Source organism: Alnus glutinosa, chromosome 7 (assembly GCF_958979055.1).
Source record: "Alnus glutinosa chromosome 7, dhAlnGlut1.1, whole genome shotgun sequence".
NCBI classification, from domain to species: domain Eukaryota; kingdom Viridiplantae; phylum Streptophyta; class Magnoliopsida; order Fagales; family Betulaceae; genus Alnus; species Alnus glutinosa.
Genome location: NC_084892.1, coordinates 26,904,500 through 26,975,140, shown reverse-complemented (window position 1 = coordinate 26,975,140; position 70,641 = coordinate 26,904,500). Strand labels below are relative to the sequence as shown.

Sequence of the window (70,641 nt, the reverse complement as noted above, 5' to 3'; positions counted from 1 at the left end):
GGCTAATCCGGAATTGAGAGCTTCGTTGACCACGGCTTCAGTGTCGGATTTCCACCATTCAGCTGCAATTTATAATGCCATTGATCATAAATCGAGTTCCAACCAGAACACAATATTGTTGGTAGAGATCGAGAATTAATGAGTTACATTAATAGAAATTTTTTGAGCTCACCTAATATGACAACAACTTCCTTGTAGGGTGTTGGGAACGGATATGGCACGCCACGCTTAGGCAAGATGACTATGGCACCGTGGACCGTTGCCCTTAGCCAGTTAATATGTGCATGCCAAAGAAGCGTGCCCCGTTGGCCGGTGATAGTGAAATTGTACACATAGCTTTGCCCTGTCTGGATTGGGCATTGAGTAACATATGCCGGTCCGTCGGCCCAACCTGTTCGTAGTTGCCTAATGCCGTGCCTGCAAAGAAAAAAAACATTGTCTCCGTTATTCACTTCTGTTAATTATCAAATCTATTTGATATAAGAGATTACCCTAATTAATTGAATTGGATCTCCCTAAGGATTTGAGAATCTTACCAGTGGATGGTAACATTATGTGTGACATGGTTGACGACCTTCACAAGCACTGTATCATCTTCTCTAGCATAGAGAGTGGGTCCTGGGAACTTCCCATTCACGGTGACAATGGGTTTGGTGGAACATAGTCTGGTGGTATTCCTCGTCACAACCTTAATTATTCACACGTACGGTAACCCAACAAAAGGTATCAATTTCCATAAAGTTGTAAGAAAAATAATTACTAATGACCAGCACTGTTATTTGGTAACAACTTGCTTCCTAGAGGGTGTACCTTCTATGTACTCAGATTCTTTTGATTTTTAATTCCTTAATTTAGGTTATTACGATTAATTGTTTAAATGATAATATATAGATTTTAGCTTTCTGTTTGAGTGGAATGACTAGCTAGATCATAGTTTTGCTTACATCTAATATTTATTGGCGGCAATTATAACATTTATATTCAAGTAGGTATTGTTATAAAGTCATTTATACGCGACAAATCATAATTGATAAAATTATTAAACAAAAAATATTACTTCTCAATCATTAGTTTCATCAATTAATATATATATATACTCTCATGTCAGTTTAATTATAAAAATATTATAATAAAAATTGTAATACTCCAAACATTTTAATTTATATTCTTATAAATCATTTAAACACACGAAATACGTACTTGGCCAAAAAAAAGAAGCTTTAAATACGTGAAATCGAGTCACATTATAATTATATATGTTGAGAGAAATTCCTTAGCGGCCTACGACGTCGTAAAGAGAAATTCTTTAGGAGCATACGACGTCGACTTCAGGGAGTTGAAAAATAAGTAGTCGTGACACGTACTTATAATTCTGTGTAATTCCCACTGCATGCCAGGCTAATTATCATAAAAAATTCAATGAAAATGAAAGTGAAAAAAAAAATGAAAATGAAAAAAAAGAAAAGAAAAGAAAGAACAATCACTCAAGAAAAGTTCTCAACACTTTCATGGGCAGCCTGCGTGTGGCTATTGCATGGCATGATCGAGCTGCAATACATGAGTCCACAGCTAGCTCCAACCAAACAAAGACAATTTGATTAAGAATGAGGATGAAAACAATCAACGTATATACTTACATTAAACTTGTAGTGTCGAACCCTGGACTCGATCAAAGCTGGAAAAAGGCACACCACAATCAGAAGCAGAAGGCGAACCCAAGAAGAATCCATTTCTCACGTACAACTGCTTGTTCTTCTCTCTCAGACCTGATCAGCAAATCAATCACAGCTTCTAGTTTTTGTTCTTTTGCTTTTGATTTCTAGCTTAGCTTGTTGTAGTCATGAGAGACTGGCCAACGCACCCTTATAAAGGGCGATGGAGGCATTGCTCCCATGTCGTTTTTCCCTTGTTAGGTGAAGTACTATAAGGATTCTTGATTAACAAGCAGATACACAACCGATCATGCTGCTGCCCTTGATATCTTTCATGTTACATAAAGTTCCATTTCGGTTGACCAATGTAGACTGTAGTAGTTCTAGATAAATAATATAGTGCCTGCCATTTTCTTTTCTTGTTTTTATGTTACTTTTATTCTCGATCGCCTGAGGCCCTGATCGGTTGCATGCAATCCCCACTTGAAGAACAGGCCAGTCGATAATGATTGCTTGATAGACTATAATCTAAGTAACCCCTTCAAATAACCAGAAAATATTTCGTAATGGCATTGATCATGTATTAGCTTAATTAAACCCAGTCAAACTTAATTAGCAAGTGGAATCAGTTAGTAGGTCCGTAGAAATCCACTTTTCAAGTTTTACAATTATTTTACAGTTACATTACCTACTTTTTAGCACATGTGACTACTCTGGAAACACACGTCCATGAGAAAATGTTTAGAGTATTACAACTTTTACTATAAATTTATCGAATACTTATATCACATAAATGAAATAATTAATAAAATTAAACTGGCATGATAAGTGTGACATAGGTTGTCATGTCAGTTAATTTGTAAAAAACTTTTAGTAAAAACGTAGGTTAGTGGAGGTTGGATAAAAAAGCTGATGATTAATATTGAAGACGGCACTTGTAGTTTTCATCTTGGCCCTACAACGTACGAGTGAGTGGCATTCAGTATTATATGTATTGGTCAAAGGTTTATATATATATGTATATAGGCATCATGGAAACTTGTATAGATCTGGAAGAGTTGAGTAGAATTGTTAATTAATTGGGATGCTTAGCAAACAAAATAATTAATGGTTGAGAAATGCCTTTCAGGTCATGTATCAGACAGCCCAATATGAAGAATATTATGGGTTGTTTGAAATCCAAGCTAGATTAAACTAACGGTGGGTAAGTACCAACCCATGACACCCTCCTCCTCTTTGCTTGTTTTTCTGATCCCCACAGTTTATCCTTATTCATCTCTCCTATAGGTAATTAAGTATTTGTGGTAAAAAAAAAAAAAAAAAAAAAGTCATTTGTCTATAAAATATTAATTTACACTAAAAAGATATAGATAGGGCCATAGAGGTTGATTAAGTACGACGCAGCACCTACTCTCTATCTGCTTATTGTTTTGTTCCATGCGACTTCCCCATCATTCTGACTTTCTCGATCTATTCTAAAGATACTAGCATGGTGGATGGTCATTTTCTATGAAAGATATTAGCTCTTTAAAGATTTTTTTCTTAAAAGAAAATATTATTATCTAGAAAATGACATGCTTTTAACCGTACTAGTTGCTTCATCGAAATTGAGAATAAAAGAGAGCTAAAAAAAAATATGATAAATAAAGACTTCAATATAATCAACGTTAAAACATGTAACCAAAATATAAAGCGTAAAAGTAAAGAACACAAATATTTTGGTTACGAAGTGAAAATTTTTTGCACCAAAGAGAAAAATCACTCCAGAATAGCCAAACTCAAGCAATCCACCATTCAAAAAAAAAAAAAAAAAGAAGAAGAAAGAAAGAAAAAGAAAGAGCTAGTTACAAGACAGCCGTCCTTACATAACCCAATACAGTAGTCGTACCTTTAACACTGACATGTACCTTTATGTGAACACCTCTCAACTAAACCTCATGTCTGAAGAGTTATTTAATAGATTTCTTTAACTTAGAGTTTCTTTCTAAGTTAGACTTCAAACGGTTGAACAATACAATAAAACAAAAACTGTAAGAAAGTTAGCACATCTAACAATTTCTTCCTAAATACCCTATCTTAGCACAATGAGAATTCAGCCAAGGAATTCTTGAAATTACAAAGCCTATGAGCCTCTTTAAATAGGCTTCAGAAATCCTAATTCTAATTAATTTGGATTTGCATAGGTTGCATCCGGACCTACAACTAAAACTTCAGACAAAAATTGAAGCACATCTGGACTTGCAACCCTAACGTCCGAACGGTTGCATAAAGTACTTTCACTGTCCGCAGTCATCACATTTGCATTCAGACCTTCATGCAAGCAAGTGCTCTTTGTAGCTTGCGTCTACTTTTGCTCTCGGACGTCAGCGTCTGCTGTACCGTTCGGACCTTCATTGGACTTTGACTTTTCAAGTTAGGCGTTCAAACTCTGGCATCTAGGCGTCCGGACTTACTTTAGGGAAAACCGACTTTTCTGAACTGTAAAGTCTCCAGAATATTTCCTTCAACAAGAAATTGTCTTCTTAGGGATATTCTGTGCATATACTTCTTTGTTAAGCTCTTTTCATATTGGAAATAATATTCTGCAACAATTCTTTTGAAATCTTCTAGAATTACAGTGTCCTTGTAATAAAAGTCCCTGATATGGAAGTCCCAAATATATAAGCGTTTTTGTCAACCAGAATATAGCCAATTAAAATAAACCAACAACATATATTGGTTGAGAGGTACAATATTTTTACTATGCTTCATTATCACATTAGTCATTCATTAAGTAAATTTTATGTTTAATTTTTTAACATGTGACACTTACGTGTAAATTTTTAAAGAGTTGGAATAAAATTAGTTGTGGATTTGGATTTTCTCTCCATATGGTAGTTATCGTTTCACTTTTTCGTAAATTGAGTAAACCATCAAAGCCTCAAAGTTTCAACGCATAATATACATGCGTCTCTTTTTAACTTTCGTAACTTACTTTTTGTTCTCCCTTTGTTGGTTTTTTGTGTTATTACTATAAAAGAATCTTACATATAGCCCTTTCATACAGGATTAATGATCACAAGAACCTTATGAAATGTTGAAATTTGTAACAAAATAAATAAATAAAAATATTGTGGAAGCAGAAAGAGAGATTCAAGAGATTTTGGCCCTGTTTGGAAATCCATTCACCCACTTCTCCCCCTCCCTGCGCACTATGCACTAGGACAGTGCACAGTGCGCAGGTCAGAAAAGTATAGCTCTTGAAAAAATATATTTTTCACTTTTTCATTTTACCCTTATCAAGAAAAAATGAAAAGCTATAAAATGAAGAAATACACATCTTGACAGGGAAAAAAAAAAAAGAAAAAGAGTTCATTCTGGAGCACGTCATATATTCACACATTTTTTACAATGAATTTTTTACTTTCCCATTTTACCCTTGGCAAGAAAAAAATTAAAAGTATTGAAGTGAAGAAATATGCGTCTTTCCAGAGGTAAAAATAAATAAAAAATTGTACAGCTCTCAGAAAAAATAGATTTTCAACTTTCCTATTTTATCCCTGGCAAGAAAAAAAAAAAAAAAAAAAACGTTGAAGTGAGGAAATACGCATCTTGACAGGGGTAAAAAAAAGGGAAAAAAACAAATCATTCTGAGGCAAGTCATGTATACGCACATTCTTGACAACGGATTTTTCACTTTCTTGTTTTACCCCTAGCAAGAAAAAAAATTAAAAGCGATGAAGTGAGGAAATATGGGTCTTGCTATGGGTAAAAAATGGAAAAAACAAAACAAAACAAAAGAATTTCGTACATTTCTGACCTGTACAGTGTGCAGGGGGAGAAGTGGGTAGGGGGATTTCAAATAGGGCCTTGTAAACATGCACTTGAAAAAAAAAAAAAAAAGAAAAAAAAAAAAAAAAAAAAAAAAAAAAAAAAAAAAAAGCCTATACCCTCACCCTATAAGTGAAATTGGCCCGTTAGACTTCATTATGTCAATCATTAAAATTTTAGAGTTGAAGGACTAATCTCCTATACACATATAGAACAATATTGTTGTTTTCTACACTTAGAGCATCCACTTGAACTAGAGAGACATCATGTCGGAAATGGAATGCTTGTCCTTAAACAATGAAACTATGTTATATATTCTCCTATACTAATTGATATACACATTTTGTGAAGAAGAGCATAATATATATTATTTATTAAGTCTAAAAATTAGTATGAGAAACTACTGGCTGGCCGGCTTAGATAAGTTTTGTGTTTTTTGAACTGGGTTTTTCTCCTTATCAAACTTTTTTTTTTTAAACTCCTCAACGCATGTGAGACATGTGACTGTGCTGGAAGAATCTTTGGGCGGCGCATGTGAGCGCGTGAGACCTTCGTTTGGGCTAATTGTGGTGGTGTCTCGTAAATTGACTTATGTACTTTTGATTAATTGTGTTCGTAGGCTTGATAGAATGCTTGGAAGAAAGTTATCCAAATGAGACAGTGGTTAAGTGGGCTATAAGAAACACCGAGAAGAACGCCGGGAGGGAGGCACCGCCGGAAAGAACTAGGTTTTTTGGAAACTCCTAAACACGTGTGGCTGGGTTGAAAGAATCTTCTGGCAATGCATATGGGCGCATTGTTAAAGTTTCCAACATTGCTAAGAGACCCTTATCTTGTAGACTTTATACGTCATGGACACCCCTTTTCTCTCAATACGTTTTTTGAAAGTGAGTAAGGCCCATAAACTTTTACATGGTATCAAAGGCAAAGGTATCTTACAATGATGGGCATTTTCCTCCCATTGTTGTCCACATGTTTGGTCATTAGTTGCCACACGTGAGGGAGCAAGTTAAAGTGTGTCACATCGCTAAGATTTTCTTCACTTTGGCACTTTGTAAGTCATAGTGTCCTCTACTCTCTCAATGCGTCTTTTGAGACCCATGAACTTTTACATAGTATCAGAGCAAGTTCCTTTAACAATGATGGTCATTTCCCTCCCATTGTTGAACGCGTGTTTGGTCAAAGATGCTACACGTGAGGGAGCGTATTAAAGTGTCCTACATTGCTAAGAGATCCTTGTCTTATAGACTTTATAAGTCATAGACACCTCTCCTCTCTCAAGGCGTCTTTTGAAAATGAGTAAGGTCCATGAACTTTTATACACGTGAAACCTTGGTTTGGGCTAATTTTTGTGGCATTTCATAAATTGACTCACGTACTTTTGATAAATTTCGTCACAAACTTAATAGGATGCTAGGAAGGCAGTGATCCGAAAGAGAAAGTGGTTCAGCGGTTGTGAGGAATGCCAGGAATTAAGAACGCCGAAAAAATGAAGGAGAATATAAATTGGAGTCCACTTAAAAGTAACTTTGATACTATATAGAAATTTGTAATAAATTGTAAAAATGATGAAAATATAGCAAAAACAAAGAAAAAGAGACATAAGATTTTGGAGGTGGTTTGGCTTGAAAGGCCTTTGTCTATGTAAAAATTAATTTGTAATGAAATACAGAAAGGAGGAAAATATAGCAAAAGCAAAGAGAAAGAAACACAAAAAAATTTAAGGTGATTCAGCCTTGGAGGTCAACGTCCACAACTGAGAAGTGCTCTTTAAGACTACATTTTTTGTTCTTATTGAGTTATGTAGGTTTACTTAGAACGTTGTATTTATTTCTTTTTGAATAAGTTGGCAAGTCCTTTTTTTGAGGGGGGGGGGGGGGGGGGGAGGGGGGGGCATAATGGGTTGTGGGCACTTTCCCACACTTAAAAAAGCATGTGCTCTCACACTTTATATAAGTGGAGCTTACCCATTAGATTTTATTATTTCATTGAGTAAATGTTAGTGTTAGCTTGAGGTACTAGTGTCTACTACACATATAACAATGTTTTTTTTTTTTTTTTCACTTTCAACATCAACCGAAGAGACAGGGGCAAAGCTACCTTGTGCCTTGGGGAAGCCCACACATAACAATGTTGTTTTTTTCACTTCGAGTATCAGCCGAAGAGACATGGGCGGAGCCACCTTATGCCTTGGGGGGGCCCACACATAACAACGTTGGCTTGAAAGGCCTTTGTCTATGTAAAAATCAATTTGTAATGAAATACAGAAAGGAGGAAAATATAGCAAAAGCATAGAGAAAGAAACACAAAAGATATTGAGGTGATTCAACCTTGGAGGTCAACGTCCACAACTGAGAAGTGCTCTTTAAGACTACATTTTTGTTCTTATTGAGTTGTGTAGGTTTACTTAGAACGTTGTATTTATTTCTTTTTAAATAAGTTGGCAAGTCCTTTTTTTTTTAGGGGGGGTCCATAATGGGTTGTGGGCACTTCAAAAAGCATGTGCTCTCACACTTTATGTAAGTGGAGCTTACCCATTAGATTTTATTATTTCCTTGAGTAAATGTTAGGGTTAGCTTGAGGTACTAGTGTCTACTACACATATAACAATGTTTTTTTTTTTTTTTTTTCACTTTGAAAATCAACTGAAGAGATAAGGGCGGAGCTACCTTGTGCCTTGGGGGAGCCCACACACAACAATGTTGTTTTTTTCACTTCGAGTATCGACCGAAAAGACATGGGCGGAGCCACCTTATGCCTTGGGGGGGCCCACACATAACAACATTGTTTTTTTCACTTCGAGCATCGATCGAAGAGACAGGGGCGAAGCCACCTTGTGCCTTGGAGGAGCCCACACATAACAATGTTGTGTTTTTCACTTCAAGCATCAACCGAAAAGACAAGGGCGGAACCACCTTGTGCCTTGAGGGAGCCTGGCCCCCCAAGGCCTAAGGTGGTCCCTCAAAAAAAATTTAAAATTAAATTAAATTAAATTTTACCCCCAAATTTTTTTACTTTTTTAGTTTTGGCCTCCCAAGTTTTTGGTTTTTCAATTTGGCCTCCCAAAATCTCAAATTCTAGCTCCGCCCTACAAAGAGACATCACACTGGAAATGGAAAACTTATCATCAAAAAATAGAGGTATGCTAGTCTCTCATATTTGATCTACACATGCTATGAAAGAAGCAGCATAACTAATTTATTTATTAGTTCTAACTTATAATACAAATAATCTTATTTATTGGGGAAATGAGGTACGGAGAGTGAATAAAAAAAAATGTAGGATTTGGTTACAAGCACGCATCTATGGTGAATATTTTAATAAAGAAAATCATTCCAACCTAATCTAGTAATATGATAAGAGTATAACTTCTGTCCGGTCGTGGCAGAAAGGAAGGGTTTTTTGCCCATCAATAAGAAATCTACACGTCAGCTAAAACTCAAAAAATGAAATGATGCTGATCTATTGGATCCCTTTTGCAACTCTTCATTTTACCCTTCTAAAAAAAAAAAAACCTTCCACAGCCCAAGAAAATCACAATCCACTGCCCAAATCCGCAGCACCACCATGGTACTGCTCAGGGCGGAAAGCCGCCGCCGCCACCGCCACCAGGCCGAGCAGCCACCCCCGGGGTCTAGGGGTGGCTTTTGGGCCACCCCTAGATGGATCTAGGGTATGCCCGAAGGCCACCCCAGGCCACTGGGGAGTGGCCGCGCGGCCACCCCCGGGGTCTGGGGTTGGCCTTTGGGCCAACCCTAGATCCATCTAGGGCAGGCCCGATGGCCACCCCAGGCCCCGGGGGTGGCCGCGCGGCCACTGGGGGGTGGCCACGCAACTACCCCTGGTCCATGAGGCTGTCGCGCGGCCACCCTCGAGGCTTGGGGTGGCCTTCGAGCCAACCCTAGATCCATCTAGGGCTGGCCCGATGGCCACCCCAGGCCCCGGGGGTGGCCGCGCGGCTACCCCCGATCCATGGGACGGCTGCGCGGCCACCCCCGGCCACTGGAAGGTGGCCGCACGGCTACCCCCTGTCCATAGGGCAGCCGCGCCGCCACCCCTGGGTCTGGGGGTGGCCTTCAGGCGAACCCTTCTGTCCGAGCTGTCACTCATCATCGGCCTAGGTCGACTCCGACTCCGCCGGCCGGCTCATTGGTGGCGACTGCGGTTGTGATGGCAGCGGCGGCGGGTTGGGCTAGGGGTGGAGTTTCAGCCGGTTGCGGTCCTGGTTGGTTGAGTTTTTTGTTCCTTTTTTTTTTCATGAATTTGGTGTTTTCACCCTATATTGCTTTGGTGTGCTAAACTGACATGTCAAGTGCTTATTGGTGGGCAAAAAACTCTTGTTTTCTGCCAAGACCGTATAGAAGGGGCTCTCATATGATAATCGTGTGTATATATATATATTCTAACATGAAATATAAACAATAAGAGATGGGCCATTTTGAAGAGATTCTCTTCAAGAGATAGGTCATTTTGAAGAGATGTGTTAGATCAAGCTTGTAAGACTGTCTGTGTCTACCTCTTCCTCTTAAAATTCCTCCGATATGTTGTGGTTTCATCCCATTTTTCCTTTCCCCTGTTATAAAATAATAATAATAATAATAATAATAGAAGGTCCAAAAATGGTATGGAAAAGATTTGTATACGTTTCCACGACTTGTAGTTTTATTTTCTTTCATAAACGACTGATAATATTTATCCCTTCCCCTTCCTAAGAAGGTGTGCCAGAGCTACATAAGCTTAAGGGCTGACAGTGACACCACCATCGTCCATCGCCAACCGGAATGGACGAACAGTACTTCTTTCAAGGGCTCGATCTAGTTAATCAATGATCATGCATTAAAGGGTATTTGCTTGATCTGCGTGCCATGATGCTAAGATAAAATAGGAGTAAAGGAAGGCTTCTTGGAAGCTTGGAGTTGAATAAACATGGAGATAGAGGAGGAGGGGATCCGATTTTCTTGAGCTGATCAAGGCCACGTTCATTTGTGGAAATTACTGGAGATCAGACATATATACCAATCTGCTCATCCCCCTTCGTGCTTTGTCGCCGTCAATGGAAGAAGAACAAGAACACATCTACACCAAAGATGGAACGACAGATTTCCGTAACAAGCCTGCCATCAAGAAAGAAACAGGAACCTGGAAAGCGTGCCCTTACATTCTTGGTACTCCCCTCTCCAAAAATACACCCAATATATTCCGGCGGTCGGTAAAACGCCATAAATAATCCGTCGTTTTATCCTCATGTTTCGGCGTTTCCATGAAGCGCTCAATTCTTTTTGCACTCAATTATGTTATCTTAGTTTCTCGTGTGATTGTTTTTCAAACAGGAAACGAATGTTGTGAAAGATTAGCATACTATGGAATCAACACAAATCTTGTCAATTATCTCAAATTTCAACTAGACCAAAGCAGTGTTGTTGCCATCAACAATGTTACGAATTGGTCTGGGACGTGCTATGTCACACCCTTGCTTGGAGCCTTTCTAGCCGATGCCTATTTGGGAAGATATTGGACAATCGCTTGCTTCTCTGTTATTTATGTCTTTGTAAGTTAATTTGCTTGTTAAGATAGAGTACATTTTCACTCGCGTTTTTATACATGCAAAATTATGAAAATAAAAAAATTGACGGTTTGAAAATGTGAAAAACTCTCGCGTGCAACACACAAAGTCGTGCATTTTTTAAAAAATATGACTGCGATTTTAAAGAAAAAAACAACACGACCACAGAGGGTGTGATCTAGTGCCATTTTGGGTTTGTTTCAGCGGGGGCTAGGTCCCAAAGTCAAATCTCGCAACGGGAAGCACTTGAGACTGTTGGCTTGTCCATTGGCTTGGGTGCTGCTAGGTTCCTTGATGGGGTCGGTGTTAAGCTATAACTCGATCAGTCTTGAGAGAGCGCATGCGGTTTTCACCATCTAGACCACTCACCCCTCATAAGTGATCACCCCCTCTTGCCCTTTGATTAAACCAAAAAAAAACTCTTTTATAAATTTTACTAAAGCTTGATTGTGTTTTTAAAAATCGTATTAAAACCTTTTAACCAAATAAACAGTAAAGTATTCATGTCACTTGAATTTATCAATTAATATTCTGACTTTCTTTTCTTATAATCAATATATATATCATTCATTTCTTGCAAGGGGATGACATTGTTGACGGTATCAGCTTCTGTTTACGGGCTAAAGCCACCCTGTGATGAAAACGTTTGCCATCCCACAGGACTGCAAACCGCAGTGTTCTTCATAGGACTCTACCTGATAGCTCTCGGGACTGGTGGGATTAAGCCATGTGTCTCATCCTTTGGCGCCGACCAGTTTGATGATTCCGATGAAGCCGAGAAGAAAAAGAAGAGCTCTTTCTTCAACTGGTTTTATTTCTCCATTAACATCGGGGCTCTCATTGCCGCCTCTGTGCTTGTCTGGATACAAACAAATGTTGGCTGGGGCTGGGGCTTCGGCATCCCAGCCGTGGCAATGGCGATGGCTGTTGTAACTTTCTTCTCCGGCACGCGGTTGTATAGGAGCCAGAGGCCTGGTGGGAGTCCACTCACACGCATATGTCAAGTCCTCGTTGCTTCCTTCAGGAAATTTCGAGCACAAGTGCCACGCGACAAGTCTCTTCTCTATGAGACTGTGGAACAGGAATCTGCCGTCAAAGGAAGCCGCAAGCTTGATCATACAGAACAATTATGGTAAATTTTCACTATAATTTGTCTTATATTTTTTCCTTGGCCTAGCTAGTTATACTCTATATATTCTTGATTTCTAAAAAATTACTCGTCAATTTGACAGTACTCTATCTATACACCGATTTCTTCTTTGCATGATGATTATTGTCATTCTTCCTCTGCTCAGTTTCTTTGACAAGGCCGCTGTGGAGACTCAATCGGATCGAATCAAAGGCTCGGTGAATGCTTGGAGACTGTGCCCAGTGACGCAGGTCGAAGAGCTCAAATCCATTATCCGGTTGCTCCCCGTATGGGCCACGGGCATAATCTTTTCCGCCGTGTACAGCCAAATGGGCACCTTGTTTGTTCTCCAAGGCAACACAATGGACCTTCATATGACCCCCTCATTTGAAATCCCCTCTGCTTCGCTCTCCCTCTTCGACACCATCAGCGTCATCTTCTGGGTGCCGGTTTACGACCGCGTAATTGTTCCGTTCGCCAGAAAGTTCACCGGCCACAAGAACGGATTCACCCAGCTCCAACGCATAGCAATCGGCCTCGCTATTTCAATCTTTGCTATGCTAGCCGCCGGAACTTTAGAGCTTGTAAGACTCCGGGAGGTGAGGAAGCACCACTACTACGACCTCAAGCACATGCCCATGTCGATATTTTGGCAAGTCCCTCAGTATTTCATCATCGGATGCGCGGAAGTTTTCACGTTCATAGGGCAGCTGGAGTTCTTTTACGAGCAGGCGCCTGATGCCATGAGGAGCTTGTGCTCGGCTCTGTCGCTCACGACAGCCGCACTGGGCAACTATTTGAGCACGCTGCTCGTTAATATTGTCACGGAGTTCAGCACAAGGCATGGCAGGCCTGGATGGATACCGGACAACTTGAATTATGGTAATCTTGACTCTTTTTTCTGGCTTCTGGCTGCGTTGAGTGTGCTGAACTTGGGGCTCTATCTTTTTGTGGCCAACTGGTACACTTATAAGAGGCCAGTGGTATCGGCCCACTGATTAATTATTTAATTTGCTAATTAGTGAATGGTTCTAATTTATATTTTGTTTTGGTGGGTTCGTTTCCAAACCCAAATGCATTCATAACATATATATATATATATGGAAGTACTATTTTGTCACTAATTAATGAAGTTTTTTTTTCGATCTGAATTAGGTTAATTCAGTTCATTAAACTGATACATATTTTATAAATCCATATAATAATTAGATTGGCGGCGGCGTGCATGCATGAGTTAGATTGCAACATCAAATTAATTTACTTTCTCTCAACTCAGTTTCAATTACGCACGTCAAAACGTATATAACACGTACGGTTAACACGCGCGCATGAATTAGACTTTGCAATGACGATAAATTTCAACCAAATTCATATAAAAATAAAAAGAGGAAAGCTATTTAATAGACGGTTATACGAGTGATATATATATTTGATTATGTGGGAATGAGTGAATCAATACTTATTAAAAATAAAAAATAAATAAAAAAATTGTTATACGACTATAGTACAATTTGATTATATAGCAGTAAAAATTCTATTATATTTAATTTAATTTGTTTATTGGAATTAGAATTAAGGCAGGTTTGTTTCAGTGTAAAATATTTTTTTTAAAAATTTCTTTTTTGTTTTTTGTTTCTACAAATTTTTGAAGTTTTGCATGAACTCGTACCCAAAAAGTACGTTAGACCTCACAAGGACTCTCTCATAATATGGATAATCAATTGCACTAGGTCTCAGTCCCACTCTCAAAGACTTTTATTCTCAAATACTCTCTTCTTCTACCATTCTTCTTTGCTGTCTCTCTCTCTCTTTCTTGCGGCTCTTCAAATTAAATGAAAATACAAAAAGATATTTGGTGATTTCCCATGCAAGCCAAACACCCAAAAAATAAAAATAATAAATAAAAATAAAAAAATTAAAAGAAAGAAAGAAGAAGAAAATGTTTTCGAGCCACTTTTTAGGGTTGCAAACAAAGAGCCGAAAACAGACACTTTTGTAGGAAAATATTTTAGTTGAAAAAAAAAAAAAAAAAAAAAAAAAAAAAGAGGCCTAAAGCAGTGTTTTGTTTCCCGTTTTCCTTGGCCATGAACAATATTGGTTGTACACTCATCTTCCCATAGAATCCACTGGTTTATTCCCTGTTTCCTCTGTTTTCAAGGATGCTCTATCTAATTTCAAATCCATTCTTCTTCTACTTTTAGGAAAATACTCAAATTACAACAAGTGCACGACACCAAGACATATTGAAAGGGACCCACACTTGTAGTGCATTTGTAGTGCATGTATCATCTCTCCTACTTTTAACCCCTTCTCGTTTATGTTGTACCTTGTTGATGTCACCGGCACCCTCCCATCCATGTCACCGCTGCATCATCAATCACATCACCATCATCGATAATAATAATAATAACAATAATATCATTACCATTTTTATTTTTTTTTAAGCAATACAAGGAAATTGAAAGGGTTATACAAGGGGGATCCTTCTCCCTATTGATCCTAACAGTAATTGAAGACAAAATAAGGGAGGTGTTAGGAATGCTTCCAAGTAAAAGGTTAGAAGTAGTCTACTTGGTGCCTTTGGTGCATACGAAAATTGGCACTTCCTGAAACATTTGTAGCATATAATTTTTTAAAGAGAAATAATTGTTATACAACTCTTAACATAATTTTTGTACAACTCTAAAAAATAAAATTTCAAACTAACCATTAGATTTATTTTTCTACATGTAGGTTCTACATGTCTAATAGTTTTTTTTTTTTTTTTAAAAAAAAAAAGTTAGAGTTATACAATAATTGTACAGAAGTAAACGTATCATATCTCTTCTTGAAAATGCTGAAACTGAATGTCGGCAATGATTGGAGAGATAACCTAATCGGTGAATAGGAGCTTGATCAATTGCCGGAATGGTAGTTAAAGAATAGTTAAAGAGTCACCTTCTATTATTGTGGAAGTCAAGGAAGCAATTACACAAAAAACATTCAAAAAATAATTTCCTATATGGCATGCTGACATATATTTGGATACACGTGTCATATTTTTATTGATCTAATGTGGACAATATGACAAATGGCAAGTTTTTCGTTAAAGATTGGACATAAAAAATCTGATAAAATGATTAATTTATCAATCGATCAAAATTCAAGATTTTAATTGTTAAAATTAGAAACTCGGGTCCTTCTCTATCAAAAAGGCAAAACTCAAGGACTTTTATGACAACTTACTAAAAAAAGAAAACCACAACCACTGCTACTCCATCTCATCTTGCCCATAGATCGATCATTTTAGGATATATTTACCTTTCGACTGATACTACCATGACCAAGAGTGGTTTTGTGAGTTTGTCATATTTGACTTGCCAAATTCAAACGAAGACAAATTCACTATCAAAGGATAAAGGACAAACAGCAGGAAGAAAATCATTCAAAATTTAAAGTCTCGTACATAAGCGAAAGGAAGCAAACGCCTCATTAGCCCTCCTAAAAATTTTATTTGGCCCGGACCTTGCTGTTTCTATATATTGCCCGGCCACCCTAGAAAATGAAAACCGCCCCTAGCTAAGAGCACTAGCCACAACAGCTTTTCTAAATCCTATTTCATTTTCCAAATGAAAAAAAAAAAAAAAAAAAAAAAAAAAAAAAAAAAAAAAAAAAAAACTCTTTAAAAATCTTTGCAACAGAAAATGAAGTAAAAGTGGTAACATTACTTTAATATAAAAAAGTTTTTTTTTTTTTTTTCACTAGCATTTATCTGAAATAATATTTAAATAGTTTTTTCATTTCCCTAGCATTTATTATAAATAATATTTAAATGATATAGAAAAGTGATAAAGAATCCTATTATGAAGTAATTTGAATAGAGAAATTTTTGTTTCTTAATTTTTTTAAAAAAAAAAATTAAAAGAAATTGATACTCTCTAAGCCCTGATATAAAAGGCAGGCACTGTCATATAAAGCAACAAAAGGCTTTAAACAAAATTTAATTAAAAAAAAAAAAAAAAAAAGTCAAAGCAACCGATATTTATCAAAACGCCGCTATAAAAAAATCTTTTTTTTTCCTTCCTATCAAGTAGGCCGCCCACCATCGCTTAGTTGAAACCAGCGGTGGTGCTAAACATTGGGGGTTGGGCCCTCCCCAAGCGGTGATGTTTTCTTTAAAAAATAAAAAACAAAAAATTTAAATTTTACCCTTAAATTTTTTAGTTTTTTAGTTTTGCCTCCTAATTTATTTTTTTTTCAATTTTGCCCCCCAAATCCCAAATGATAGCTCGGCTTCCCTGGTTGATACTATTTTATACACTTAATTTCGCCGATTTGTACAATTTTCAATGACAGACGCTGCAAATATAGGTCTTGATTCCTACACAACACCACAACAACGACACAACACCCCTCACATGAGGGTGGCCCCACATACTAGGCCCTACCCCCATATGAAGGGGTGTTATGCAGTTATTGTGGTATTGTTGTAAATTTATCATTTTCCCTACATAAATAATACAAGTTAACCATAATTTTTTACACATGTAATTTGAAAAAATATGTTGTCACCCTGGGTTCAAAGAACATGCATGTTGACTGGTTGGAACTTGAAATACAACATTTTCCAAAGAAGATGCCTATTGCATTAATTTTTTGCATATGACTCTATGCGTTCATTTTTTATGTTTTAAATGATAATTAACTTTTGTTGAATTGTTTATTTATTTTATTATTATATTTTTTAATATTTTTAGTTAATTTTTGTTCAGCCCTATCTTTTAATTAAGAGTAATACTACTCTTTATGTCCATTTCATAAAAACTAACGTAACGTGTTTTAAGTGACTTTCCATGTTTTAAATGACTTTCCATGTTAGTTACTTTTAAAACAAAAAAAAAAAAAAAAGTAATTCTAAATACTCAACTCACATCTGATTCCCATGCAATTTGGCTGATGTGGCAGTGCCTATAAATCTTTATGGTACGTTTGAGTGTTTGATTTTTAAAATTAAAAATCAATTATTATTTAGTGTGCAAATTTCGAGGTAAAAAAACATATTTGAATGTTTAGTAGAGTTTGTTTAAATTGTATTTGAAATCATATTTGAGTGAAAGTTGTATGAGATTATTTTTTTACGAAAAATCATGGTAACAAATGATTGGTGGTATAAAAAGTTGTGTAGAATGATTAGAGTTATGAAAATTAATGTGAAATAATGATTGAAATAATTATTATTTAATATAAATAAATATGAATAATTGTTGTTTAATTTAAATAATTATTATTTTCGGTTAGATCATTGATAAGGTGTATTTTTTTTTTTTTTTTTTGCATATGCAATTCACTTGGCCTGCGTCAGATCATTAACGCGTCAGATGGGTCCCACGCCTTGGAGTTCTTCTTCTTCTTTTTTTTAATCAAAGGGGGAAATCGGGTGTAAAAACAAGAATAATTTGGGTTGCATTAAACCAGAAACTGTAGCAAGTTGAAAAAAAAATTCAACTTGCATCCAAACGTCCCATTAGATTGTTTTTTTTTTTTTTTTTTTTTCTAATAATAGTGATGAAAACCCGGTTAAAATCAGTAACCATAACCTAAGTAGCCGGTTGGCCAAAATCACCAACCGACTCCGGTTACTGAGTAGCCGGTTAACCGGGTATGTAATAATCGACGGTTAGTGGTTGGTACCCAGTTATTCGGATCAGGTACTGAAATTTTTAAAAAATGAGTTTTTAAACCTATTTTAAGTATTGAACCTATTTTTTGGGCTTCATTTATACATATTTAGCCTCTTAAAAAAAAAAAAAAAAAAAAGAGACAAAAATCCTAATTTTTGAGCTTGATTTTTCACGATTTGGACAAAATTCACCGACAAGGGCTGGACTAATCTTGTACCACTACTAATTTCCAGGGATACAACGTACGATATCAGTATCGATGTACAAAATCATAAGAGATACGGTTCTTACATATGGACACAAATTTCTTGTAATTATGAGAAAAGCACTAATTTGTAAGAAATGGTAATCCTTATCTTAATTATATGGATCGGAGCGATTGAGTCAAAGATCCAAACTAGCAACTGCGCGCATGCACTTTGCTTCTAAAACTCTACCAATCAGATGCCTTTACACATCATATTTTTGTCACGTTTACGTACAGTTGCACCCACCATATATAATACATGTTTTTTTGGTACATCAATTTGTGTAGAAAAACATGGGCATGACCAGTACTGTGAGATATTGGAAAACCAGCCTCCAGAATTAGACGGAACCTCTACTCATATTACTTATTAATCCAAGTTCAAAAACCATGCATCCTTATTTATCAAATGAGTTTTTTTTATTTTAGTAATTTTGTTATTTTAATATTTTTATTTTTATTATTTTATTATTTATATATATATATATATATATACACACCTGGTTACCGGTTATCGATTAGCCAGTTTGTCAGTTATTGGTTGGTATCCGGTTATCGGTTATATAACCGGCTAGATCTACACCCATATCTAATAAAAGTTGATTTAATCAGCTCAGTTATATAAGAGTAAGATATAAATTAATTGTGTATATATATATATATATATCATTACTCAAAAGATATACAAATTTAAATAAAAAAAAAAAAAAAAAAGATACAATATTAGTAGGTCCATTATTCCCTCATATATATATATATATATATACAAACCCGACACTCATTGTCTGCTTTTTTAAGACTGGTCCATCCAGAGTACTCCATCAGACACTTATTCTTCCATTGCCTCTATGCAAGCTGGGTTATCTAGCATCATTCATCAATTCGCCCTAGCCGATTGACTCTACCACTCTGGATTCACCAAACTTGAGAGACTTGATAAAAATAATTATATCCCCTGGTGCCACTTTGCATATTCCCAGGTCTGAGCATCATAGATTTCAAATATTCACTGCTGTCACCTATGATCTACTTTGGTTTCATCGCAATAAAGCATTTCACAATGGTCTCTCTTTTAATGCTATTATCCTTTCAAAAACCATCACAAAGACCTATCATCAACGTTGTGATGCTTGGAAACATAAGATGCATTCTACTCCATACAAGTGGATCCGGCCTCCCACAAATTGGTACAAGATCAATTTCGATACAGTTATTCGGGACTCTTTCTGAAGCCAGACAACTGTTTGCATAAATCACCTTGGTCATATTGTCAAGATGGCTTCTCAAATTCAGTCCAATTGTTCCCCTAATACAAGAGAGGCCTTAGCAGCACGTCTGGCTACTTCTCTTGCTACCTCGCTCCACCTCAAAAAATTTATCTTTGAAGGTGATTCTCAAACAATTATTCTAGCACTTCAACAGCCTACCATTGTTCAGGATTGGCGCATTACTGACATTATTCAAGATATTTTAGATTCTATTTCGCCTGAATCTTCTTGGTCAGCAAGAAAAATCAATAGAAGTACAAATTTCAGTGCCCATTATGTGATACATTAGGCCAAACTAGATTTATCTCTAGCAGTATTTCCACCTATTTTAACCCTATTTCTCCTATTCCTTTTGTCGGTGGCTGCAATCCACCTAGACTTGTTGATCGAGACTTTAATTAGTTTAGGCTTGGGCTTCCGCTAGTGGTTGTTTATTTTCTTTATTGCCTTTTGCCATTGTTGTTGTTGTTTGTTTTCACCTTTGCCTTTTTTGGCTTCGGTTTATGTACTTCTTTCTTTTCTTTTCTTTTTGACATGTACACACAAGAGGGAGATTCAAACTAGTGACCTACGCTTCATAAAGCATGGTCCCCAGTCAATTGAGCTATCCATTGGAGACCGATTTATGTACTTCTTTGGAACGTATTTATACAAAAAAAAAATATATATATATATATATATATATATATATATATATATATATATATATATATATATATATATATATATATATTAGTAGGTCCATCTTTTAAAATACTATTTAATCACATTCAGACATCAATATATCATATTGCAATACCACTGTATTAATTTATAATTAATCTGTTCATGTGGCAAAGCCGATGACTTTTCAAATAATTAATGATATGATTAGTCAACAGGAAAGCGAAAAGAAGAAGATACATCCTGGTTCACAACTTTTGAACCGCATGCCTAATATTCCCTAATAAAACTCATTAAATAACGACCCACAGATTTGGAGGGATATGAAAATTCTTGCCGACATGGGGTATCAGTTTGACTTGGGGGAGTCGTGGTGGGAGTACGATATAGATTTGGTAATTTGTTGTTTGGATTGTTAGTGAGAGAATTTCTATAGAACCTGTATGTCTCGACAAGTAAGTAAATTGTCTGAGATTTGCTCGAATAACTAACCACATAAAAACTCTCTTATATTTGATCCTGACAGTAAAACTGTTGAGAATTTCTGTTTTTAGGACATAATGTGTACATAGTCAAATACGGACATGAGATGAACCGCCTCTATTCAGATTAATTTTGTATAATGATACGTAATACGGCAAGATTTGGAACTTGGGAATTATTCCAAACTTCTCCTCAAATAGAATATGTATGAGCTCAATGATACTTAGAATCTATATCATTTTAAAAAAAAAAAAAAAAAAAAAAAAAAAAAAAAAAAAACTTTGTCTAAAGTCTTTAGAAAGTTACTATGTTAGTAACTTTATTTTATGTCTTTGTTTTTAAGTCAAATATATTAATAAACAATTCAAAATATAAAATACTTATAAAAATGTCACATCGAAACATTTGATAAACTAAAAAATACCTCAAAACATGTTAACAAGCTTTGTCTATTATTCTACCTAATAATATTCTTTCAATTTCAAGTAAGATGAAAAAAAATTAAAATTTTGTTTTGTTGCATTTAATTATATTTATTAGTTTATTGTATTTAACAAGATATATATAAATTGCATCATTTAAAATTTTAAATGATATATATATAATGACAATTAAATCTGTAAATTTAATTTTCATAATGAAATATGATTTAGAAAATTTTATTTTATTTTTATTTTTATGTTTTTTGGCATGAAAGCCTCGGACAGAAGATTCCGTATCCCAACAGAATACCGTTGGATCCAACCCGAGAGATTCCTTGCTAGGTTGTTTTCAGTTGAATAGTAGAAACACCTGCATTGATAGCGCGTAGGTGTAGACGTGTGGTGGCCCTTTGGTTGCTTACTTTTTTCTTCCTTTTTTTTTGGAAAAAGTACACATAACCTCCTCAAACTACCATTCAATTGTCAATGTACCCCCTAAACTATCAATTGTGTCAATCTCCCCCCTTAAACTACCAGAAAATGTCAATGTCCCTCCTAAGACCAACAAAAAGATAAAAATGACCATAATTTTTTTTGAATAAGGCAAAAATGTCCTCATAAATTCAAAAAAATTAAAACTAAAACTAAAAAAATTAAATAAAAAAAATTAAATAAAAAACGAAAAAAAAATATTTAAAAAAAAGAACAAAATTATTAATTTTTTTTTAAAAAGTAAACAAAAAATAACTGATTTTTTTTTTATAAAAACAAATGAAAAAAATAAAAAAGAAAAACCAGTTTTTATTAAATTAAAAAACGAAAAATAACAAATTTTTTTAAAGAAAAAAAACGAAGAAACAAAAAATAACTGAAATTTATTTATTTTATTTTAAAAAAAAACAAATGAAAAAAGAAATCAGTTTTTATTAAATTAAAAAACGAAAAAGAACATTTTTTTAAAGAAAAAAAAAAAACAAAAAAACAAAAAATAACTGAAATTTATTTATTTATTTTTTAAAAAATAAAACAAATGAAAATAAAACCAGTTTTTATTTAATTAAAAAAACAAAAAAAGAACAATTTTTTTTTTAAAAAAAAAAAAAAGGAAAAAAAAACTGAAAATTATTATTTAAAAAAAATAATAAAAAACAGTTTTAATTTTTAAATTTTTTTTTGGAATATTTTTTTGTTATTTTAAATTTTTTTAATAATTTTTTTTAGTTTTTATTTTATTTTAATAATTTTATGAAGGGCATTTTTGTCATTAGGGGGACATTGACATTTTCTGGTAGTTTAAGGGGGGAGATTGACACAATTGGTAGTTTGGGGGGTACATTGACAATAATGTGGTAGTTTGAGGGGGTTATGTGTACTTTTCCCTTTTTTTTTTTTTTTAAGGATGGTTGCTTACTTGGTTACTTTGCTTAGTTGCTTACGCTTACCACTAATGCGTACTTATAACGCGCCTAAACGAGAGTTATACTCCACCTCCTTAATTGCACGTGGTCTACAGCTAGCCTGGTCCTGTTCTTTCTCGGAAATCAACTTTCAACGGCTTTTACTGGCAACCGTAATTAATTGCTTGTCACCATGTATTTCCCCGGTAAAGAGTCCAGGAACAAAAGTTGACCTCCGTGAATGGAGTTACTTACCTCTTCAATTTTACCGTGCAGTTTACCTACAAATCTAAAATTACCCCTTTTGTTAAAATTACGGATAAAGATTTTACCAACAACAAAAAAATATGACAAATTCACTTCAACTCCCTAACTTTTATTATTTTTACAATTTTTTTTTTTCAAAAGACTTCTAAATTTTTGTAATATCACCTGTTCATTAAGATTTTAAAAAAAAAATTAATTTTTTTTTATTAAGGTTAAAATTTTCGGTGGTAACCGCAAACCTTAACGGAAATGTGACAATGCAAAAAATTAAAAGTTAAATATACTAAATTGATAATTTTTATTTATTTTTTAACTTTAAAAGAGTAATTATAAATATCAAGAAAATTTAGAGGAATTAAATAAAGTTTATATAGCTATAAAATATGTCACATGAAGGTTGAATGTTGAATGGGACTTGGTCCATAATGCCAAATTTGTAACCCTTTTCTCACTGTCAATCATTCTTTCAGATAATAATACTTGCCACCAAACACAACTTGAAGCAGACGTAAAATGGTGGCATTTAAATATCGATTTTTATTTTAAAAAAAAAAATTCATGAAAGAGATGTAAAATAATGAAATTTTTTCTAAGGAAGAACGTTCCATCTACAACTACCGATTCGATAGTGTTGATGCTATTTTTTGCTTGATGACGTGGCAGCTTTTGATTCGTCTCTCCGCCTGTAACCTGCAATAAAGCAAAGGCCCGCCGGGAGTTGGCCGACGGAACCTCCTCCGACGCCCAAGTCGGAACCTCCTCCGACGCCCAAATCAGTTGAGAGAGTGAAAAAGAGGGAGAGGGATGCTCATAAATTAGATAGATCCATACATCTTAGATGATAAGTATATATATAGACTCCATTTTACTGTTGATGCATAGCAAAAGTCTTGTTATTATACAGTGTGAACAATGACCAGTAAGGTGTAAAGATATTAGGCATAGTGCTACATGTTGATTTCTGATCTGATTTGACAAGTACGAAGATCCTAATAAATGCTAAAGATCCTGGTGATTCCTGATCAATCATATAATTCCGAGACCTTGATCATTTCCGACCAAGCATATAATCCGAGTGGTCATTATTGACAGACCACATAATCCCGACCAAACGTACCTTCCCGAGCGCATAACCCGAGTGGGGAATAATAATTTCCCAACAAATAGTACTTAGTTTTAGTATTCTATAAAAGCACTTTTTTATAATTAAAGAAGTTAAAATTGTGTTCAGCCTAAACTAGAGTCTTTGTCCATGATCACGATAGATAATAATATTAAACAAATTGATTCAATAATTGAATTCCCTAATGCTAAAAAGACACGGGCTATGATTTTTAGGAGACATATTACTTGTATATTTTGGCATATTTTTCATATATTTTTTTTTAAAATCAACTATTGAATTAATAAATTAAAACTCATATATGGATATTTATAAATTTTACAGATTTAATGATTAATTTTTTAAAAAATATAAAAATACCATTTCTCGATTTTTAGTTTCATATATGAGACAATGATCTACGTCACATCGATCCATGTGTTAGTGCTAAGATAAATATCATGGGATTGCGTTAGTGGGTAGTACGGTGAGTGGATTAAATGCTGATCCTCATATTTATAATTATCTTTTTAAACTAAAAACATTCTCAAAATATCCCTTATTATTTAGAAGAAGAAAAAAAAATATTACAAAGATTTAGACGTCGGTCAGAATTTAACGAAATTTGTAAAGAATACCGACGCTTGAATCTTTGAAAATCTTTATTTATAATTCTTTTTTTAAAAAAAAAATATTGAGTATTTTGAGAAATTTTATAGGATTTAACAAAATAAATTAAAGGAGTAATGAAATTGAAAAAAATTAAAAGATAAATACACTAAATTAAGAGTGTTTGAAATTTAAGAGTAATTGTAAAAGCGACGACAGTTGAGAATGGTTAAATGAAGTTTATCCTAAATAATAATTGATAGTGCAGGGATACCACTGCAAAATCTCAAAATCTCTCTGAAATTGTTTTATATAAAGAAGGCCAGCAATGATACGTAGGCAGAAGATCTTCTCTGACTAGAATTCTTGATCCCTCTATTGAGAATCTCCGTTACTCTGCTTTCCAAGCCACACCCATTACTCCCAACAAACCCGGCCAGGATTCTCTCTCTGTCTCTCTCTCTGTGATTTGCTTCAGAGGTATGTTAATGTCTCTCAAACTTATAAACATCGTCGGAAAACAATCTCTCTCTCTCTCTCTCTCTCTCTCTCCCTCTCTGTGTACAAGTTGTCTTCACCTGCATGCATTCATGATTCATATCAGGTATTTTGAACTTTTGTGGGCTTGTCTTCAATCTTTTTTTTGTGTGTCTGTTTCTACCTTCTATAGGTTTCAACCCAATTTTTCTAGATCTTGATTCAAACTCAGATTTATCAGTTCTCTCATTATATTAAGAATCTTAAGATTTTTTATTTTTTTTGGCTTTATATAATATGACTCCTTGAGTAATCTTCTTAATCGATCACCTATCCATTATAATACTGATATCTTAACATAAAAAGTAGGAGTTTGGTTGACTTGACTCTAGAGTTTATAGTCAGATATATATCCTGTTTGTTACTCTTCAAACTGTATTTTCTTTCTCTTTTGTTTCCTTATTTTTTTATGTTTTTATAAATGAGTTTTTGGAGTAATCATGTCATCTTGTCAAAGTTTCAACTTTATTCCCCGTTGGCATCCCCATCCAATACAAAGGTCGCTCCTTCAGCATAAAACAAACAAAAAATAAACTTTTTCAGAATGGGCTGGGACTTTCACAGAATCACAATCATGGTACAATTGCTTTGTTTTGACGCATCTTTTTCTTTTTCTTTTTTTCTTTAATTTTAAATTGCAAAATTGGATTTATGTATGGATTCTTTGATGATGGTATCTTGATCCCCTAGTGCTTTTCAGCAGATAACATTTTTTTTTTTTTCTTATTGGGCTTTGAAGAATCAGAACTATGGCTATGTTTGTTAATTCCCTTTAGATGATTTTTTTTTTTTTTGAAAAAGTGTTTTGATGTAAAGTAAAGGTGAAAATAGTTTTGAGTATTTTGTGTTATGAGTTGTTTGTTAATTTTTTGTTTTGAAAAGAGAAAACTAAAGGAAGATGGAAAAGTTTTAAGACTTTTTGGACTTTGGAGGTCCCTGTGGGTGTATTATTATAATATTTTTGAGAGATTGGAGAAGGCTATTATATAGTATTTAAAAAGACCTTTTTGTGGTCCACTGGGAGGATGATTAACCTCATAAACTATTGTATCAACAATTAATGATCATTTGAACTAATGCGGTGCTCATGATGTAGTTATATGACTCAAATCATGCTTGGAGTTTGTGATCCTTCTTCTAATAAAGAAAAGCTGCTCCATTATATGAGGCTCTTCAATTAATAATATAGATGGTGATACTTCTCATGTGATACTTTTAGGCAAATGTTCTCCTGTTTTATTATGTATCTGATATTTTTTAGGGTGCCCTGAGTGTTATGCTTGATTATTGGGTACAAATTTTCTGCAGACTTCAAATCTTCTTTGATTCTGTTCATATTAGCTTAATTTCGAAAAGTTGTTGAGGATAAGACTGATAATTTTGGGTTTTGACTCGTGTAGTAATGTGCTTAAAATACCTGACTGGTTTTTTTGAGATTTTATGCAGATTTCATATTATTGTGCTCCATTAGTTTACCAACTAGTTGGAGAAATCTAATGAGATTGTCCAAAATGTATTGTCTATCTAGGGTTTATGTGGTTGCTGTAACATTAATTCCAATTTCCTCCATTTATTTTCACCTTTTGACATTACCAAACAAAACACTGACAATAGAATGAAGTACAACCAGGACTCATATATAGTCATTTTATATAGTCATAATGACTATATATGAGTCCAACTTTGCATTTGATTTAATCATTGATTGATTTTGTAGGTAAGCCTTTGGAGGAAATACACCAAGTAAAACTAGGCCTAATTAAAATATTTAGCATACCATGGCAGAGGAAGACATCTATACACAGGATGGTACTGTGGACATCCATAAGAATCCTGCTGACAAGAGAAAGACTGGACATTGGAAAGCATGCCGGTTTATTCTTGGTATAGTTTTGATTCTTTTTCTATCTGGTTTTCAATTCCTTTATGCAATCTGACTCTGAGATGTTGAACACTGTAATTTTCTGTTAGGAAATGAATGTTGTGAGAGGTTGGCATACTATGGTATGGGCACCAACCTGGTGAATTATCTGAAGCAGCGTCTCAATCAGGGAAATGTCACAGCCTCCAACAATGTCACCAATTGGTCAGGGACCTGCTACATCACACCATTGATTGGAGCCTTTCTTGCTGATGCATACTTGGGAAGATATTGGACAATTGCTGGTTTCTCAGTCATCTATGTTTTTGTAAGTTTCTTTTCAGACAGAATTCTCCTCATTCATACGCATACCTGAAAACTTAACTTGGTTGTGGTGATGGCGTTCCTGTCAAGCTTGAGTACTCGAGCATTTGAATGTTAATATCAACAAAGTTTATTGAAAAGTTGATCAATGTATTTATTCGTAACCCACATCAAGGTTTTCAATTTTGGCCATTCTCTTCTATCTGAGTCATTATGGAAATTAACTTCTATATATCATTGAATTTCTTCCAATTTATGGCCTTTTTGTACAGAAGATATATGTAAAAAATGACCATCCTTGCATAAACCTTGTTGTCTAATAGGCTGACTTCCCCAGAAATGTTGAAGAACTCTAATTTTTTATTTTATAGGGGATGACACTCTTAACGTTGTCTGCTTCCGTCCATGGACTAGAGCCATCATGCGATAAAAACAGTTGCCACCCAACAAAAGCACAGACTGCAGTCTTTTTCATAGCACTTTACTTGATCGCTCTTGGGACTGGTGGAATCAAGCCATGTGTCTCTTCTTTCGGTGCTGATCAATTTGATGAAACCGATGAGAATGAGAGGAAAAAGAAGAGCTCTTTCTTCAATTGGTTTTACTTTTCCATCAATATTGGTGCGCTTATTGCTTCCTCAGTCTTGGTCTGGATACAAATGAATGTGGGCTGGGGATGGGGGTTTGGAATCCCAGCAGTTGCAATGGCCATTGCAGTTGTGTCTTTTTTCTCAGGCAGCCGGTTGTACCGGATTCAGAAACCTGGAGGGAGCCCTATTACAAGGATTTTCCAGGTTATTGTTGCATCCTTCCGGAAACATAATGTTGAAGTACCTGCTGATAAGTCTCTTCTATATGAAACTGCGGATGGGGAATGTAATATCAAAGGAAGTCGCAAGCTTGAACACACTGACAAGTTAAGGTAAGTGGGTTGGAGCTAAGAATGTTTTTGTTCTCAAATGTTTGATAGATTTCTTCTAATGGAGACTGTCGGTTCCAGGTTCTTTGACAAGGCTGCAGTGGAGACCCAAACTGACCAAATTAAGGGCTTGTCAAACCCATGGAGACTCTGTTCAGTGACACAAGTAGAAGAGCTCAAGGCCATTATCCGGCTGCTACCAGTATGGGCAACTGGAATAGTCTTTGCAACAGTTTACAGTCAAATGAGCACCATGTTTGTTTTACAAGGCAACACAATGGATCCACACATGGGTCCTCACTTCGAAATTCCGGCAGCATCGCTCTCCATCTTCGACACACTTAGCGTGATCTTCTGGGCTCCGTTGTATGACCAAATCATCGTCCCATATGCGAGGAGGTTCACTGGCAATGAAAGGGGCTTCACCCAGCTCCAACGAATGGGCATTGGCCTTGTCATTTCTATTTTCTCCATGGTCACTGCAGGGATTCTGGAGATTGTTCGGCTCGACATTATTAGGAGGAACAATTACTATGACCTCACCTACATTCCCATGTCAATTTTCTGGCAAGTCCCACAGTATTTTCTCGTTGGATGTGCAGAAGTTTTCACTTTCATTGGACAGTTGGAGTTTTTCTATGACCAAGCACCTGATGCTATGAGAAGCTTGTGCTCAGCTCTGTCTCTCACAACTGTGGCATTGGGGAATTACTTGAGCACTCTGCTCGTAACAGTTGTGACAAAAATCACCACAAAGAATGGGAAGCTTGGTTGGATTCCAGATAATCTGAACAGGGGCCATCTTGATTACTTCTACTGGCTCTTGGCCATTCTCAGCCTGCTCAACTTCTTGGTCTATCTCTGGATTGCTAGGTGGTATACATACAAGAAGGCCACAGGGCGTGCTCACTGAGAAGATGAATGTTAGAAGATGAACAAAGTATCCTTCCAAATTAGGTTGTAGGTCGGAGGAATTTTCTCTGATTCAGTCTATTAAACTGAGTGCATATGAGAACTACATATGTTTTAGATACATGTCAGTTTAATAAACTGAATTAGAAAAAAAAAAATTCTAACTCAATTTGAAAAAAAAATAAACTTTGTCCAAAGTTGAAACCTAGGATAAGTGTTTGTAAATAATGTTGGTATTGTTTTGTTAATTCCTACATAAATTTCAAGTGTTTGTTAATTCTCCCTTGAATTCTTCTACTATTGAGTCTGATTTCATGGTCTAATCATTGGTAATGTTGAGATTATACATTAAATCATGTCATTTCTCTCAACTTTCCCATTCTTGTTGTATTCTAGGAGAATGGTCTACTTTTCTTGCCAACGTGACCGCACAGCCTAAACTTCAACATCAACAAGCACAGGGGTAGCCCAACTTAAAAAATAATATAAAATAATAATAGATTTTTTTTAAAATTAATTAATTAATTTTTTTAAAAAAAGTAAAATATATATATATATATATATATGTGTGTGTGTGTGTGGGCTACATGTCAAATTTTAATGGTGCCACGTGTCGATGACATAAAAATCCATCAATTTTAGATAGAAAAATAGACAAAGATACTATTTAGAAGTTTTTTTTTCATAGTAAAGGTACCGCCTAAAAAAAAAAAAAAAATGAGTAAAAAATAAAATTTTTAAACCACAAAAAAGTGTAAGGTATTTAACCCCATATATATATATATAGCATTACTCATTATTCATCACCGTCTTTTAACAAATAAACTTTATCATGCTTGTCCAAACGGATAATGCTCAGATAATGATGCATACAGCGTGAGGTTCAAAACTTTTATACTGTACATATAAAACATTTCTCTCTCTCTCTGAAACGAAGAATAAGAAAGAGAGAAGATGATTGCCCTCAAAAACATTCAGACCTCTTTCACTGCCACCAAGCATGCCTTTTTCCACACGGGAAGACCCGTCAACACAAAGAGTTCTTTCCTGTGCCTCTGCAAGCCCAATGATTCCAATTCAGAGGCTTCTCCGCCCGAAGGAGATACCCGTAAGCAAGAGCTGCTGGCCAGAATAGCGATGCTTCAGGCTCAAAAAGTCCGGCTCACCGACTACTTGGATGAGAGATCAGCTTATCTAACACAATTTGGTGAAGAAGCCATTGCTGAGTTCGACAAGATTGGAGAAGATGCCCTCAAAGGACTGGATGAAGCTGGTGCCAGGGTCTGTTGAACTTCTAAACTGTGGATGCAAATCATGCAACGTGCTTAGAGAAACAAAGATAACCCACTTCTTATTCATTTTCTGTTTAGCAGGTAATGGAGAATATGGAGACCCGCATGCAGGCCTTCGAGGAAGCCGCTGAGATGAACAGGCAAGAGATTGAGCAGAACGAAAACATATTAGAAGAGTTCGAAGGTCAGATGGAGGAAGGCCGGAATGAAGGGCTGTTCTTCAAGAGCCTGAGCAGGAGGACACCTATAAAAAAAGCAAAAGCCAAGGAGGAAATGGAGAAGATAAACCAAGTTACTAAAGAGAACGCTGGATCAAAAACCAGGAAGAACATTTACCTCGCGTTAATAGGCCTGATAGCCATTGGCCTCGCTGATGCTTTCCTGTCTTCTTCATCTGACTGGCGAAAGGTTGCAGCTCTCGGAGCAATTCTAGTGGCTTTACTCTCACAGTTAAACTACGAGCAGAGGATGTTTTCAGAAACAGAAAATACAGAGAGGGAAAAGACTCGTGAAGAAAAGAAGTGAATATCCTTCTCTATGTTCCTAATAATATCTGTATAAATTTTTTTACCAATAGTTTTTTATTAACTTAATATGGCATGACAAAATAAACCCAAGAGAAAACTCGCAACTTGGGCCTTATACATCATGCTACTTCAATTTGGCATCATCAACAGCTGATTTTGGTAATTTCACTACAATAACCAAAACCCGGTAACCAAGTTACCATATCTGATGCTACATAAACATTTCCCCATTGTAGACCACGAAGAACATTTACCTCGCGTTAATAGGCCCGATAGCCATTGGCCTCGCTGATTCTTTCCTGTCTTCTTTATCTGATTGGCGAAAGGTTGCAGCTCTCGGAGCAATTCTAGTGGCTTTGCTCTCTCAGTTCAACTACGAGCAGAGGATGTTATCAGAAACAGAAAATGCAGAGAAGGGAAATACTCGGGAAGAAAAGTGAATATACTTCGCTATGTTCCAAATAAATTTCTGTATAAACTTTTTTACCGAGTCTTATTAACTAAATATGGCATGATAAAATAAACCCAAGAGAAAACTTGCAACTTGGGCCTGATACATCATGCTACTTCAATTTGGCATCATCAACAGCTGATTTTGGTAATTTCACTACAATAACCAAAACCCAGTAACCAAGTTACCATATCTGATGCTATATAAACATTTCCCCATTGTAAGACCAGGAAGAACATTTACCTCGCGTTAATAGACCCGATAGCCATTGGCCTCACTGATTCTTTCCTGTCTTCGTCTGATTGGCAAAAGGTTGCAGCTCTCGGAGCAATTCTAGTGGCTTTGCTCTCTCTACGAGCAGAGGATGTTATCAGAAACAGAAAATACAGGGAAGCAAAAGACTCGGGAAGAAAAGTGAATTTCCTTCGCTATGTTCCTAATAAATTTCTGTATACAATTTTTTACCGATAGTTTTATTAACTGAATATGGCATGATAAAATAAACCCAAGAGAAAACTTGCAACTTGGGCCTGATACATCATTCTACTTCAATTTGGCATCGTCAACATCTGATTTTGGTGATTTCACTACAATAACCAAAACCCGGTAACGGAGTTACCATATCTGATGCTATATAAACATTTCCCCATTGTAGACCAGGAAGAACATTTAAATCGCGTAAATAGGCCCGATAGCCATTGGCCTCACTGATTCTTTCCTGTCTTCTTTATCTGACTGGCGAAAGGTTGCAGCTCTCGGAGCAATTCTAGTGGCTTTGCTCTCTCAGTTCAACTACGAGCAGAGGATGTTATCAGAAACAGAAAATGCAGAGAAGGGAAATACTCGGGAAGAAAAGTGAATATCCTTCGCTATGTTCCTAACAAATTTCTGTATAAACTTTTTTACCAATAGTCTTATTAACTAAATATGGCATGATAAAATAAACCCAAGAGAAAACTTGCAACTTGGGCCTGATACATCATGCTACTTCAATTTGGCATCATCAACAGCTGATTTTGGTAATTTCACTACAATAACCAAAACCCGGTAACCAAGTTACCATATCTGATGCTATATAAACAGTTCCCCATTGTAAGACCAGGAAGAACATTTACCTAGCATTAATAGGCCCGATAGCCATTGGCCTCGCTGATTCTTTCCTGTCTTCTTCATCTGATTGGCAAAAGGTTGCAGCTCTCGGAGCAATTCTAGTGGCTTCACTCTCTCTATGAGCAGAGGATGTTATCAGAAACAGAAAATACAGAGAAGGAAAAGACTCGGGAAGAAAAGTGAATATCCTTCGCTATGTTCCTAATAAATTTCTGTATACAATTTTTTACCGATAGTTTTATTAACTGAATATGGCATGATAAAATAAACCCAAGAGAAAACTTGCAACTTGGGCCTGATACATCATTCTACTTCAATTTGGCATTATCAACATCTGATTTTGGTGATTTCACTACAATAACCAAAACCCGGTGACCAAGTTACCATATCTGATGCTATATAAACATTTCCCCATTGTAAAACCAGGAAGAACATTTACCTCGCGTTAATAGGCCCGATCACCATTGGCCTCGCTGATTCTTTCCTGTCTTCTTTATCTGATTGGCAAAAGGTTGCAGCTCTCGGAGCAATTCTAATGGCTTTGCTCTCTCAGTTCAACTACGAACAGAGGATGTTATCAGAAACAGAAAATGCAGAGAAGGGAAAGACTCGGGAAGAAAAGTGAATATCCTTCGCTATGTTCCTAATAAATTTCTGTATAAACTTTTTTACCGATAGTTTTATTAACTGAATATGGCATGATAAAATAAACCCAAGAGAAAACTTGCAACTTGGGCCTTATACATCATTCTACTTCAATTTGGCATCATCAACATCTGATTTTGGTGATTTCACTACAATAACCAAAACCCGGTAACCAAGTTACCATATCTGATGCTATATAAACATTTCCCCATTGTAAAACCAGGAAGAACATTTACCTCGCGTCAATAGGCCCGATAGCCATTGGCCTCGCCGATTCTTTCCTGTCTTCTTCATCTGATTGGCGAAAGGTTGCAGCTCTAGGAGCAATTCTAGTGGCTTTGCTCTCTCAGTTCAACTACAAGCAGAGGATGTTATCAGAAACAGAAAATACAGAGAAGGAAAAGACTCGGGAAGAAAAGTGAATATCCTTCGCTATGTTCCTAATAAATTTCTGTATAAAATTTTTTACTGATAGTTTTAATAACTGAATATGACATGATAAAATAAACCCAAGAGAAAACTTGCAACTTGGGCCTGATACATCATTCTACTTCAATTTGGCATCATCAACATCTGATCTTGGAGATTTCACTACAATACCCAAAACCCGGTAACCAAGTTACCATATCTGATGCTATATGAACATTTCCCCATTGTAAAATTGATACAAAAAAAGACATAGCTAAAAGTTTCACATTTTCATAGCTTAATGAATGTAGATTCAGATACATCTACATGACTATCTATTTCTAGATCCTCTCTTTTCTTGACACTCCTTGACAAGATAGATTATAGGTAGCTAGACTTTCTGCATTAGAGCCGAACCAACCAGCAAGCAAAAGCAAAAAAGCTTTCTGCCTCATATCTCCAAGGTCAAATAGATAGTAAGCAACTTGTGGTGGTCTACCAGAGGCAGGATTTTTTGACGCTGAAATAGCCGACAACATTAGAACAAAAAGGCAGCATTCTGTTCAGCTAGAAAAAACATTTAATTCAAAAGATTTAGTTGCATGTTCCTTCATTGATTTTTAAGTGTCGATGACCAGCACTGGCCTATAGGTAGAACTACATCCACCTTTTTAAATCATGATTAAACATGCTTCCCTGTATTTTCAGTTAACCATGGTTGTGGTACTTGGGCAGAATTGAACGGATTGGCTATAGCAACTAGAATCAGGTGCAACAACTTGGTAATCCAGGTTTTAGAGAGCCCACCACGTTGCGAATTGGTGAATAAAGTCCTGTTCAGGATACATGAAGATATTAAATCCAAACTACAAGAATAGCATAACACACAACTTCCAATGAGAAGTTAAGAATAGAACATCTCTCCAGGAAAAATTAAGCAAGGTGCATTCAGGAAAAGCCACTCATACCTTATGCATATCTATCATTCAGGGGAGCACCGAGACATATACATTGCCTATAGAATGGATACTGGAACCAACACTTGAACCCAGCATTATCAGTAGAGATTAAGCATCTGTAATTACCAGCCAAAAGACTGGTTCCACCTGCTTTGTTGACACAATATGGTGTTGAATCATCGATTCCCTGTCAGAAGCTGAAAGAATACTACGGCCATTAATTGGCTTTTCTTGCCAACTCCAAAAGCAGCAGGCGTATGTGAAGAAGCGGTAGCACCTAAAAGTGACTTCGAAGCTACTACAAAACCCAAAAGGATCATGTCGAAGCCCTATTATTAAGCACTGCTCTTACAAGTATGTTCCATGTAATGGCAGTTGGAAGAATCCCATGATCCAAAGCATGGTTTAAGTACGCAATAGCATCTGATATCCTCAGGCAAGAGCAAAGCCCCTTAAGAGTAATATTATAGGAGATGATATCTGGCCGTAACCCATCTTCTAAGATGCGAGCCCAGATCTCTGATGCCTTTTCACAGTCCCTGGCTTTGTAGAGCCCCTCCATGAGGGTATTGTGGGTCACAAGATTTGGAATACAGTTCCACTGCTTCATCTCTGAATAGAACTGCAAAGCATCTTCGACTTTGCCAGCAGAGCAAAGCCCATGAATTATAATATTGTACATAGTTACGTCAGGTTTAAAACCTTCGTTGAGAAACTGGTGCCACAAGTTGAGGGCCATGTCAATTTTCTTGCCTTGAAAAAGCCCGTTCATCAACAAGCTATACGTGATCATGTCTGGCTTCCACCCCTTTTCCAGCATTTCCTTCACAAAAGAATACGCCTGATTAAATCTTTCAGATTTGCATAAACCATTTATAAGGATGTTATAGGAGACGATATTTGGAGAGCAACCCTTGGTGCTCATTTCCCCAAAAAAGTGAACTGCATTCTCAAGTTTGGAAGTTCTGATAAACCCGTTAAGTAATGCATTGCAAACATGAGGATTCAGTTTACAGCCACGTTTATCCATCTGATCCACCACTACAGTCGCTTCATCTAGTCTCCCTTCTTTGCATAATCCATTAATAATCGAGGAATACGCAAAAATATCGAGATGAGCTCCCCCATTCTCGACCTCTTTCAGAAGCCATAAAGCCTTATTCAAGTATCCATTCTTACATAACCCATGAATTAACACTCCATAAGTGGTGGAATCTGCACTGCAACCCTTCTCCTGCAAGAGTTCCCAGATAGACATTGCTTCACCAACCTTCCCATTATCAAACAACCCTCTAATAAATATGTTATAACTGACAACACTTCGACAATCATTATTTCCCATAATCTCCCACAATTCAAATCCCTCTTCAACCTTCCCTGCTCGACAAAATCCGTTAAGCATTGTATTATATGTAACTACATCAGCAGACACCCGACTCTCAACCATCTGTTTGTAAACTCTCTCAGCCCCATCAATATTACCCGCTTCGCACAAGCCATGTATCAAAGTACTATAAGTAAACAAATCCTGCTGTCGCTCATTTTTCTTCATCCTATTCCATATTTCCAAGCTCTCATCGAACCTCCTGCATTTACACAATCCATTAATCATAACATTATATGTAACAACATTCGGGTACACCATAGACGCTCTCAGTAAGCTCTCCCAAATCTCCATAGCCTTAACAAAATCCCCTTTCTTGAAAAACCCATCAATCAAAATATTATAACACATCACATCAGGTTCCACACCTCTCACGGGCATTTCATCGAACACCTCCAATGCATGGCATAAATTCCCACCCTTTGCAAGCGCATTAATCAAAGTACCGTAGCTAAAGACATCAGGCTTCAAACCCTTGTTCCACATCCAATCCAACAGACCCTTCGCCTTCTCAAACTGCTTCTTCTTACACGAAATCTTGATCAATATATTATACGTTTGTACATTCGGCGACATACCCACCGTCTCAAAGTACGCCAAAAACGACTCCGCTCGGTCCCACTGGTTCGACTCAGTGAAAGCATTGAGCAGACTGTTGTAGGACCTTATTCCCGGTTTACAACCAAAAATCTCGTCCATTCGTTGAAACACATCCAAAGCTTTATCGGGCATAGAGCTCTTCGCATAGGCCTTGATCACCGTCAACGCCACGTCTTCGGAGCATTGGCATTTCTGGGTTCGGATCAGTTCGACAACCCTACCCACGTGGACGACAAGCCTCTGGTCCACGAGTCGGCGGAGGATGTAGTGGAACACGCTGGGCGAGTGGGCGTAACCCGGGTGGCGAGTCGCTGAGTCGAACAGTGCAAGTGCAGAGTGAGGGTTCCTCTCCGCCTTGAGGAGATTCAGAACTCGCTTCGGGGAGAGAGATTTGGGGAACTCGACCATGGCAGAGACTGTAACTTTTTAGAATTCTCTGGCTTGTCGTCATGTCATGTTTTCACTAGGAATCCGGCACGGTGTTATGAACCCTGGAGATTTTCCGGCGAGAGGGAGAGAGTTCTAAAGTGGGAGGCAGTGTCGCCTCGGAACATTTATTGGGAGTTCGGACATCGCACCACTATTTCGCGTAAAGAGGATCCATCTCACTCTTTCATAGTTTAATGTAGAATTTTTTTAAAAAAAAAAAAATTATATATATATATATATATATATATATATATATATATATTTCAAAAAAAATTGAATTTTATGATTTATCCAATGCAAACTGAAAAATATTTTTTCCTACTTGAGTTAAAGAAATTTCTTTCAACCCAATATATGAAATGACATGTACATATTTTTTTTAATAGCATATAAAATGTACATACATTTTTAATAAAATTTATTCTAACTTTGTTCTTGCTATTAAAATAAAAGTTGAAGCCTTGTTTAGTTCGCGGAATAGGCCCATGAAATAGAATAGGAATAGTCATTACTTTGTTTATTTAGAGTCTATTCTCTTACAAAGAGAAATACCTATTCCTCTATTCCTAAATGAATAAACTAAATTTTCTAAAAAAAAAAAATCAAAACCAAAACCTCCATTTACAGTGGCTGGTCAATCACTCATTGGGGTGGTCAGCCAGCCACATATGGAACCGAGAGTGGTCGCAAGACCCCTAGAACGCCTTGTGGTGGACCCCGGAGGCATTTTAGGTTGCTACCCCCGATGAGTACTTAGGGCTAAGCAAGCTACCCACCAAAGAGTTGGGCGTGGCCGCAGCCATCTCCGGAGACCACTCTGAGGGTGGTTGCAGCCACCCCCGACTCTTTGCTAAGTGGTCGACCACCCCACCCACTAGTTTTAATAAAATAAAATAAAAATGGTTTTTTTTTTATATAATTTGATTTTTTTTTTAACTATTTTTTTTAAATAAAATAATGTGGGAATTTTATTTTTTTTTTGTAATTTTAATTTAATTCTAATCGAAGCATATGAGTTTTTTTTCTTTTAGATAAAATGGCATTTTTATTAAACAAGAAATATAATGCTCAGCAAGGACATTATTGTGGAGGTATAGGAAGGGCATTCCTGAATCCAACAAAAGTCTAACAAATGCCTTAGAGCACTCACATCGGATTAGCTATTTTCTCCATTTGGCTAGAATAGCTTAACTTTTGCTTAAAACTCACCTCCATCGGCTTATGTAAAGCAGAGCTAAAATGGCGTTGGTTAAGATCTGTGAACAGTGGAACGCCACATGAGGCATTGCATTATACACAAATCTACTTATATTTTATTGTTTTTTTTTTTCACTTTCTTCCGTTCTCTCTGTGTCTCTCAAATATTCTTTTCTTCTTCTTCTCTGCGCCAGTTCGTCTCTGGATTTTCTTCTCCCGTAGAGGTTGGACTTGGCCTTGTCGTACATGTGAGCAGCAGCTTCAAGATTCCAACAGCTCCTTCTGCTCAATCGACGACACCATACGCCATACCGTGCGGCACGACGACACGACGGGCCACGAATAGCAGGTTCCGCTCCTCCACGTTCAGCTCCGCCGCCGAGGTCGAGCCCATCACCAGCTTCTCCATGTACTTCACCATCTCCCTAGTACTGCTCGGCTTGCTCCTCCAACTTCACCATGATCTTGATCCCTAGTCAGTGAGGAAGCCATTGGAGGCTTTGGAGCGAACACACACAGCCAGAGAGAGAGAGAGAGAGAGAGAGAGAGAGAGAGAGAGAGAGAGAGAGAGAGAGAGAGAGAGAGAGAGAGAGAGAGAGAGAGCAGCGGAAAGGTCAAAGACTCAAAAGGAGAGTCCAGAAATTTCTATGCAGAACGCGTGGGTGCGTGGAGTTCGAAAATTTCTAGAGGTGGAGAACTTGTGGGGCAGAGAGTGGAGAGAGGTTTTTAACAAAGAAAAATAATAATAATAATAAAAAGAATAAAATTGATTATTTTAATAAAATATATATAAATTTAGATAATCGGATGGATAATAGTTTTAAAGGTGATTATCTAAACTAGTAAAAAGTGGGTTTTGGTTATGTAAAATAGATTGAAGTTTAGATCATCCGGTGTGAGTGCTCGTAGTGCGGCTTTGGCCAACGTATGAGCTGCTTGATTAGCAGCTGTACGGATATGATGTACCTCAAAACATGGAATATCATGCAACCGTATTCGAGTATCTTCCAGAATCTGCCTGAAACTACTCAAGCAGGGAGAATCCTTGTCGGTATGTGTCTCAACGACACGATACGTGGATTTTAAATTTATAAGTTTACCACTCGCAATAGTACGTATCGATTGTACTATAGTAAGGGTGATCGAACCACAAAGATTATTGGTTGTTTTGTGTAACGGGATATCTAAAGAGTGTATTTAACTTAATTTAAGAGTAAAAATAAAAGTAAAGGTTGTAGAATTGAAGCTACAACAATAAAGTGAAAGAATGAAAGCGGAAATTGAAAGCAAACTTAGAAGAAACTTAGGGTATTAATCTTTTCCAATCCTCAACCAATGAAATGCTTAAAGTCTATATGGATCTTCCTAACATGCATGATATGAGCGCGTAATGGGCGTCAACTATTACGATGACCTCCACACGAAAACACTTTAGTTAAGACGTAATCATAAAGCACCTAGTTTTACATTAAACAACTTCACGTAAAGATTTAAACTACAATTGAAAAACGTTTACTCTACCAAAGGTGTGGAGTGATTAATGCTCCCTAACTTACTACTCTATAACACATCCTAATAAGCATACACAATATATGAAAATCATAACTAGGTCACAATGATAAGGTATCTAGTTTCACACCAGTCGCATCACGTAAAAGTTACACTATAATTGAAAAACGGTTTAAACTACTAAAGGTGTGAAACGATCGGTATTCCCTAGTATACCCTATAAGATGACTCTAATAGGTAAACATAAATCATGTCAAATTAGAACCATTGCAAAAGACATCGTTCATGTTTCCAAGAACATTGGTTTTACTCAAGAAATCTAAGAAAACTCATAGACAAGTTTAACTATTTTTCATGAATAATTAGATTTGGAATCTTGAAAACAAAACCTTTTAGCATGGGTTTTGAGATCGTCTAGCCCTTAACAATCATCAAACATCTCAAGAAAATCCTAAGAACCTCAAGAACACTTCATGGTTTTTGGATAGGATTTTGATCAAAACCTAAGGACTAATTTAACTAGACATAATTAAATCTAATCTATGCATGAAAATTAATCAAAAACAGTAAAGAAAACAAAATTTGAATAAACAAATAACACTATATTAACATAAGAAGATTCAGATTACAAACGGAAATGAAAAGCATTAAGATTAACTAAGAAGATACACCTGAGAAAATGGAAGTCCCAAGAAGATGCATACCTATTACTCTCACCCATGCCTCATATATATAGAGGAGGAGATTTACAAAATAAAATCTAGATAAGAGATAAGATAAGATAGGATAGGATAAGATAAGATAAGATAAGATAAGATAAGATAGGATATGATAGGATAAGATAAGATAGAATAGGATAAGAGATATTTGGAAATATCTGAAAATATCTAAAAAATATCTAGGAAATATCTAGAAAATATCTAACAAATATCTAAGATATTTAAAATATCAAGGAAGAGTGATATGTCAACATTGTTCCAGATTGTTCCGAAAATATCCAAATTCGATCGATCGATTATAAAGTCGATCGATCGCATTTCGCTCGATCGCATTTGTGGTTACCCTGTCTCAATTGATCGCATCTCGCACGATCGATTTTTCTTCGACTGATGATTCGATCGATCTATTTGCCTTAGCCGATTCTTCACTTGGCATGAGCAACTTTGAACTCTGAAAATGACCAAATCGCCCTTGATATATTTTCAGGTCTAATTCAAGTGTTTTAAATTATATTTCAACTAAGACTTGAAAATAAGACAAAACACAAAACTACAACAAAACGTTATATTTACAACACAAACTAGGCATAACAAATGTAAATTAAGAGATCTTGGATAAAATAATTCAAGACTTATCACTTGCAGAGAGCGGAAACTACAAACACTGAATCGCCTTCAAAAATTACCTTGTTGAATCCCAACTCACAGCACAGACTTACTGCCCACTACACAGCCATGGATTATGCCACAGCAGGATCATTGAGGAAAATGATAACCGTTGCCAAAGCTGCTAAACAACACCTGCTTCATCTCTCGCCACTGTATACCCCCACTCCTATGATCATCTTCGAATTCTCGTCTATGGCAGCATCCCAATTCAACTTGATCCACCCCGTGGAAGGCTTGTGCCATTTATGAACGATAGGCTCCTGGTTTTCCACTCGAGAAACAAGCTGAGAGTTAGCCTGTGTAAAGGATTCCACCATCTCCTTGGCTGTTGCAACCAGTCTGGAAGGAGGGGTGAAGTCTCTATAAAAGTAATGCCACATATCACCCTTGTGTCCACTTTTTGTCCCCCCATAATGATGTGACTCTTAAAATCACCATTGGATCAAAATCTTATAGTGGTCTATCATAAATTCAATGGTAATTTTAAGAGTCACATCAATTTTGGGGGGACATAAGGGTGATATGTAGCATTATTCGTCCCTATAATTAAAAACAAAAGAATTACGACGAAGCCATAGTAACCTTGCCACTGTCAGGGCTTCAACGAACTCGTCGGATTCAAGCTTTAAAGCTTCAAACAAAAGAATTAAAGTATATGAGTTGTTACCATATTAAATAATAGGAATAGTCATTCAATTTTATTCGATTTTATTTTCAGTAATAACTATTCAATTTCCTAATAAAATACTTATTCTGCAAACCAAACGAGACCTAGAATAGCTCTCTGAATTTTCAAGTGTGCTAAAGTAACCCATCAAAAGTATTATCGTGTTTCAAAAAAACAACTTTTCCTAATAATACTCGTATCCTATAAAAAACAAAAATACAAAATTAATAATTAAAAAAAAAAAAAAAACTACTTTTTAAACAAAAAAAAAAAATCTGAAAAGTTAGAGACTTTTGTTAATTTTTTCAAAAAAATAATAAATAAATAAAGGGGTGGCTGCGACCCACCCCTTTCCTTTTTTTTTTTTCTTTTTTTTTTTCATTTTTCAATTTTTTAATAATAATAATAATAATTTTAGTTTAATATATTTGTATTTATTTATTAAGAGTAATATGTGTCGCCATCTTATTGATGCTGATGTGACACCTAATAGAATCTATCAAATTTTTTAACAAAATTTGGCTGGAAGGAGTAACTTGTATTTTTGGCATATCATAAGAACCTCTTAATTTATTTGGATACCAAAGAGAGTTAATTGTAAATCAGATAAGCTGCATAAACTAATTTTGCATTTTTCCCTCCGTTTTTTTTTTTACTAAGAGTGACACATGTCATTATTTTATTGGTGCTAACATATACATTAATAGAATCTATCAAGTGTTTGAATACAGTAACTAAATTGTTACTTTGGCTTACCCTGATAACCTCTGAATTATTTATATTCTGTAATGAACGATTTGTGATTTATGCCAATTACAGGAACTAATTTTGCATTTATCTGATTTTTTGTATTAATCCTCCCCTTGGTTTGTTTGTTTGTTTTTTTTTTTTTTGTTTAAAAAATAGTTTTTTTTATTAATTTTTGTTTTTGTTTTTTAGAGGATAAGGGTATTATCGAGAAAATGTCATTTTTGAAACACGGTGATGGATCACTTTAGCACACTTGAAAATCCTATGGGCTATTCGAAAATCGTATATTAGTTCAGGGGGCTTTTTTATATTTAACCTTATGATTTTTACATGCTCAAATGACACATATCATTTTTATAGACAAAGTTGAAAAAACTTCGTCCAACCTAGTTTGAAGGAAAACTATGTTCCAAAGAGGGTACGAATTTGACAGGGTTTTCTCCAAATTGGATTGGAATGAGTTTCTCCAACCTAGTTGATAAAAATGGCATGTGTCATTTTGTACATGAGAAACACATTATTTTTAAATAAAAAACAATAGCAAAAGAGAATATTCATTTGCCTCTTTTCATAAATATACCTTGCTTTAATTATGGGTCTTAATTTAATACATTAGCATAAATTAAAAATTGAAGATAGTAGACAGAATCAAGAATAGGGAAAATAACAATTAGGGAAGAGAAAGACTCTGGTCTCCATAAAGAAAAATATAGAACAACTTTGCAAGAATAAAATTTTAATGATACTCTAAAACTGAATTGAAAAATAACACAAACTAGATGTCTTTATATAGGTTAAGTTTTGACTGTTCTCCATGCAAAATACTTGGAGTAAAAGAAAATGATAAAATTAAAAAAATAACCCTAAATTTACAGACAAGGCAAAATATTTGAAGATAAAGCAAAAGATTTATAAACAAAGCAATAAGATATTATTCCAAATATAATAATCAAATCTTATGTCCAATTCTTGCCATTCTTATATTGATCTTCTCTGTCAATATATTACATAGCCATTAATTCGATATCTGACAACTCAGTTGTTGATTCCCCTGCATCAATATCATTGCAAAAATATTTACCTTACAATGACATATTGTACATTATAAATATCTTGACGTTACTTTCCTTTCGTGTTAGCGCACATGTAATTAGGTAAAATTATATTTAGTTCATTGGTTTTTACTTGATTTGGATTTAGTATTCGAGTTTTTAATTTCAATAATAAAGTCTTTAAGTTTTGCCGAGATTTCAAATATATATCTTTGTCACTTTAAAAATAACGGTTTGTCATATGCTATGTGTGCCTCATTTGACTTGTTTGTGTCTATGTCATCATCCAATGTCAATACCACGTCAGCAAGTGTCAAGTCATCCATAAAACAAAAATCAAAAGACCCAACTCTAAAAAACAAAACCCACACAATCTGAGAATCAAAAGACTTGAAAACTAAAGAACAAACCCACGTTCTTATCCAACTTACCTAGGAAGGCAAAAGGTGGTGTGTTTGGGGCTGTGTTCGAGCCGAGTCAAGCTGAGCTTAGGGTTACCGGATTCGGCTCGAATACATAGAATAAGGGCTCAAGCTCGAGCTGAGTTTTGAATGGTTGTTCAAATTCGACTTGTTAAGAGTGTATTCAAATTCAAGCTTCTAGCTTAACAAGCTGAGCCTCCAATCGAGCTCGAGTGGCTCAAGCTCGATTGGAGTTTTATAATATTTTTAACTTTAAAAAAAAAAAATCAGTACAATTTTAACTTTGATCTATATTTCATATTCTAAATGAAACGTTTGTAGTATTACATATATTATGTTTACTATATTAATATTTGGGATAATTGCACCGTTGGTCCCTGTGGTATACCATAATTATTTTTCACTCCCTATGGTTTAAAAAGTTCACTGGAGGTCCTCGTGATATGCAATAATTACAAATCGATCCCTGGCGTCAAATTCTGTTAAAATTTTTAACAGATTCCGTCAAATGCCACGTCAGCGCCACGTGTCGCCAATAAGATGGTGACACGTGTCTATCGTAATAAAAAAATATAAATTTATTAAAAAATAAATAAAAATACTTATATTTTATAAAAAAAATTCAAAAAAAATTCAAAAAAAAAAACAAAAAAAAAAAAAGCTGAAGGGGTGGCCCAGCCACCCCTTTGGGGGTGGCCTGGCCGCCCCCAGCCACTGGGGGTGGCGCGCGGCCACCCCCTTTCCCATTTTTGTTTTTTTCTTTTTTTTTTTTTTAAAAAAAAAATAAGTATTTTTTATTTATTTTTTAATAAATTTATATTATTTTATTAAAATTAGACATGTCAGCGCCACGTGTCACCAATAAAATGACGACACGTGGCGCTGACGTGGCATTTGACGGAATCTGTTAAAAATTTTAACAGAATTTGACGCCAGGGATCGATTTGTAATTATTGCATATCACGAGGACCTCCCATGAACTTTTTAAACCATAGGGAGTGAAAAATAATTATGGTATACCACAGGGACTAACGGTGCAATTATCCCTTAATATTTATACATTACAGTTATATAATCTTATATTTATAAAACTTATTCTTGTGTGTGTGTGTACACGAGCGAACTAACAATTCGAGCTGAACGAGTCAAGTCGAACTTATACAAGCCGAGTTCATGAGCTTTGTCTGAGCCGAGTTTATACAACTATGTATAATTTAATATACGCAAATTATTGTGTTCACGAACTGATAATTTATTTTTCAAACCGAAACTGAATTGAGTTTAAGCGTGCCGAGTCGAACTGAGTTCATGAATCATTACAGAATGTTAGATAATCTATTCGATAGGATGGATGGTTTATTGTGGGGGTCTACCTAAGTCGTGGTACAACAAGGACCGTTGTTTGAGTCACTAGCTTAATGGAGTAAGGACTAAAAACGTGGGTTTGCTCCATAGGTTCTTTAGATCTTTAGTGCATCTCCTGCTAGTGCTCTAAGTCGTAGTGGAGCAATAATTGTTCTTTGAGTCACCATCATATATTATTTTTATGTTTTGGATTTTTAATATGTTGTTTTTGTTTTTGTTTTTATTTTTATTTTTTTTAATGTTTACTGGATTTGTAGTTTTGTTTTTTTATGTTTGTTGGAATTGTAATGTTGTTGGATTTACACTTGAACAGACGACTTTTGTAATTTGTATGATTGTATTTTCTAGATGAATTCATGATGAAGTGTTTGTATTTTCTTTCTTATTTTTAAGTTGAAATATGGAATTAAGATATGGATTTCATTTAAAACATTATGGCTTAGAAAAAAAATGCTTTAAACATTAAAAACATGCACACAATATTTTAAAAATTGTTTTAACTATTTCATAATAAAAGTCCAAAGAATGTCTAAAAGGCTAAAATTGGTATATTACCTAATATGTGGATAGCGGCTAATAACCGCATTCAATAATCACGCGGATAACAGTTAGTAACCTCGTGATACGATGTGGATGCGGTTACTTAAAAATGATAGTTGTATAATGTGGATGCAGATGCGGTTATTGCTAATAATTGCATCAACATCTACATGTACATCCCTAACAGATATACTTATTTGAAATTTATGCAAAACCTAAAAATTTTATTCTTAAAATTGAAAATTCAAATCAAATGAAAACTTAGAAATTAGGGAAAAATATAAAAAAGCCTTCCTGAACTAACAGCTGATTTTAAAATAACCACCTAAAAATTTTTAAGTGTACTCATATAACCCATCAATGTAACGACCCACCCCCAATGATATAATATTGTCCGCTTTTGGCTCCTCCAAACCATATTTTCTAAGATGCCACCCATCCTGATACTACTCTCACAGAAGTATGCTTAACTGCGGAATTCTGATAAGTTCAAGGCCATCACGGCTTTAAAACGCGTTGTGTCAATAAGTATCTGAATATACATATAAGCACATATTCATTCCTATACCCAGGTGATGTGGGATGTCATAATCACCCCCTTTTAGGACCTAGCATCCCCACTGGCGACCCTCATGAGATCATCCCATTCTTGACGTCTCAACGAATGCCCATTGGCGACCCTCATGGGTTTGTCCACGCTCTCCCCATCTCAGGCTAGGCAATGGTTCTGATACCATTTGTAACGTCCCACCCCCAATGACACAATATTGTTTGCTTTTGGCTTCCCCAAACCAGACTTCCCAAGAGGTTACTCATCATGGTAGTACTCTCATAAAAACACAATTCTGATAGGTTCGTGACCATCACGACTTTAAAACGCATTGTGTCAAGAAGGGTGTTAATATATATATAAGCACATATCTATTCTCATACCCAAGCAATGTGGAATGTCACAATCAAACTATCAAAGTGTGCCAAAAAAGCCACTTTTGTCGAAATATTCTTATAATACCCTTATCTCTTAAAAAAAAACTAAACTATTTTTTTTAAAAAAAAAAAAAAAGATAAAAGAAAGAAAAAAGATAAATAAAAAATCAATTTATGTGGTTGGTTTCAATTACAAATCTCTCTCTGCAAAATAAAAAATAATTCAAAAGTCTTCAAGGGAGGCAAAAAATAACAATTTTGTCATTGTAATCAAATTACATCAAAATACTTGACGGATTCTGTTAGCGTCAACGTTAACACAAACAAAATGATGATTTGTGTCACTTTTAATAAAAAAAAATATCAATATATTAAAAATATACATTTATAAAACTAAATTACTTATTGCACTCAAATTCCGTCAAAATTTATGACGGATTCCGTTAGTGTGTCACATTAGCATCAATAAAATGATGACACGTGTCACTGTTAACACACACACACACATATAACTAAAAAGTTAAAAAAAATTAAATTTTTTTAATTGGGGTGGTTGTTGAGCCACCATTTTTTTTTAATTAAAAAAAAATTAAGTTTTAAATTTCTTTAACTTTTTAGTTTTATATTAATAGTTTTTTTTTAAGAGAATAAAGGTATTATATGAATATTTCGACAAAAGTGGTAGTTTTGACACACTTTAGTAATATGATTGGTCATATTAGTGCACTTAAAAATTCATGGGGCTATTATAAAATCGGTTGTTAGTTCATGGAGCTTTTTTATATTTTTTCCTAGATATATATGATTTTTCCAAAATATGGTAATAAAAGCATAAGGAAAAAGCTAAATTATTTAAGAATAATGATTCAATGCCACCTAAATATACAACTTTTCACCACCTTGCCTATGTGGTAAGGTGGTCCCCTACTACTTTTTGAGTTTTTTTATTTTTTAAAAATAAATTAAAGTGGGGGACCACCTTGCCACATAGACAAGGTGGTGAAAAGTTGTATATTTAGGTGGTAGTGAATCATTACTCATTATTTAATTTCAAGTTAATGATTGAAGATTTGATGAAATCTACTCTGATAGTATAGGCTAAGAATTCTAAATCAATACAAATTCTAAATATTATAAGATTCTTTATGAGTTTGTTTCCTAGTAGAAGTCTTATTTAGGGCTTTTCCTTTAAGGCTTCTCTATATAAATACAGACCTTTTCCTTCACATTCACCCAAAGTTGAAAAGAAGAAGCAGAAGTGTGGCGTGGAGGAGAGAAAGGTTTGTTCTTTTTAAGGAGTTCAAAAATCACTTCAACTAAGAGGTACGTCTCAAACCCTACTAGAATTTAGTTGTTTCTTTTCAAGAAAACATTTTTAATTTACATTTATTGTTCTTTTTAAAAGATTTAAGCGATTTGAATTCCCAATTTTTCTATAACCAAATTTAACACTCATCTCATAAATTAAAATTTGATCAAAAAATAAAATAATAAATTCTTCAAATTTGATTAGTTAATCTTTGAGGCCAAATACCCGAAAGGGGTTGGCTTAAGTAGTAAGTGCCTTGATCTTGGTTGCATCCCATCAACTCTAAGATACAAACAATTTTTTGGGGTTATACCCACCAACGAAGACGTAGTCTTACCCGATTTGTGTGGAGAGAACGCTTTATATGGGTCTGAAGTTTGTCTGACAGGAGTTGGTACTTTTTATCCTTTTATTTATTTATTTTTTCTGTAATATTATATTGGGTTTGTTAGGATTTGCAATTTAAAATAGTGATTTTAAAATGCATGATTTGAAAATGAAAAAATTTCAAAAGCGCAATTAGGCATTTGGTAAAAATCGTAGTTTAAGCTTTAAGAGTACGTTTGAGATTGCGATTTCGTAGACAATAAGGGTGCGTTTGAGATTGCAATTTCGTAGAAAAAAAGTGCGATTTTAAACCATATCGCAGAAAATAAACCGTTTGGAAATTGTTTTTTTAAAAAATTGCGATTTGAAAACGTAGAAAAGTGCTTATTCAAATCGCAGGCAATGTGGTGCTTTTTTGAAAACGCAGTATTTTAAAAGGCTAACTTGCGATTTTAAAGGCCAAACTGCGATTATGCCAAACTCTTAACTGCGTTTTAAAAATCACTTTTTTCAAATCGCACATTTTAAAATCGCTATTTTGAAATCGCAAACTCAAACGGACCCTAAGTGTGATTTTAAACCCAATCGCAGAACATAAATCCTTTGGGAACGCGTTTTTAAAAATTGCGATTTGAAAACCAGAAAATCTGTCTTTTCAAATCGCAAGTAAGATTGTGCTTTTTTGAAAACGCATAATTTTAAAGGCTAAACTGCGATCTTAAAGGCTAAATTGCGATCTTACCAAACGCTTAACTGCATTTTTAAAAATCACTTTTTCAAATTGCACATTTTTAAATCGTTATTTTAAATTACACTTTTTTTGAAATTGCAAACACAAACGGACCATAAAAATTACGCGTTTTTAAAAACACACTCATTGCCTGCGATTTAAAAACACAAATTTTTCCTATGTTTTTAAAAATGAAAAATTTTAAAAACGCACTCCAGACATATACATTTTCTGAAAATTTAATTTAAAATTGCACTTTTAATATGCAAATGCCAAACGTACACCATTATCCCACATTGTTGTGGTGACATTCTTTCTTCTTTCTTTTTTTTTTTTTTTTTAAAAAAAAAAAAAGAAAAAAAAAAAAGAAGGTTTGATTAGTATTGTCATGTTAGAAGGATGGGGTTGATTAGCACCATCATGTTAGGAGAATGTGATAGTAGTGTGGAAAAAATATAGTTTCTAACATTATTCAATTACAAGTAGGGTGGAAGTGTTGGGGTCTGCTCATGAATTTTCCTTCCTTTTGCCGCATTTTGCTCAATGGTTGGAAATAGGGCATCAAGCTATTCAAGGCCCAAATTGATCCTCTTTAACCAGGAATGAGGGATCCTAGGGGAGTTGCCGACTCCAACTATTGTTTAGTAGAGTCTTATCAACAATATGTTTGTTTAAAATTTTATCATCTTTTTATTTTAAGAGTTCACTTGGTTTTGGGATTTCATAATTGCCATTTAAAAAAATAACGACTTTAGAATATGCAATTTAAAAACGTAGTTTAGTGTTTGATAAAATTATAGTTTAGCTTTTAAAATTACAGTTTAACTTTTAAATCGTGCATTTTTTAAAATTCACATTATCGCCTACGATTTGAAAACATAGATTTTTTCACATTTTCAAACCACAGTTTTAAAAAACGTACTTTCAAACGATATATTTTCCATAATTTTTTTATAAATTGCTTTTTTAGTATGCAAAATCGCAACAAACTAGCTAAAATGTCAATATTAGTTGAATTTAGCTAATTTTGCCGCTTTTCGCTTTCGGCAGATTAGCTAGAGGCTAGCTAAAATACATTGATAAGTGTGTTTGGCAAAACTCTCATCTCCTTCTCTATTTTTTTTGTAATCACTTCTAAAAAAGTCAAATTCAAAACATTCTAACTTAAATAAAAAAAAAATACTACAAAACAAAACATTTTCACTTTTCTATAAAACAATTTTAAACTTTTTTATACTTTATATCATATCAATAATTTTTTACTACTATTCAAACAAAAATTTAACAACACAACCATTTACTAAACACACCCGATATCATCTCTTGCTACTATCCTTTTTCTAATATTTTTCATTTATTTCTTTCTCTTCGAGGGAGAATGTAATTTTAAAAAATGAAAATAATATGTAAAAGAAAGTAGAGAATAAAATAAATAATATGTTGAAGTTTGCATTGAAAAATAAGTAGATAGAATAGATAATTTTTTTGTTTTCAATTTTTTTTATTAAGATTGTTTGGAAATAAAGCTAAAGTTTTTATATGATATCCACAAAGTGATTTTGAGAAAAAAAGTTAACTTTCAAGCTTTTTTTTTTTTTAAGTGTGTTTTGAAAAAAAAAAAAGAAGGTCAAATAATTACTTTTTGACTTTTTAACCGTACACATTTTTGTTTCTCAAAGCCTTTATATGTAATAAAAATCCATTTTAGTCGTAACCGAGTCTTCTCAAAATTGATTTAACTTTAAAAATCACTATTAGATATGTGATAGATCATTATTAAATTTTGATCTAATTATAATTTTAAAAGTTAAATCAATCTTGGACAGACTCAATAAGGATCCATGTCCTCCTTGTGTCTTCTTGATAAAGCCTAAAAGATTATATTGTGCTGAATAATATAATTGTTTATAATATATATGCCTTTATTTATAGTTGAATAAATCAAGCTTGTATAAATAAACTTAAATCGACTTATATTAGAAAACATAAATGAGTAATGCTACACATCATCCCTTTGTCTTCCTTTTGTCCTCACAAATTGATGTGGCTCTTAATATCACCATTGAATTTATGATAGATCATTATTGAATTTTGATCCAATGGTGATTTTAAGAGCCACATCAATTTTTGGGACAAGAGGATGATATGTAGCATTACTCGACATAAATTGACCTAAACTAGAAAATATAAATAGATAATATTATATTCGGTATATATTTTGAATATCTTCTAACACCATGTTTCAGGGTTGGGGTCACCCAGTTGAAGGAACCAAACCCTAAGGTTCCTCTTGTCCTGATTTCAGCTCCGAATTCAAGAGGATTACGAAGACACACATTGCTAGAATGGGAAGATTGCAAAGTCGTAACAATCGTGAGCAGCAGAGAAGACGTGAGGAAGCCATTTTGCCCAGCTCATCCGTTCATAGGGACATGTTAGCGTGGTGGAAGGGACTAGCCTTGGACCCTTGCAATCCAGATGCATCGAAGGATTCATTTCGGAAAATCTGGAACCGAAGTCTCAAAGTGCGGAAATCGATGTTTTCATGTAATGGGGAATGTCATCCGGTAAGCTCCATACAATTTATTGTTTATCTTTGTATTAAAAGAATTGTTCTTTGTTTGTCAACATTAGGAGTCTCTAGAATGAATGAGCTATCAACCTTGAAGTTTTCTAGAGTTTGATTTCATTTCAAGTTTATTTCATTAAGGAGTCTTATTTGTATTGGAAAATAAGTTAAAGAGTGATTGTTATAATCTTTATCTTTTTCTTGCTAACGTGTTTATCAATAAATCCTATTCTTCCATATTTTCAAGATTTGTCAAGTATTGTGCTTTGTCTTATATACTTTTAAGAGTTTCACTTGACTTGGCCAGGAGAATTCATACTTTAGAGCATCTCCAGCAATAATAGTCAAAATAGCTATCGAAAAAGTACAACTTTCTATTTTAGCTACTGTTTTTTTCTATATTATCTCCAACAGATTCTCTATTCTACTCTCTACTTGCATTTAATTATTATTGTGTGGGAAAAGGTGAGAGAAAGAGAGAGAGAGAGAGAGAGAGATAAATTTGTAGTGTGAATAGTGAATAGGCAGAAGATCCTATTTACTATTCACACCAGAAGGAAAAAAATCTATTGTCTATTCTGTTGGAGACGAAAAATGTCATTTGACTATTATGAACCATTTGCCTATTCTATTGGAGATGCTCTTAGCTCTCTATTTCTAGCATTTCCCAAAAAACTCACAAAACAGCCATTTATCAAGCCCTCTTCTCTTTCTCCATTTTAGTTTTTTTTTTTTTTTGGTCAAAAACCCTTCCCATATATCAAGAGCCAAAACGTTTAGCCATTTAATTTTTTAATGTTATTTCGTTCTCTCCCCCTCCCCTCTAGAAAGAGAGAGGGTGAACCAGATCTGGGAGGATTGGAGCATTTGTATTTAAGCTGCTTGAAGTTGTTACGGGTACTTAATCTTGAAGGGAACCGATTTTCAGGTTCAGTTCCTTGGTTTTTGGAGGGACTGAGGAGCTTGAAGTTGTTATCCATGGGAAGAAATATGTTCTCCGGTTCGATTCCGGTGGAGCTTGGAAGGCTCTTTGAGCTTGAAATGTTGAACTTGAGCAAAATAATCTCACTGGCAATGTATCGGAAGAGATAATGCATCTGAGCAATTTTAGTGCTCTGAATCTTAGTACTAATAGGTTCTCCGGTAGAGTTTTGTTCAATATCGGGAACTTGAGCAAATTGCAGGCTTTGAACCTGAGTAATTGTGGGTTTTTAGGGAGGGTTCCGACGAGTGTTGGGAGTTTGATGAAGCTAACAATTCTTGATTTGAGTAAGCAAAAGCTATCTGGGGAGTTGCCGATTGAGCTTTTTGGGTTACCAAGCCTGCAGGTTGTTGCTCTAGAAGAATAAAAAAGAATATTTAATGAAATAGAGAAAGATTTAGGGAGTTGGATGTTCGATGTTTTTAAAAAGTGGCTACCTAAACTAGAAAAAGTTGAGTTTTCTCCTCAAATTTAGTTTAAGTTTGAGGAGCTCATTAGGAATGCTCCAGGTCTTCTCTAGTTTTTGTACTTTTTACTATGTTCATGTGTAACTGTTTCTCTGCACTAACTAACCGTTTCAAGTGTGGATATTTTTTCTACTTATAAAATAAAAAAGAGAGTGGCTGCTCAGCAACAAATCTCCTTCGTTGGGGGTGGTCGTGCGGCTACCTCTCTTTATATTCTTTTTTTAGGTAATAAGTCGGCCTCCACACCTGAAAAATAAATACTTGTTTTTTTTTTTTTTCAAAATATCTCTATAAGATGCATGAAGTTTGTTGTGTTTTGTGGTTTGAAAAGTGTTTTGTTTGATAAATGTTTTTGGAAAAGCGTGTTTTTGTGTTTGAGAAGAGAAAACACTTTATGGTAAACATAGTCCTTCTTATCCATTCATCACTAATATTTTAGTCAAGTTTCTTCCGGAGAGTGTTCTTTATTTTCTGGTGGATTCGAGATCTCTTTGGGCTAACATGGTTAATCCATAGTCCACCTTCCACTGTCAAAGAGTAGCAAAAGTTGATTGTGAATAGATAATTCCAATATCTTAGATTGAAATTCTTTGATACAGATTAAAGAGAATGTCACCTGCAAAATTAGAGCATTTTTACATGATGATCATTAAGTTGATGGGAAAATTTATAATAGACTAGCTATGTCCTATGTTGGGGTGAGCATTGGATTTGACCAATTGACGAACCTAAAATTTATTGACACTGGTCAATTTCCAATTGTCTTGTTGTAGTTCAGTTTTCATGTTGAGGTATCGACAACTAGGGGTGGGGAGTGATCAAATTGGGTATGAATTCCCCCCTTTTTTCATTTTCGACTCGACAGAAGTCAAGATTGAGAATTTATTCCAAGTCGACCCACCCCATGAGGGTTTTTGAGTCGAATAGACATTGATATCCTTTGATTGGAATTGGGTTAGATAGTCGGGAAGATCAGAATTCCCCCCTTTTTTCACATTGGTTCCAATTGTCTTGTTGGGTAGTTCAGTTTTCATGTTGAGGTATAGACAACTAGGGGTGGGGATTGATCAAATTGGATCTGAATTCCCCCTCTTTTCACTTTCGATTCGACAGAAGTCAGGATTGAGAATTTATTCCAAGTCAACCCACCCCATGAGGGTTTTTGAGTCGAATAGAGACTGATATCTTTGATTGGAATTGGGTTAGATAGTTGAGAAGATTTGTGAACTCAGCAAGGAAAAACATTGGGCGGAGGCGACTTTGATGGTCACACCCTCACTGACTTAAACATACAAAAGGAGTCGACTCTCTAGCGTGTCCCTTGTCTCCATGGTGGCATGTAGATTTTCCTGAAACCCCTAATTTGGAAGACCATCACCCTCCCGTTCTCATTACTCTGACACCATCAACAATGTTAAGGCTAAGTCCAAGACAAGGAAGGCATCCCTTTCAATCCACAGTGATTGATCTTTGTCGAGGAGCAAGTAGAGGATGGTTGTACTCGCTGATTACAACATCCACAGGGAATAGTCCTTGCATTTGGTCCTTCGACTGAGGGGAGGGATGCGGATCTTCATCAAAACCCTAATTGAGAAGACTAAGTACCTTGGAGGTGGAGAGCTTCAATATGATTGTTAATGTCACGGCTACGTAGGGACCAAGAGAGAAGGGCAAAGAGCTAAGCGGTGGGGAAAATGACTAGGGTTTTAGAGGAAAACAACTAAGGTTTATAAGAAGGCATTTATACGATTAACTACTGGGTTAGGTTGAAAGTTAGAAACTCAAGCCCAGTTACTGATTTTCGACCCAACTTGTTGAACATATATATATATATTCCAATGATTGAGCCAACAAGTGTTGGAAGTTGAAGAATCGGGTCGGTTTGGGTCCTGCAGGTTTTTTCACAGCCATACTGACAATTGGAGCTGAGCACTTGCCTTTTGGATCAGGGGCAGAGGCACGTTAGAGGTCATGGCCCCCCAAAAAATTTCAACCCTCTTAATTTTTTATTTTTATTTTTTTATTTATTTATTTTTATTTTTTAAAGATTAAGTATCTATGGCCCCCCCAAATGAAATTCTGGCCCCTCCTAAAAAAAAAATTTGTTAAAAACCCAGCAACAAGCAGCAGATTTTTTGATTTTGTTTTTTGTTTTTTGTTTTTGTAAGCAACAGATGTTTTTTGATAAGTAAGAGAAATATCATTAAAAAACGCAATGCGCGATCAAGTACACAGGAAGTATACAAGAAAGGCATCTAAGTGGAAGTAGAAAACAATATAAGGAAATCATTAAAGCTAAACGATAAGGGTGCGAGGAACGCAGCCGACCAAGAGTACAAAGAATGAAAGAAAAAGGAAATGAGATCCTCAGTAGTTCTTTCTTTGTCCTCAAACTGCATATCATTGCGTTCCCTCCATAAGCACCACATAAGGCAACAAGGGATCATCTTCCACACGACTGCACTCCGGGAGCGGCCACCCGTCCACCAACAAGCGAATAAATCTACCACCCGAAGAGGCATAACCCAAGACAAACTGAAGCGACTAAAGATGGCGTTCCACAAAGCGCGAGCAACCTCACAATGGAGAAGAAGATGATCCACTGACTCCCCATTCATTTTGCACATGCAACATCTATCAATCACTATGACCCGCTTCTTCCTGAGATTGTCCAAAATAAGGATCTTCCCATGCGCTGCCGTCCAAGCAAAGAAAGCCACTTTCAAAGGAACCTTGGTCCGCCAGATACTTTTCCAAGGAAAATGAATAGCTTCTTTGCAAGCAAGAGTCTTATAGAAAGATCTAACATCAAATTTCCCTTTGTGAGAAGGAGACCACCAAAGCTTATCCTCCCCCTCGTAGTTCACTCTGGAAGAGTACAACAAAGAGAAAAAAGAGGCCAAAACATTCACCTCCCAGTCATGGGCCGCTCAGAAAAAGCTAACATCCCACTGATAAGACCCACTCACCACAACCAAATGGTCTGCTACAAGAGCATCCTTGTCACGTGCAATATCATACAAAACTGGGAAAGCTTCCTTGTGAGGCACCTCACCACACCACACATCATCCCAAAAACGGATCCTAGATCCATTTCCCAACATGAGTCTGATATGGTTGCGACAATAATAATAATATATAAAATAAAAAAAAAATAAAAAAAAATCTGCAGTCAGCAGCAGATCTTCTCCAACACGGCAAGCCAATGTAAATCAAAGAATCACACTGCACAAGAAGAAAAAAAAAAAAAAAAAAAAGGGTGCAAAATCTACTTTACAACAAATTACAACAAATCTCACATTTCTCTCCCTCAATCTCACATTGACACACTGTCATCCAACCTCAAGAAAAAAAACGCAGTGCTTGAAAATACCAAGAGGTGAGAGAACTGAGTCCGAGTCTCTGAGAAGAACTGCTTTGGAAACACCACGAGGTGTCGAGGTCCACGATCTGGCTGTGCATCCACCGTCGCCCGCCCCGTCCATCAATCCACACACCACCAGCAGCAGTCAACACTCACTGTGAGAAATCTGCTCTTACTTCTCTATTTCGCTTTGAAATTTGAAGCTTTTCTAAAAGAAAAATCCGTAGGCGTAGTAGTCTGGGTTTGATTCTGTGATTTCTTTGAGAATTGAGATGGTGTGAGGTTGAAGGCGTGAAGACTGAGCTTTGACTACCATTTGAGGTTGAAGAGAGAAATTAGAAGAGGAAAAGTCTGATATTTCATACTCTGATTCGTGAAGATAAAGCCCGAACTGGTCCAAACACCTTTTAACAAGAAAAAATAAATAAAATAAAAGGTCTGATTTGTGAAGAAGATAACTAGATAAGGATAAAGGGCTGAACACCTTTTAAAAAGAAAAGAAAAAAAAAATGGAAGGATGAGGGGCGTCAGGCGTAGGAGTGGTGGGAGCTGTCGGTGGGACCATGTGTCTCTTGAGTCTTGAGAGTATTCTAAACTTTCTAGTGCATTCCTTGTTTTGCTTTTTCTTTCAAAGTATCTCTATACATTTAATTTGTGTTGATATTACTTCAAAAAAAAATAAAAAAAAATTGTGTTGATATTTTTCTTTCTAGGCGTAGGAGTGGCTACTTGGATTAGTTAGATATTTGTGTTTGATTTGTGTTGCTATATTTGTTTTCAATGATAAAATTTTTTTATATTTTTGTTGCTATATTTCATTTGTCTTTGATTTGTCCAATTAATCAATATGTATTGCTATATTTGTTTTTAATTGATAGAATTTATATATATATATATATATATATATATATATATATATATTTTAAGTATTTATTCTAGTTAAAATTATCGAGAAGCTTACAAAATAAGTATACAAAAACAACAAAACTATGTATGTCCTTTTAAGTAGAAGTACTAATTAAAATGCAACACTTTAATTATAAACCGAAAAAAAACTCATCCAAGCATGTATAGAAGGACTATATAAACCCGCCCCCCCCCCAAAAAAATTTCTGGCTCCGCCCCTGTTTTGGATGGTATTGGCTTGATTTTGACAATCAAATTGACAGGGTCAATAGATGAAATCCAACCACTAAACCTAACCGAATACACCAAGTGACCAAATCCATAGGGGTCGTGGAGCCTCTGCGATGCACTCGACCTTCGCAACCCACCCCTCACAGAGAGGGTCGTGGAGCTCTGTGACCTCTGCAACCTTCCCCTCAATGAGTGGTGGATCTACATGCAAGCTGGAGACATGGGTGGAGAGTTGGGTAATTTTAGAATATTTTTTACACGAGGGTATGACTGTAATTTACAATTTATTTTACTTAATTAATATGTTAAATACTGACGTGGCAAGTGATGATAACGTGTGAAGTAGGAGATAAGTGATGTACACATGGCAATATTACCACTTTTTTAGAACACGGGTAGCCTTTTGACAAAACTACAACCAGAGGTACTAAAATTGGATTTAACCCTTAGTTTTATTGAAAAGCAATATGTTTTGTAGAATAGGTATGAACTCCAAATGATGGTGTTAGTATAATTGAGTAGATACACAATGAAATACACATTAAGAAAGGAATTTAATCATTTGGAAGTGAAAGTTGATGCTGATGGAGGATAAGATAAATGTTGTCAACCAAAACGAGAGGCAGTGAGAAAGGACATAACTTCCTGTGAATCAGGATTATTGATGTGACCAACCTCAGATAATTAAATTATGACCCTGACAGGAAGGCTATGCATGCTTTGGAAAAACTGGATAGATGTATGTCTCTATGAAAATAAAGAAAGGATTTTAATTTTAGCTTGAGGTTCAAATTGTTGCTTGAGGTTTAAATAGCATTGATGTATTGATGTAATTGAAGTCCAGGGGTTGATAGGATGATTCTTGGTGTTTGGATTTGAAATTATTTGGTGACAGGTGTTAAATCATTTGAAGAATGGATTTGAAGTAGATGTTATAATAATGTAATTTTTTAAGACATCTAGAGCAGCACTTATGTATCTGGTACATGTAATAGACAGCAATGGTGACAAACTCACATTTTCAAGGCGGGGAGCTCTTTGAGTCCTTGATTTGGTAGTTCTGAATGTTCTGTTCCTTGGGTTACTGATTAAAACTTTTCCACAAATGTCCGTTTGGATCTGGCAACATCATCAACTTATAATTATCTTTCTTTTAGCATTAGACTTGAGATGCACCCAGTTCATTTCTGTGATTTGTCAATTTTAATTCTATGTGGTTTTCTTTTTTTCCACTACCCCCCCCCCCCCCACCCTGATTTTTTTCTTTTTCCATTTCTAAGGAAACGACCTTTTCCCTCCTTTTCTTCAGAGAAAGAGGATATTTGAACAGTTTATAGGAGGTACTAAGTTGACAGCTGCTTCTACATTGGCTCCAAAGGAATCTGATAATCAAAATGTCAAAAAATTGGGAAATACACAGTTTTCTTCTGTTTCTAACTCGCTCAATTCAGGTGACACAACTGAAAGTCATAAGCAGCAAATTGTCTTTAACTCACACAGTTCATGCAGTACTTTGACTTTTGAGGATAGCTTTAAAGGGAGGCGTGTGAATACTGATGGAACAAAATGCAGTTCCATAAGTAACGGTTATCCTTTAAATGACAGTCTTAGATCCGTTAATGGTCCAAGCCCGCCAAGCTTGACCACCCAGGATGCACCACAGTCGAATTTCAATGATTTGGTTCACAGTTCAGATTCCTCAAGCTCGGAGGAACCAAATCCGAAATTTCAACGAGCACTGGGGATCATTGATAGTGTTCAAAACCCTGTAGCCGTGGCAGATTTCATTGATTCAGCAATGAGGATACTTTCTAGTGGTGATCATCTCCGTAGACCTGTTATTCCCATTGGTTCCAAGTTTCAGGCTGAAATTCCAGAGTGGACAGGCCAAGATAAGAGGAAGAATATTTATAGTGGTGATGATGATTCAGAAAATTTGAAGTGGTTGGGCACCAGAATTTTGCCCATGGAAGGTATGAGTACAGAAACCACTGAGAAAGCAGTTGGGAAAGGGAGACATGACGCTTGCTCTTGTGTCTCTCCTGGGTCTGCTGATTGCGTTAAGCGCCATGTTCGTAAAGGAAGGCTCCTTTTGCAATCCGAGATTGGCCCTGCTTTCCTGTGTTGGAAGTTTGATGAGATGGGAGAAGAAGCCGTTTCGAAGTCATGGACATTGGAAGATCAAAGGAGATTTGAATCTCTTGTCAAAGCGAATCCACTGTGGAAGGAAGCCAACTTTTGGAAGCTAGCCTCGAAGCGTTTTCCATCAAAGTCCAAGAAAAGCATTTTGAGTTATTACTACAACGTGTTTATTCCTAGACGTATGAGACTGCAGAGCCAGAGCAAATCTTCCCTTGAAACATTTGACAGTGACGATGACCAGGCTGATGGCGAGGAACCGGTCGAGGAATAACATGAATCAACATGGCCTTTTGTAAATATGATGTAAAGCTAGCTAGGATTATCCCACATATACGAATACTCCACACTCGCATTGGCCTTAGTTTGTCTGTAGTTTAAGGTTGACATCATCCCTCGAGTTGTGCTCAAGGGTCTTTTTGGTAGGCTGATCAAGAGGCTGGTGTGGTGTGATTTTGGATCGAAATTTTTGGTAGAATTTGTATTTACACCTGAACTAAAGAATTGATCGTATCATATATGAAAAGTAAGGCTCTGTTTGTTAATGCTTTTACGATGGTTTTTTTTCTTTTTTTCTTTTTCTTAAAGTGTTATGATATGACATGAATGTAAAAATAGTTTTAAGTGAATTGCAAGTATTTTATACTTTTGGTTTGTCAATATTTTTTGTTTTGAAAAAGAGAAAACAAAAGAAAGAAAGGAAGAGTGTTATCAAACAAAATTTGCTAACTTCATTTACTTGTCACATTTAGAGTGCGTTTGAGATTGCAATTTTGTAGATAAAAAATGCGATTTTAAACAAAATCGCAGAAAATGAATCGTTTGAGAATTGCGTTTTTAAAAAATTACGATTTAAAAACGCATAAAACTGCTTTTTCAAATTCAACGCAAGTGAGTATTTTTTTGAAAACGCAGAATTTTAAAAGTTAATTTACGATTTTAAATGTTAAACTGCGATTTTGCCAAACGCTCAACTACGTTTTTAAAAATCACTTTTTCAAATCGTACATTTTAAAATTACACTTTTTAAAATCACAAACCGAAACGAACTCTTAGTTTATTTTTGAGCTGCGGCATCTTGGCTATGATTTAAGGTTTCATTGATTATTCCTTGCGAAATAATCAATGAAACCTCCTATCCACAAAGCTTGTTTTCGCATGGATTGTTAAAACTTTATAATAAAGCATGCTAAGAACTAGAACGTAACTCAATAATTTGTGTAATGGAGAATAGCTGCGAGAGGAATTCTTTGAATTTATTTATTTATTTATTTTTAATAATTATTTTTAAATATATGTCTCAAAAATAAAATTAATAGTAGCCAGATCTTCCTCTCCTTGCTCCTCTCTTAAGGTGGTCATTAATGAAGCAGTTCATAAAAAAATCTTCCCAGACTAGGGATTGCAAAAATTACGGAGTGGAGGGGAGACTTAGGCCTGTTTGGTTCTGCGTTTGGGGATCCTAAAAAACACTTTTAGCAATTTAAAAGCTTTTTTTTTTTTTTTTTTTTTTTTTTCTAAAAAAAATACAAAGCACTTTTGTTGTGGGCCCCAAAAGCCCAAAATTGCATGTTCGGACAAACTTGAAATTCATACTTTTCCTAAATGTGCTCACAATTCTTGTTTAATGAAATTTATTTAATGAAATGAGTAATGTTTGTTGCAGATAAAGTGTACACACTTTGCACACAAATCTGATTTGTCCGACACTTATTATTTTTCTTTAAAAAAAAACCCCCATTTTCACGTCAGATTTGTATACAAAGTATGTACACTTCGTGTGCAAGAATAATTACTCTAATGAAAGAAATTTTGCTATTATGCATGTTTCACATAATAACATACTTCTTTTGTTGTTTATTAGCCTGTCTATTGTGAAAGAAACATGGGTAAGAAAAGCCAAAGCACCATTTTCGTTGTTGCTACTGCACAAACCCAAGATAAAATGCTAGCTGGAGAATTATCTTGACGTATGTGTTGGTGAGATTTACGATGGTTACCGCCAAGGAGCACATTTCAACAAAGACATGGTGGAAAAATGTGATGCGAATTCACTAATAATAAAAACATAGAAAATAATAAATCGGTTATTTCGAGAGAGTCGTAAAAAGTCAATATGAAGTAGGTAGATTAAAAAAGAAGTTTATCGGTGCTAAGTCCCCACATTAATTCCTCATTATGTGAGACTATGATTTATAAGTGATTTTAAGAAGCTCAAATTGCAACTTGACTGGTCTTTTTTGAGTAATAGCGTATATGTGACTTTCTACACGATGCATGTTCGATGACCTTCTAGTCCTGTCTGAACGAGATGCGAGATAAAATAGAGTCAGTGAAGCTTAGTTGGTATCTCGTTCAGACTCCGTTTAGACGAGATGTTTTTATAAGGAGACTCGAGAGGCTCGATCGTTATCTCATTCGAACCCTATCTAGACGAGGTCAGTAAGCCTAGTGCTAAGATGGGGTAATACAACTAGCAAACTTAGTAGTTAAGTGGGGGCAATATGCTTAACAAATTAAAAATTAATTAATGAAATACAGAAATGCTTATGTTCTATATATATTTGTTTTGAATATGATATTTGCTCTAGCCTGTTTTGGTTCAACTGACATACAATCTACATAATTTTGGAAAGGAAAATGCAAAGTATTGTAGTTTGAATCCTATTATGAAAAGTCTTTCTCTAAGTAAAATGATTTTATAACCGTTGTTTCTTCTACGGCGCTTTAATATACGAGTTTTATGAAAAACTATGCATCTATTTTAAATACATTTTGGTCTTGAAAACCAGCTTTAAAAAGAGAGAGAGAGAGAGAGGGCTTACATCACGCACAAAGATCGGTTGGATAATTTTTACTTGCCAAGCAGTGGACTCAATTTTTACTTGCTACTTTCTCTTCATTCTTTTTTTGTTTTCATCAAATTTTATTATGATAGAATTCTCGAGAACCTTCTCTGAATCTTCCCCTTGGTCACTACGTTAATTTCCTTCTAAGGACTATTTTCTTGCAAATTACGTTTGTCTTTATTATGATTTATTTCCTGATTTCTTATTTTCCTATTTAGCTTGTTTTTTGCCTATAATAAGATGTACGTAGATGCCGTATGACTAAATCATTAAGGAAAATATTACCTTTACTTGAAGCAAATATTAGAGGCTTGATCCCCTCGAAGCAATCATTATCTTCTCTGTTTTCTCTCATTTTCTTGTCTATTTTCTAAGTTCTCTCGTTAAAACCCCTTGGATCCTACCACATTATTTTTCAACCAAGTCAAAGGAGAAGTAATCTTTTCGTCTTTGCTTTTTTCCTAATAATCTTTCAGGGGGGTTATAATGGATTTGTCAAACACAAGGTACAACTTTTGACTAAAATAGTTTTTGACCAGCATATATATATATATATATATATATATATATATATATATATATATAGTGAAATTACTGGAATATATAACCCATTACAGACTTACCGTATAAGCACTCAGTTTTTGAGCCCCTTTCTTTTGGGCTTTAACAATGTGAAGTTTAGAACATTTAGTTTCATTACCTTGGTGTATTTTGAGATTCATAGCTATATTTTTACGAGCTCATCAGCCAGAACACATTTGTCAAATCAATGGTATAGAGTAGACGTGAAGAAGTTTCAAGGCTTACTCAAAAAATTATATGGTGTAATGGGTCCCCTAGCCCAGGGTGAGCCCGATAGAGGTCACCTTGAAATTATATGACCTAAAATTCTCTCTTTCCCTTTGAATTCTTTATGCCCCTTTTTAATCACAAACTGGCTTAAGCATCAGGGTGATCTCCCGCCAACACACCCGTTAAGGTTTTTTGTGCTTGATTCTCTTCCTCTTTGCAGGCTCCCTCGATCTGAAGTTCGGTGGTCGACTAACTGATTCTTCACCAGGTATTTGAAGTATGTCACAAAAAGCTGAACTTTGATTGTTCGAGGACATAATTTGAACCCTGATTTCTAAAAATAGGAATTATATTAATATTTACAGTGATGTGTTTCTACGTTAATAGTATTTATTTAGGTTGATATGGCATCTGAAGAGCCACTATCCTTGGTGTCCAGTAAAATTAGTTCTTAAATTTCTTATCTTAACCCATTTAATAGGAGATTATATATAGTCTCACCTTGTTAACGGGGAGAGAGTAGTTTGGAGTAGTTACTCCTTAGAAAAACTATCTGACAAAAATAACACTTGTCAAATGTAACTGATAGGCGCTATGCCTGCCAATCATATTTTACAAGTCGGGTGTTGTATTGCCCGCCTTGAATAGAGAGGGGCGTGCTCATGTGAGAGCCCCTCTATTTTCAACATGCATAAAACAAGCAAACCTTCTCTTGTTGATTTCCATAAACCAAGAGACTCGGGAATGAGATGCATGCAACCATATTTGTTAAAAAAAAAAAAAAAAAAAATTTGTATTTTGTTTTCTGATTTCTTAAATAAATACATTAACAAATAACTCAAAATAAAATAAAATAAAAACATATTTTCACTTTTACGTCAGAATACTTTTTTAAGTAAAAATAAAAAATCATTCAAATCACATTAACAAACCTACCCGTTAGATGTTATTGATATCATTAGTGTGAAGGACATATAACATGCCAAATTGGCAATGGATGCTAAGGTGGCCGAAGAAACCATGATAGAGAAGTGGTACAACATAAAAACAAGTGTTGGCAGAACCTCGAGGAACAGCATGAGCACACAACCGTTGACAATTATGCTCTCAATTACCTTAAACAAATTATTACCCACCCACTTCCCATTGAAGCTAATGGGAGTAACCTAGACATGCCATTGGGTTATGAGCCTCTTTTTCTTTCCTTGATTCTTTCTTTATCCTCCATGAGGAAGCATGTTGGGATGTTTTCCTTGCCACTTTTTGACTTTAGAGGCAAATTTGTTGATCATAGAGCTTTTACACATTATACATAAAGTAAAAAAAAAAAAAGCATCATCTCAAACTTAGTAAGGACAAAATATTTGATTGGTTTGCTTCCTTCAATACCACCAGTGGAGTGATAAAGATCTCATTCTTTGAGATATAATCATTGCTAAGCTTGATTCCTGCTTTGCTCATTGGGAGTTTAGCCTACTAGAGTCTAAAGAGCTTCTTTGTGCATTTTGTGAAGTTTATGCTCAAATTTTGGGGTTATTTGGTCGTGGAGTGTTTGGTACAGAGTTTTGTCGTGAATTTTTGAAGTAATTGAGGTAATATAAAGTAAAAATAAGGTTAAATTTTTTGTGAGATAAAAGTAAAAATAGTTGTTTGATATTAGTTTGAAAAAAAGTCTCGACTTTATTTTTAGTAGAAATAAAAATAAGGGAAGAGATGGTTGCCAAACGGGCTTATTTTGGCTAGGCTCTAATATTTCCTAAAGATCTCATATAGCCCAATGATGGAGATAATGTGCTAGTTACACCGAAGCAAAATTAAAGATATAATTTAATAAAATGGTGTAGACCTTTTTTTTATTATTATTATTTTTATTTTTGCCAGAAAATGTAGTCCTGTTTCAAATTCTACAAAATATAGAATATCAAAGTCACCGACAAGCTTCAGTATCAAATTGCTTAAGAGTGGCTTCATTCTATTAGATTCCTTAAGACATCTTTAATGTTGGTCACAATATTTTACAAGACCAGCAAATCTGATAAGACCTGCAAATCAGATAAGAAATTAGCGGCTTAGAGTTAATGAGTCTTAGACACTCATGTTTCGACATGATCTTTATCCGACAAGCGACATTTAAAACTGATAATTTTTTTTACACAATTCGCGAATCCGACAAACCCAACACAAAATTAGAGGGTTAAAATTGAAGATTTTGACTTGTTTAATTAAAATGATAAGATAACGGTTGAACTATATATAGTCTTATATTCATGAGTCAGACACGACCCAAACCCAAACCGACATCCAAATAAGAATTGACACCACTAGTTCAAACTATATGAGACAGACCACCCGTCAACCATGTTGGGGACCTAAAGTTATCTATTGATGTCACCTCTGAACCCAAAGGAGCAAAAATCTTATTAGTATGTCGAAAGTATGATCACAGTGAGACTGCCAATCATTTTAGATTCTGCACTGCATTAACAAATTTGGAATACATTATAAATAAAGAAGTGATTTTCTGAACTGCAATCTCTAGACAAGTACAATTTCTGCATTGCTCTGTCGATCTAAAACAGGGCCTGGAAGTTAAACATGTCACTGCAAGAAGAAACAAGGGATGATTCCCACAGATTCTCAACTGTTTCAACCCCACGCCACAATCGGCTTCTGAATTTGTTCAGCATTTGCAGATGCTGCTATTTTCCCTGGACCTGATTAATGGGGTTTGTAGGTTCCTGAAGCCTGCAAAATTCCATTATCGATTCTTTCAGCAGGCAGCAACCCCAGCTGGCCTTATGCCCCAACTCAGCTGCCATGGGGTGAATTAACTGTGGAAAACCCCTTAAAATTAGATAACCTTACGCGGTATATGAAGGAAAGACAAATACCACAGGCTAAAGTATGAAAAAAGCAGAAGCAAAAGGTTTTAAAAGATAAAAAGGAATAATAAAAAGAAAGAACAAAGAAGATAAGTACCTGCTGTACTTTCTACAACTTATGTAACAATTTATCATGCTTCAGATGATGCTGTCCATACAGGGAAATAATATTCCCTCTGTTTTTGGTCAATTAACTGATTTTATACAAGTTATCTACACCGATAATATTCTACATAAACTTGAAGGACCAACCCTTATGCATACAAAGAAACCGACCTTGGAGCAAGCCACAGAATCTCTGAAGCCCCAAGAAACATTGACCTTAAGGTTGTGCAAATGCTGGATGGAGAGGTTAAATGAATTTCAACAAAGCAACACGCTCAACACAACTACAGAACACTATAGAGTCCTGGTCTTTTTACTCTTTTTTTTTTTTGTTCTTTTTCTTTTCTAATTGTAAAGTTCAGGATACAACTATTATACTGTACATGCGGATAGAACTCTAATTCTTAGTGATATTTGATTCTGAGTGGGGTCTAGGAGCAGCACACTCTACAGTTTCCTACTGACTGCACCTGCCTTTACAAATCATATTATTCATGTTTGAAAGTTCAAACACCAAGTGATGTTTGATTGGGGACCAAGGCCTGGAGCATGTCACATGTCAAAAGTTTGATAAAATGATACCAAAGAAGAACAAGGTGTCGACCGTATCTACTGTTTTGTTCCAAAAACAAATTGTGACAAGCAGCAAACCTAAGTGGCATGAGCCCACATTATCACCACTTTTGGCAGAACACATAACATGCCAAAGACTTAAACAAAACATACTCCAGTATAAAGTGTTGCGACCCTCACCAATCAGCAAGCTTTGGTGCTGCATAAAGACAGAAAAAGAAACCAGATATCATTTATAGCCATATTCCCATGCTATGTGTCCCAACATTTTCTGGCAAGAAAGAGAAACTCACATAGAAATTTGAGGGGAAAGATTCAAGGCCAATTGACAACAGTATGGATAGAGACAATCTAGTTAGGAACGAAAAAGAAACACTGAAATCCTTGTTATTTGAGTGATTGAAGAAGCATGCTACTCACAGGAAATGAACAATGCAAAAGGGTGATTTTATCCCAACCAACCAACCAACCAACCAACCATTAAGAAGAATACATAAGAGCATCATGTGTGGTTTTACACACAAGAAATGCAGCAAAATTAACATATTGTCAAACCAAAGTAACACCTTATAATGGACCTTCAAAATTCAGTACAATCGCAATACGCTTCTGGCAATAGAATGTGCATGATTGGACCTACTCTTCCCCGACCCACTTCTCCAGCTGCTTCTCATCGGCGTCAAGTAGAAACGCAGCAGACCATTTTCGATGTTGTTAGGCGAATACCTTGCACTCCGATTCCGCTCCAACACAAACTGATCGTCTCTCTTCTTCTTCCCATGCCCATTTGCCTCCAAACCATTCTTCCTCACACTCCCGAAAGACCCACCAAAGTTATTGGAATTCCTCCAACTCACACTGCTATTGCTTCGAAAAACCTTTCGATTGAAAGCACCTCTCGCATCCCCATTGCGTTCTCCTCTCAGTTCTTGCCAAGACTCCGAAAACGACCGCTCCACCCCATTTGGTCTGCTGAATCTGGGATCCTCATCCTCGTCTTTGTTGTTCCCACCTCGCCGGTTTATCAAACCCCAAATGTTCCACGCCTTGCTCCACCTTCTAGACTTCTTCGACGACCCCTTTCGCTCACCATTTCCCACCACAGACGCGGTGTCTCTGAACCCCATTTCGAAGGTCTCCGAGCAATCGTCCCGCAAATAATTCGAGTTCGAGTCCCTCGACTCTCTATCTGGGACTACCAGTTTCGGTCCTTGGAAGTAGTAATCGCCGGTGGTGGTGGCCGGAGACACCTTCGCATTCGAGACCGACTTCAACTCGTCGATCTCCGCCACCACCGCCGCGGCAGTCTTCCGAATCGAGTTGGACCGGTCGAGGCTCTTCCTCCGCCTCGACGACGAGTCTGAGTAGTAGTCCCTCGTCTGCGCAGACCCACCCGGCACCGCCGTCTCGTCATCGTTGATCGCATTTTCTTCCACCGGAATCTGCGTATCGGACCTCAAAACGTGAACCGGAGCGTCCTCTACCACTGAGACCATTGTGGGCATTCTCGGGAAGGTTCTGCCGATCAAGTACCCATCCCAAGAGGCCCGAGGCTCGTCGAAGGAGTAACGCGGATCGTCCAACGATATCCGACTCGCATCGAACGACATCCGACCTGCGTCGAGGGAGAACCTCGGATCGGTGTCGCAGGACCGACGGCCGAAGCCGTAGTCGGCGATCTCGGACTGGGTTTCCCTGAACTGCCTGCCGATCGGCTTCTCCACCGGCAATGTGGCGGACCCACCGCCGTTTCTGCGCTTCTTGAGCTTCTGCTTCTGCCTCCACTTCTGCAATTTCTTGCTGAAGACCGAAGCGGCGGACCAGAAGCTTCCGGCGATTTCCTTGAAGTCTCTCCCAGAAGGTTTCTTCGTTTGCGAATCGAGATCAATGTGGTCTTTCATGGTCTTCAGCTCCTCTGTCTTCGGTTCCTCCTCTGGTTCTGGGTCTGGGTCTAGCTCTAGCTCTGGCTCTGGGTCTGGCTCTTCCTCTTCCTCTTCCTCTTCCTCCTCTACGATTTCTTGAACTCTTTCTTCGACTAGGGCTACATTTGGAATGCTTGATTCCTGGGAAACCCTAATCTCGTCGTCGTCGTCGTCCTCCTCCTCCTCCTCCTCCTCCTCGTCCTCTTCTTTGGACTCGAACAAGACGGGACCTTGTGGGACACTGGAAGACGGTAGCAGCGAATGCCTGGTGTCGACCTCAACGTCCGGAGCAGGCCAAGCAGAAGAAGAAGAAGTAGAAGGCTGGTCCTTCTTCTTATACGGGTTGCGCTCGTCGTCGAGAGTGAAGAGTGACCAGAGCGTGTTCCGGACCCTGACGTCACAGGACTTCCTCTGGGGCTCGAACACCCCAGAGAACCCCTCGTTCTTGGACGCCGAGAACGACTTGGTCCGCCGAAGCTCCGGAAAGAACGAAGACCCACCACTGGAATTCTTGTTGCGGTTGTTGCCGGGGGGACCGCCGCCGCCGGATGAGGAGGCTTTGAAGATGGCCTTAAGGGCAGCTGCGGTGGATGAAGAGGATGTGGGTGGTTTGCGAGAGGATGAAGCGGTAGAGGAATTGGGATCGAGGACTGCGAGGCGCTCGCAGAGGCATGAGGGGCAGAAGCCGGTGAACTGCTCTTCTGGGTGGCGGTCGCAGGAGGTTGAGGGTCTGTTCGGCTGCGGTGGTAGCGGTGGTAGTCCTGCTGCTGCTGGTTCGGTGGTGGTGTTGGGATTCATAACCACACTCTGCTTCTGCTTCCGCTTCCGCTTCTGCTCATGTTACGCGGACATGAGAATGAGTGTGTTTAGGGAGAGTGTCTGTGAGTGAGTGGTAGTGGTATTGAGAGAGAGAGAGAGTGTGAGAGAGAGAGAGACAGAGAGACAGAGAGAGAGAGAGATAGAGAAGGCGACTCAACTCAACTGTTCGCTTCCAACGGACAATGAAGAAAGCGAAGGGGGAAAAAATGATGGTACAAACAACGGGAAAATGAAACCCAAAAGAAAAACAAAAAACAATCTCCTCCGAAATAGAATTTCACGATGCCCCACACGCTCTCTCGCTGTCTCTGCTTTTCCGTTGTGCTCTCTCTCTCTCTCTCTCTCTCTCTCTCTCTCTCTCTGGAGTCTAGGGGCACTCGCATGCAAAAAGACAATTTTGCGCCTACGGATCTAGGCGTATCCTTAACCGAGGTCAGTTTTTGGACTTCTCTGGGGGGGCTTGTTTGGCGAGCGTGCGTGATTTAAATCTTGGCTTCATAATAAATATTGCCTCTTCACGTTTTGTTTGCCTATTACTTAATACTTACTAGGGATCAATTTCAATACCACATTTTTATTTTTTATTTTTATAGTTGAGTTTAAACTTTTGAGTCATTTTATTTTTATTAATCATTTCGGAGAATATTTTATTTATAAGCAAATTCAAATACCAAAAAAAAAAATTAAAAAAAAAATTGACAATTTATGTAAGGCTAGCTTTACTAGACAATAACTTGACAAAATAAAAAAATATAATATAATTAAACAACCGAGTTACAAAGAGTTGGCCGAGTAGCCACCCTTGGCCACTCCCATAGGTCGTTGACCATCTCCTTAAAAGTAAGAGAATAGTCGGTCATCTTATCAAACTTTTAAGAGTGATCGTACAATTATCTACGAGACAAATATAATGGTCAGCACCGCCCGCATGTGCTCTGATTAGATGTGGTACCAATAACTAAATTGATGATTTTGTGAAAAGAAAATTGTGTAATATCCGTATGTAAATGTCAAGCTCGTTACATTTTTCTACGTATATCCATAAAATAGCTCCCATATATATTAAGTTTTGTCTCTCAAAAATCAAAAATTAGCAAACAAATACTAATTGGGTGATCATAAAATTAAAGGATATTAGGAAAGTAAATGAAAATCTAATATCCCAACTAATAAGACTTGAGTTGTTGAATATTGAATTGCCTAACTTTTTCCTATACCCTTTATTTTA

The 70,641-nt window shown here is 36.0% G+C and overlaps 7 protein-coding genes across 15 annotated transcripts in view; 4 read left to right on the top strand and 3 right to left on the bottom strand.

The window, feature by feature from the left end:
* Positions 1 to 1,849, bottom strand: part of LOC133873048 (laccase-4-like) — a 3,676-nt gene extending 1,827 nt beyond the window's left edge. Inside the window, exons 1-4 of the mRNA XM_062310761.1 lie at positions 1,638 to 1,849; positions 537 to 688; positions 173 to 417; positions 1 to 62 (exon numbers count right to left, since the gene is read on the bottom strand). The exon at positions 1 to 62 is cut by the window's left edge and continues 67 nt beyond it. Of these exons, the coding sequence (XP_062166745.1) occupies positions 1 to 62; positions 173 to 417; positions 537 to 688; positions 1,638 to 1,730 (552 nt within the window). The 5' untranslated portion in view covers positions 1,731 to 1,849. The remainder of the gene's footprint in view (positions 63 to 172; positions 418 to 536; positions 689 to 1,637) is intronic.
* An 8,666-nt stretch (positions 1,850 to 10,515) lies between these two features.
* LOC133873391 (protein NRT1/ PTR FAMILY 8.1-like) lies at positions 10,516 to 13,198 on the top strand. Its single transcript, XM_062311103.1, has 4 exons — positions 10,516 to 10,627; positions 10,793 to 11,010; positions 11,607 to 12,157; positions 12,321 to 13,198. The coding sequence occupies exons 1-4, from the start codon at positions 10,516 to 10,518 to the stop codon at positions 13,150 to 13,152; spliced, it is 1,713 nt and encodes a 570-aa protein (XP_062167087.1). The 3' UTR covers positions 13,153 to 13,198.
* Positions 13,199 to 24,600: 11,402 nt separating this feature from the next.
* On the top strand, positions 24,601 to 29,106 carry LOC133873870 (protein NRT1/ PTR FAMILY 8.1-like). Of its 3 annotated transcripts, none has more exons than XM_062311655.1 (5): positions 24,601 to 24,752; positions 26,527 to 26,693; positions 26,781 to 26,998; positions 27,366 to 27,916; positions 27,995 to 29,106. In XM_062311655.1, exons 2-5 carry the CDS (start codon positions 26,588 to 26,590, stop codon positions 28,824 to 28,826), a joined length of 1,707 nt encoding a protein of 568 aa, XP_062167639.1. In that variant the 5' UTR covers positions 24,601 to 24,752; positions 26,527 to 26,587; the 3' UTR covers positions 28,827 to 29,106. The 3 variants fall into 3 exon arrangements, with proteins under 3 accessions (XP_062167639.1, XP_062167641.1, XP_062167640.1); XM_062311657.1 differs by having other exon boundaries at positions 24,749 to 24,876; XM_062311656.1 differs by lacking the exon at positions 24,601 to 24,752 and adding an exon at positions 25,244 to 25,386.
* A 474-nt stretch (positions 29,107 to 29,580) lies between these two features.
* LOC133873869 (pentatricopeptide repeat-containing protein At3g09060) lies at positions 29,581 to 36,782 on the bottom strand. 5 transcript variants are annotated; one of them, XM_062311651.1, is made up of 9 exons: positions 34,227 to 36,782; positions 33,087 to 34,091; positions 32,645 to 32,763; positions 32,211 to 32,321; positions 31,804 to 31,887; positions 31,339 to 31,446; positions 30,899 to 31,017; positions 30,454 to 30,572; positions 29,581 to 30,361 (listed from the first exon to the last, which is right to left on the bottom strand). In XM_062311651.1, the coding sequence occupies exon 1, from the start codon at positions 36,607 to 36,609 to the stop codon at positions 34,534 to 34,536; it is 2,076 nt and encodes a 691-aa protein (XP_062167635.1). In that variant the 5' UTR covers positions 36,610 to 36,782; the 3' UTR covers positions 29,581 to 30,361; positions 30,454 to 30,572; positions 30,899 to 31,017; positions 31,339 to 31,446; positions 31,804 to 31,887; positions 32,211 to 32,321; positions 32,645 to 32,763; positions 33,087 to 34,091; positions 34,227 to 34,533. The 5 variants fall into 5 exon arrangements, with proteins under 5 accessions (XP_062167635.1, XP_062167636.1, XP_062167634.1 ...); XM_062311652.1 differs by having other exon boundaries at positions 31,339 to 31,887; positions 33,087 to 33,205; positions 33,926 to 34,091; XM_062311650.1 differs by having other exon boundaries at positions 31,339 to 31,887.
* On the top strand, positions 29,780 to 30,705 carry LOC133873871 (uncharacterized). Its single transcript, XM_062311658.1, has 2 exons — positions 29,780 to 30,106; positions 30,199 to 30,705. The coding sequence occupies exons 1-2, from the start codon at positions 29,780 to 29,782 to the stop codon at positions 30,640 to 30,642; spliced, it is 771 nt and encodes a 256-aa protein (XP_062167642.1). The 3' UTR covers positions 30,643 to 30,705.
* A 10,905-nt stretch (positions 36,783 to 47,687) lies between the features above and the next one.
* Positions 47,688 to 60,022, top strand: LOC133872365 (uncharacterized). 2 transcript variants are annotated; one of them, XM_062309863.1, is made up of 3 exons: positions 47,688 to 47,770; positions 51,060 to 51,380; positions 58,642 to 60,022. In XM_062309863.1, exons 2-3 carry the CDS (start codon positions 51,159 to 51,161, stop codon positions 59,743 to 59,745), a joined length of 1,326 nt encoding a protein of 441 aa, XP_062165847.1. In that variant the 5' UTR covers positions 47,688 to 47,770; positions 51,060 to 51,158; the 3' UTR covers positions 59,746 to 60,022. The 2 variants fall into 2 exon arrangements, with proteins under 2 accessions (XP_062165847.1, XP_062165848.1); XM_062309864.1 differs by lacking the exon at positions 47,688 to 47,770 and having other exon boundaries at positions 51,251 to 51,380; positions 58,613 to 60,022.
* A 5,485-nt stretch (positions 60,023 to 65,507) lies between these two features.
* Positions 65,508 to 69,655, bottom strand: LOC133872799 (protein OCTOPUS). Of its 2 annotated transcripts, XM_062310411.1 has the most exons (3): positions 67,239 to 69,655; positions 66,853 to 66,871; positions 65,508 to 65,943 (listed from the first exon to the last, which is right to left on the bottom strand). In XM_062310411.1, exon 1 carries the CDS (start codon positions 69,390 to 69,392, stop codon positions 67,260 to 67,262), a length of 2,133 nt encoding a protein of 710 aa, XP_062166395.1. In that variant the 5' UTR covers positions 69,393 to 69,655; the 3' UTR covers positions 65,508 to 65,943; positions 66,853 to 66,871; positions 67,239 to 67,259. The 2 variants fall into 2 exon arrangements, with proteins under 2 accessions (XP_062166395.1, XP_062166394.1); XM_062310410.1 differs by lacking the exon at positions 66,853 to 66,871.
* Positions 69,656 to 70,641: the final 986 nt, after the last annotated feature.

Coding starts and splice junctions, on each gene's coding strand:
- LOC133873391 (XM_062311103.1), top strand. CDS start 10,516: ATGGAAGAAGAACAAGAACACATCTACACCAAAGATGGAACGACAGAT. Junction 11,011..11,606: donor TCTCTGTTATTTATGTCTTT/GTAAGTTAATTT, acceptor ATTTCTTGCAAG/GGGATGACATTGTTGACGGT. Junction 12,158..12,320: donor GATCATACAGAACAATTATG/GTAAATTTTCAC, acceptor TCCTCTGCTCAG/TTTCTTTGACAAGGCCGCTG.
- LOC133873870 (XM_062311655.1), top strand. CDS start 26,588: ATGGCAGAGGAAGACATCTATACACAGGATGGTACTGTGGACATCCAT. Junction 26,999..27,365: donor TCTCAGTCATCTATGTTTTT/GTAAGTTTCTTT, acceptor TTTATTTTATAG/GGGATGACACTCTTAACGTT. Junction 27,917..27,994: donor GAACACACTGACAAGTTAAG/GTAAGTGGGTTG, acceptor TGTCGGTTCCAG/GTTCTTTGACAAGGCTGCAG.
- LOC133873871 (XM_062311658.1), top strand. CDS start 29,780: ATGATTGCCCTCAAAAACATTCAGACCTCTTTCACTGCCACCAAGCAT. Junction 30,107..30,198: donor TGGATGAAGCTGGTGCCAGG/GTCTGTTGAACT, acceptor TCTGTTTAGCAG/GTAATGGAGAATATGGAGAC.
- LOC133873869 (XM_062311650.1), bottom strand. CDS start 36,609: ATGGTCGAGTTCCCCAAATCTCTCTCCCCGAAGCGAGTTCTGAATCTC.
- LOC133872365 (XM_062309863.1), top strand. CDS start 51,159: ATGGGAAGATTGCAAAGTCGTAACAATCGTGAGCAGCAGAGAAGACGT. Junction 51,381..58,641: donor GTAATGGGGAATGTCATCCG/GTAAGCTCCATA, acceptor CCTTTTCTTCAG/AGAAAGAGGATATTTGAACA.
- LOC133872799 (XM_062310411.1), bottom strand. CDS start 69,392: ATGAATCCCAACACCACCACCGAACCAGCAGCAGCAGGACTACCACCG.